This window comes from Tauraco erythrolophus, chromosome 5 (assembly GCF_009769465.1).
Source record: "Tauraco erythrolophus isolate bTauEry1 chromosome 5, bTauEry1.pri, whole genome shotgun sequence".
In the NCBI taxonomy this organism is placed as follows: domain Eukaryota; kingdom Metazoa; phylum Chordata; class Aves; order Musophagiformes; family Musophagidae; genus Tauraco; species Tauraco erythrolophus.
Window position 1 is genome coordinate 78,037,405 of NC_141469.1, and position 72,089 is coordinate 78,109,493.

Genomic DNA, 72,089 nt, shown 5'->3' on the forward strand with positions numbered 1-72,089 from the left:
AATCCCCAGTGAGCTGTGAATCCTAAGGGATTCAGTACATTAGATGTTGCTGTCAAAAATAAGAGTTGCATGGGAATTATGTTCCAAGGATGCTGCTGGTCACAGCTGCTTTGAAAATCTTGAGGGGAAGATGATGCTGGTCCATGATGAAGCTCCAGACCACATCTTAGGCACCTCCAAGCAAGTAGAGGAGCCACTGATGTTTTTGCTTGCAGCTGAGTTGATTTCTGGACTGTAAAACTCCCTCCCCATAGCTGCAAGAAGGGAAAGACGGGAGCGGGATAGAGACAGTTTAATTTGTCTCTGTAGGGGAGGGGAAGACAGGACACAGGAGGTCCTTTGGATAACGGGATCTGAGCAGCTGGAGGAAGGTTCTATGCTGAAGCATATTTAATTTCACTGCTAATGGGTTCAGAAGAGAGAGATTATTTTTAACACACTACTTGAGAAACATTTTTCTTTTTCTTTGAAGAAGTACTTTGGCAAAAGGTGTGGCACAGATGCCTGTAATAGTAAATGCTGTTACTGGGAAACACGGCACGACATAGCATCCATGACAATGTAAAGTTGCCTTTTGTAAAAGACTATTTTAGACACTTAATTTTTTTTCCGTACTTTCCTTCATGCTAAAAACATCCATGAAGGACGTCTACCTTTGGTTGATGATTTATTTATCTTTTGGTTAAAGATTCAGCAGAAATGTCTCCACTGATATTTCCAGGGATACTGAAATTAGTCTGTTGTTTGGCTCATTTTCTAAAGGGAGAAAAACACCTTCATCCCACCACAAAGCACTGGCTTGTATGTGCTTAGGAGCGCGGCTGTGAATTTGCTGACAGGGTTGCTCTGATGTCAGGAACATGCCCTTCACTTTCCTAAATAATATCAGCCAAATTTGTGAAATTCTAGTTTGGACATACTCTGGAGAGACTTGTTAGAGCTGGGCAGCTAAATTCTCTGCAGATTACATGTGCTGTAGCTCTCGTCAGACTATGGCTGCTGTAGGAAACACGCATCGATGTGTTACAAAGCCAAAACGCTGCAGCACGTCTCAGCCAGTTCCCTACGATGATGGCAAGGTGGGGGCTGCTGCTTACTTCATGTTCTGGAAGCACCCACTCATCTGTCAAACAGACCCGCAGGCTGCATTTTTGAACCTCACCTATCCAGCCCAGGCTCCATTGGGCTGGGCGGGCTTGTCCTTGTCCAGCTTGGAAGATCTCGAGGAGAGTTTGAGGCCAAGCAGTGGCTGGAATAGCCACTTTTGTAAAGCAGAACTTGCCAAAAGAATTAAGTCAGCCAGGCCAGACTGAGGGCTGAGCACTTTCTTTGTAGAGATGATGGAGAGCTAAACATTGCTGGAGACAGAAGGACATGCCTAGCTGTAGACTATGAGAGACAGCTCAGACAAAGGCACTATGGCACTACAAAGAGCTGCAATGGGTTATATCCCCTCCAGAGCTCGTAAGCATGAGCAGAGGGCAATTGGCATGGATAAAGGAGGTGACAATAGTGATTGTGGTTAGAATCCTTCACCGGCACAGTGAAGAGCATGCTAGGGAAAGCAGCTCAGCTTGAGTGGATGGGCCCTGCTGCCTGCATCACCCCTGGCATGGCCATGCAAAGCCAGGTGGCTGCTGCTTCCACCCAGGAAGGGCTCAGGGCTGAGGTGGCAGCAGCTGTGGCTGGCAAGGAAGTGGGGCTGTCACCATCAGCCAGACTGGGAGTGATAAGCCTCCATCCCCAGGATTTTGCACACAGGAACTCAGTTCTGGCCCATCCCATTTTCTCTTCCCTCCATCTGGCAAAGCGGGTTGCCTCTGCCTTTGTCTTCTTATCCTGGGAGAGGAAAACAGTGGTTTGCTACACAGCTGAGAAGCCTCAAGCTGAATCTTTACTCATGCATGTGGACAAGGGGCCAAAGAGCAGCACTGGTGTGCACCTTCAGGTCCCAGGACAGTGCCTGCATGCTCGGGACTGGCAGCACTTTAGACTTTTGTAGTGCACGTACGTGTCCCAGCAATGTCCCCAGCCCACTTTGGGTCAGGACCTTGCTGTGCAAAACTCCCCACGCCTGGCATGGAGCTGGGACAGGCCCCGGGATGGAGACCTGAGGGTGCACAGTGGCTCTGCTGCAAGTCAGCATTGGCAGGTGGTAGCTCATGAGCAGTTCTATACCCGTGCACGGAGATTATGACTTCTTGTTATGATAACTAGGGAAGGGAGATGTGGAGGTTTGTAATCAGTGCCACCCAGATCCTCATGCGAGACAGCAGGAGGCTATCAGAAGTACTTTTCTGCAAAATCCTTTCTTCAAACCGTATTTAGTCCAATGGAAACGAGTGCTAGACATGTTATAGGCAAATAATGCCAGCGGGATTTGTACCATGTAATGGTGAGTACCCGAAGAGTAAGAGTATCACCTCTGAGGTATCTTAGTGTGGAAGCTTCTTGACTTTAGCCTCTCTGTGCTCATTTCACCATGTTAAAAATGAAGACAATACTTTTCCTTTTTTTCTTCCCCAGGAAAATTTTATTTGCCTTCTACCCTCAGGAAAATAAAGACAGGAACAAAAGAAGAAAAGGAAAAACAAAATAAGCAAACAGAATTAGATCGTTTTTTTTCCTTAAAAACTTTGAACATTTTAAAACCCAAATATTTTTCACAAAAAAAGCGCTCACATCTGTTATTTATAAAATTCCATTTTTATGTGATTTTTTTTTTTTTTACTGGCTCACATTCAGATACCAACAAAACAAATCAGACACAAGTATTACATGTTGTACCAGTAAGTGCTAGAGTTCCTGAAAGAATATAGCAGCGATTATTTTTTTTTTCTAAAGATTTGGCAAGGGAGGTGTGTTTGGAGGAGGGATAGAAGGAAGAGAGGTAGCTTGAGAACAAAGAGAAGGCTGATTAATAGGGTACAACCCTCTTTATCTTCTTTGTCTCCAGATACCAAAAACATTCAGGTGAGTAAGGAAAATGGCAAGTAAGCATTACATCCCTGATGAGAACCTCAGTCAAATGAAACAGACTTTCAGATAAATCCGTTTTCTTCTTTGGATGAATATATTCAAAAAGGCACAAGCTTGTCAGCTTGGGCACTAGACTTATTTTTAAACATTTATCTAGTCAGCATGCCAAGCTCCTAGATATGCTCACAAGCAAAATTCTTAAGCCCAGTGCTTTATAACTGCAGAATGGCGCTGTTGTCTTTCTTGGGAAACACATTATTTCGGCTGTTTCTGCACACAGAAGCTGTGTCGCTTCGACCACTCGGGCATGAGAGCACCAGCACAACCCTTCCCCTCTCCCCCACGTCGTGACTGCCATTATACCAACATAAAGACCCCATACCGATATTACTATTCCTCATCAGGAAAAGGAATGAATTGCAAGCACCTTCCTGCCACTGTAAGTGAATTGATACCAGGAGCTGCAGATGGAGTTAAAAGACCCCCTCGTGCTTCCCCCCAAGGTCTCCCACACAACTGAGGCAGTTACACTTGTACAAAATCTAGCTATAGAGCAGGCTTTCATGGACCAGGAGTCTTTACCCCTTTTTAATCCACTTAGATTAACAGCGGTGCACTGCTAATTCACATGGCAAAGGGCAGAGGGCTTTTTGCAAAGCACAACTTTTTCTTGTAGCAAAAATAGATGAACCCACCTTCCTCCAAAGAATTGATTACTGGATGCTTTTGTGGGTTTTGTACAGCACTCCGGTCGTGTGAATTAGGCGTAGTTTGGTGAACGCAAAAGCTTAAACCCCCTCCTCGAACCATACATGGGGAAGGAAGGAATTTATGTTTAAGTTTAGGATTGTAAAATATACAACAGCTATAGACACTTTTTTTTTTTGTACAGATAACATTTTTGGTTTTGCATGCAGTACAAAGCATTTTAAAATAACAGAAATACAGAGCACTCTGAAGTTTTCCTAAAATGTCTGTCATGCTAAGAATCTCAATCTTCATTAAATCAGCAACACATTTTAACGGGAAACAAATAAAATCATAAATTAGTTATGTTATGGGCTAACTTTGTCCTGTTAACACTGCTGCTAGTCCAAAGGAGCCTTGGTCCATAAAGATGTATCTTATGAGATGGACAACTAAATATTACGGATTTATTAAATATTAGAGGATTACGTGCACTTCGCATACATAACTTGTTTAGATTGGTTTTTAGACTGCTCAGGATTTTCATTAATAGAAATCAAGAAATTCAGAATCCAGGGCTATTGCTGCCACCTCAGTTGAGCTAAGCTGCTAAAGCAATTTTTAGATACGATGTGGTCTCCTCTGTACTACCCACCATTCGGTTACATCAGTACTATTTGACTGATACGATAACGATAGGTGCAGGTGTCACCAGAAACGATCGTAAGCTGGAGGGGAGGTACATGAAGGCAATTTGTACCTATATTTGTTTAATTTTTTTAAATCTCCTTTAGTATTCAGAATTTTTTTTTCTGGAAATTTTCTCAAAGCAGTGGGAGATCCCTCAGCGACTAAATGAAGAGGCAAATATTTTAAAATTTCTAACAGTGGGCATAAGTATATGAACCAGTCAGTGACATTATTCACATGGTTAAAGTTAGGCTTGTGCTTCAGTACTTCGCTAAAAGAGCCAAACAGATTTTTCCCTGCTCACTCACCAAAGGAGTTGCATCAGTGTTAACAAAAAGACTTTCTGTATGAACTGGTTATTAGTCACATTCTGTCAGTCTGTCAGATTTCGCTTCCTCCTTGCCTGACGCCACATCTACTAAATCTCCATTCACCTGTAGAGTAAGGCAAGTAGAATAAACCGGGACCTGACTTTTTCGTATAAAGTATTACCAGAAAATCTCAGTCTGGAACCAAAAACAAAAAACCTGGTGGATTAGCGGAGATTAAAACTACAGAAAGTTATTTTCTCCCACTATTCAGTCACATTTGAGGGTAACCTTAAATCTGCACTCGCTCGTGCTTGCCATTCTTTTAAAATCTTCTGGTGAAACTGAGATCAGATTTTCTCAACAGTAAAATGTCGGCAGCAGTATAAAAGAGGCTGTTCTTCCAGGCTGTGATGGAGATAAAGATTACATGGCCCTTCTTTTCCTCTTCCCTTCCTTGGGGTCTGCTTCAGTTTCCTGCCCTGTGATAAATGGCACCTAGATCCAGGCGGATCTCGCGGTATCGCAAGCACAGCTTCCTTAAACATAACACCGTGCTCTTTGTACCAGCACGCGGCAGAGCCTGGGGTAGTGCAGAGCACATACCTCCATCCAGCCTCCTGAAATGCAGCGGGGATGCGGGTGTCAGGGGTCCTCTGTGTACGTCACATCTGGAAAGTAAAAAGCAGTTTTTGTTTGTGTATAGCATAGAGCCACCATCATCACCAAACATAACTGTGGTGCTGACAATTCCTGCTAAAAATGATAACTTTGGTGTAATACACATCCTGGGGGGTAGTGATGTTATCTTGCTTACTAATATGTAGACCTTTTCAGCTCCCGTCCTGCAAATTATGTCACACAGTTGGTGCTCCATAGAGAGAAGGCTCCTCTTTAGCGGACCAGATGGCAGATTTAGGGCTTTTAAAGGCTGCATCCAAAACCCATCGGAGCAAACAGACTCGGTTATTTTGCATCCAGCGACTCTTTGCTGAGCACACGAAACAAAGAGCGAGCTTCTGTGACCACATAGATGCACAAAGCTGATCATTTTGGCTTTTTGAGGAGGGATTAATTCCTGACGGCTGTGTCTTGCCTGTGGGACAGGGGTGCTCCATACTGCTGTACCTCGTGGAGGTCGCTCTGGTTCCCTCCTAGCTCACAGACCCCCTTTCGTCTCTCCAGACTGGGCAAGGGGCAAAGCAAAGCAGTTGCATTCCCACATTTCATCCCAACACAGAGCCAAGACGTGGCTGAGGCAGACAGCAGGACTCAGGAGCTAAGCGGTACTCAGGGTCAGACTGTATAAACACCGTCAGTATTAGATCTGTATTATTTGCTTTTGCTGCGGTGCCTCGGGTCTCTGAGAACCTTACTGTGCCAGGCACTGTACTAGTCCAGAACAAACTTACCCCGATATAGACTTTGAATAAGGACAGTATTGAACCATGACAAATTTAGAACACAACCTTTAAAGATATCATTAAAAATATTTCAAAACCCTGGGTTTTTTTGAGTAACGCTGCCCCCCCTCCCTGCCGTCCCCTTCCCCTTAGAGGGGAGACCTCGTCAGGCACTAAATAAATGTTTACAGAAATGTGTTTATGACTCAACATTAAATAATGATTTAAGATGGAAATGTTGACAGAGTCTGAGTGCTAGCAATACTTTTAAGAATCCCAATGCATCTGGGAATTTATTTCCTTTTACAGCCTATGATAAAAAGAGAATAGTTCTATCCATGTTTTAAAATAAAAGCAAAACTTCACATCAAGGGCCAACCAAAATGATCTGTAATCCCTGAAAACAGGATTCACTACTGGAAACAGGGACAAAACCTCTACTGTAGATGTTTCAGCAGGAAAAACAACATGAAGAAATCATCTCCATATGTCTCATAGATTCCTTTTTCTGTTTATAACTCATTGTTTCAGAAGTTAGAGTTTTTAACTAGCACTGTCTTTTCATTTCTCTATTCGTCTTGTTTGTCTTTTTATCTTAAAATGTGTATTTGATCCAGAAAAGTCTTAATTTTGACCCACTGGTGGCCCGGCTAAGTGCTGAGCTAATATTGGCTAATATTTCAAAATAAATTGCTCCCTCTAGTGAGATCGCAGCAGTACTGATGTCTAGCAGAGGTGACTGAAAATTGCTTGAATGTGTTTTTCTGTACCACCCGATTAAGCGGGTGGCTCATTATGGATTTGATTCTGTGCTCCTTACTCAGACAAAACTCCGGATGATCTCAAGGGGAGACTTGCCTGAGCAAGAAGTGCATGATAAGGCCTTCTGCATTTAAGATAATATTATTTACAAAGGCTTATGCTCCTATACCATTAAAATCTTCCCTTAAACAACGCACCAATTAACTAGCAGACCTTTGGAGAAGAACACTAGCTTGCAGAATGCTAAAGCCTTTGCTATGAATAGGTTTCGTACAAACAATACTGTTATCACCGTCCTCTTCATTTCTTTCAGCTCCAAGTTTTTTGAAAAAAAAAAACAAAAAAACCCTATTAAAGGTAGACTTCACTACAAACATCAGCCAGATGCTTCAGGATGCTCCCCTATAACCAGCAGCTTTTAAAGTAAAAAATTATTAATATGATATATTTTGTGACATCTGCAAAAGGCTCCTGACCAAAAAGATGTTAAAAAGGAACAGCATTACCACTCTTATCAGCACTTTCTACCGTGTCGGTAAGGTAGTATCAGAAGTAAAGCATTTCATAAGGAAATGAGTGCCCTTTCTCTTTTTGATTAATAGACCTACTCTGGGAACACTTGGGAATAACTCCAGAAGAGGCAAGGAACCAGGGTGCTGGGATGCTTCTTTGTTAATTTGTGCGAGCTACTCATTAGCAGCATTATCCTGAAGCTGGCTATGCACTCACTACAAGTGCTGTGGACACCGCATCCCTGCTGGAGCATCCGTGCCACGCGGACTGGGGAGGCCATTGCCCAGGAAGGCCTGGCCTGGGTGGCCTCTGCAGCAGTTCCCTGAGCAAAACCACGCCGGTGGAGAAGGGGAAAACCAGTAATTGGTGTCCCGTTATCAGCCATCCTGCTCTCTGCTCCCCGCCGTCTGCTGGGCAGGGCAGGGGCGGCTGCTGGCGGAAGGCTTGAGTCCGGAGTGTCCGGCAGGCTATCCCCAGGGACTGCTGCCTGTCCCCATTGCCGGGAGCAGGTCTGGGGGTCTCTCCACAGAGGTTACCGACCGGCACGGCCCGCCTAATGTCCAGAGCAGCGGCACTGCGAAGCGATGCTGACGCTGGCCGCCACAGGGTGATTTCATTAGCGGCACAGCCTGATTCCATTAGCGGGATGATTGGATTAGCTCCGATGAGTGGCTGTGAGGAAAGCAGCCCCTGCCCTCCCGCACGCCGGCGGTGCGGGGGACGCGACCTGCTGAGGGTTCGGGTGATGCCCGACCTTGCGCAGCGGGGACGGGGCACTGTGGACCGCGCAGCATGGCGGCAGCGCCTTTCTTTCTCCCTCCTGTGGCCTTGCCTGCTGCGTGGAGAAGACAGAAACACTTGGCAGGCTCCTGGCCCCCCTGAGAGAGATCTCCCTCATGATGGTGGCCTTGGGGAGCAAGGCTGCCCCACTGGAGGAGGTATGTGTGGGGGGAGGCAGGAGACATGCCTGAATACAGGGACCTTGTGCCCCAAACGCTTGTTCCTGTCAGGACAAACTCTGCCCCGCCGTGGGGCTCAATGCTCCGTTCACCACAGCCTGTGGAAAGTCAGCCGCTCAAGGGAGGCGCGTCCCTCCGGCGGCTTCTCCCTCTGCTGCCCTTCCAGTGCCAGGGGGACAGGTGCCCGACATGGCTGCTCTCCTGCCGGGGACACCATTCTCCTTCTCTCCAGCCTCCCTTTCCAATGCTGTGAAAGTGCCTCTGAATCTCGGAGGCTGCGGGCACAGTCGTGACCTGGATCCATTTTCCGTGGGCAAAGCTTGACTGGCTGGAGTGGTTCTCTGGCGGCCTGAGCAGACCCATGTCTGTGGGAGAGCGGCCGCCACAGGCAGCGGTGGATGATTCCTTCTTCCATAAACGAAGTAATGACTTAAAGGCAGGTGCTAAGGTTTCTTAAACAAATATTTCCTAGCTTCTTTTCAGCGAGGAATAAAAGAACATTGACTCCTGAAAGCAATGGATTAAAAAAAACAAACACAGCATGTTTTGGCAGTGCTGAGGGCTTTTTTGCGGGCTCCTGGCAGGGGGCGGCTGCCTCTGGGGGAAGGCGGCTTTGCAGCACCGTCCATGCCACCCCTCTGGCAGCCGGAGCTCAGTCCCCACCGCAGTGTGGGTCCTGCCACGGTCCCTCAGCGTTTTGCTGAGCGCAGCAAGTTACCCGGCATGACTACGGGAAGGTGCTTGTTTCCACAATCCGTTGAAGCACAAGTGTGTTTGTTCATAAAGAAAGTCAAGCTTGCAAGGAGAGGTAGTCTCTTTTCAATGCCTTGGTTGCTTTAGGTGAAGAAAGCTAACAAGTACCTGGCTTAGGCTGGTGTAAGGGAGTTTGTGGGCATATATGATTGCTGCGAATTAGAATAATAGAATCATAGAATCATAGAATGGTTAGAGTTGGAAGGGACCTCAAAGATCATCCAGTTCCAACCCCCCTGCCATGGGCAGGGAAACCCTCCACCACACCAGGTTGCCCAAAGCCTCATCCAATCTGGCCTGTTGGAATTGCACATGCTGGTTTTGCTAGCAGATTTTTTTTTTTATTTTAAGTTACAAACAACTGCTTGAGGTACAATATCCATCATGTCTGAGACCAGTGCTCCTGCTGCGTATGGGCGTGTATGCAAGCTCGTCGTGACTGTCTCTAGTTCTGAGTGTTTGGCTTCGTCATTTGTACCAGTGCCACTGCTTTTTCAATCATAACTTGCATTTTCAGCAATTTCTGATGGCTCAAATGATTAAATGTAATCTCCAAAAGTGACATAGCACCTTATTTTATGGGCTGGGTGTTTTTTTCCATGCCTACAAATTTTAGCCTTAACGATCGCCATTTATTCTAGGTTAAGTAGTCTTTCACGATGTTACTGAGAAGTAGCTGTGTGCTTAATGACTGGTGCTGTTCCTAGGATCTCTAAGGCAACTTTGTTTTGTTTTTAAGATATATTACAAACAGTTAGGGAAGTGTTTCTGTCCGCATGGATGCTGTAGCCGGTACAGTTAAATGTAATGGCTACCAACTGTCACTAGAGGCTGCTCTTAATACACTGTGGAGAAATAAAAATAGGGAAAAACTTGACTGCACGTCCTCCGTCTCCCATAAAGGAAATTTTTCTTTTACGAGGGGAAAAAAAGTTCATCACCATGATGCATCTGCATGGTTATCCTATTTATTTCCATTGCTAAACGTTTCCTTTAACCATAAAACCCTTCTAGCTATTACAGCCCTGTGAGATTAGGCAATACATGGACAAACCACAGTTCCCAGGCCACCAATATTAATTTTTTTCTAGTGCACACAGAAAATAGATCAAAATTTTTGAATTGCATTTTAAGAAGCATTTGAGCAATAGCTCCTAATTATAGGAGGAAATTTATGTTTTACTTTGACATATGTTTTTGGAGTAATACATTTCCCACAGTAAAAACTTAATGATACTTCACAAATATGTTTTCTGATGCTTGCTGTTTTCTGTCTTTAATCTTCCCCATCTGATTTATCTCTGACATGTTGCATTCATCTCCTATGTAAGGAGTCATAGCTAAAATGATAAAAATCCCTTCAATATTTTGCAAAGAGCTCTTAAATATTTTGTGCAGAACTGTTAACATCTGAACCAGGTGTGTTTGAATAAACTAAACACAGGCTGTTTGTGTCGCTAGGACATGCAGATCAACCTGCTTTGGCAACATAACTGTGTCTGTGTTCCCCTGTCCTGCACATTGTTCCATGTCCATTTGGACAGCCCAGAAGGCGCATGGAAATGTCTTTTTTCGTAGTAAACCCACCCATCCATCAGATCAGAATGAGCAGTTTGTTTGGTCAAATGAGGTGTTCTCTGTTCTTTCAAAATGCAAAGACGGCCAAACATTTCTTGCCCTGCTCTGTCACTCTAGTGCCAACTCAGACATGCTGTTTGGCTGCGTGCCTGATTTCCCCCTCCTGCAATCTGATCTTAGCTGTAGCTGACCGTCCCCTCGGATGCGTTGTTTCAATGATAATTACGTGTTGTTGGCTCTACTGACTGTTCCGTTTTTGTTTTATGCGGGGACTGGCTCAACGTTCAGTAAAACCAGTCCCTGCTTGCATCAGCCTTTCTCGAATTGCGCAATTGTGTGCTCCTGTTTTGTGGCCAGAGCCATACCTGAGGGTGCAGTTTGCTCCGGTTCACCTCCTCGTTGGCGCTGGTTCACTTTCGTGCCTGGGGCTTGTCTTTCCTCAGTTGCAGTCTGTCCGGGGAACTCAGCAGCCTGTGTGTGAAGCCAGCAGTTGTGTTATTTTGGGGCATTCACTGGGAGAGCACATCTTTGTTTATTTGTTTTTCTTCTGAACTGGGGAGAAGGGGAGTGAGTCTGTGCAGCTTGAATGAAGCTTTGTTTTCTGCTGAGGAAATGAAAAGCCGAAATCTTGTCTCGCCTGACACAGAAACCTTCCCTTTCACAGGACTGAGCCTTTTGGTTTGGGTTCCTTGAGGTGGTAAAGTAAAAGAAGGGCTGCATTTACAAGAGCGCTGGAGGAAAGGAACATCCCTTACGTGCAGTGGTTGGAGACCTCGTGCGGGAGGTGGAAGACTTGGTGAATTATTGTTTCTGCTGGTGAGAATTTGTCTGCCACATGTCTGCCCTTTCAGGCTATTGCTCAAACCACTGTACTATGGAATGGTGCTCCTCTATGTTCCTAATTTCTGAGGGCCTACTAATGCAGATCTAAGCTTATTAGCAGCCTCTGTTGAAGACACCTCCATCTTCACTTGAAATAATAATAAAATACAAAGGTCTGGCAATCCTGTGTTCTTAGATGCTTATGTGAAGCACTAAACTAGGAAGTTACTAATTTGCTTTTAATCTTGGCTATTATTTAAGTACCACAGGAGAATTTGAAAGACCAGGCCCAGTATAGTCACGTGGAAGAGTTCATGTACATTTCCGTGGAGGAGGCAGAACTGAGCCTTGATCTGCTTGCTTTCTTTGCAAGTCCTCCAGTCCAAGAAAAAGAGGGATGATGACTTTTCATCAGTGATTTTGTAACTTCAGGTCCATAGTGTTTTCTCCATCTGAAGTTGCTTAACGAACCTGGGTGGGCCGTAAATTCAGTTTGCTGAAAGTGGCTATTTACTAAAATAAATGAATCGAATCAGTTTTTGGCTGCCCACCAGGCACCTGGAAAATCTGCTTCTTAGACTGCCACAGCAACACTTTCTGCTCATAAGAACTTGACCTACAGCTTAACACCTTTTTTTGCCATAATGTTGTGCAACTTTTGCCCTGGCTAATAGCTACATTGACTACCCTTCAGGAAGCATCCTGCAGTTGCTTGGTTTCAGGCTCCCTCTTTGCAAAAGACATAATAACTACCCCTGAGTTGCAGACCTGCTACAGGTATGAGCTCTGTAGCTCTGTGGTACGCAGTTCCTGGTTGGAGAGGCTTCTTTGCTGACCTGCGTTGCGTGAATGCATTTGACAGCAGGCAATATAGAATGAGAATTCTGGAATGGCAGAACTTCATGATCTCTGCTTGTTCTTGCACTCCTTGGAGGAAACCATATCAGTGACCCCTCTTGTTCAATGCAAACAACTCAGAAAATTCAGAAGTCCTGGAAGGGATATTTAGAAGACACCTGGCCACTTCATCCATCTCCAAAGGAAAACTAACATTGATGAATGATGAAGCTAAGGTGAAAGTTGTATGGTGGATATTACATATATAACTGCCATATCTATTTCAAATTAACTTTTGATTCTTACTAAGAATAATGACCCTGTATCCCCAGCCTTCCTTTTCGAGAGTTAGGCTCCGGTCCTCTCTCAGGCCTGGATCTCTTCCTTTTGCTGACTGCCTGGTTCTTGAGACCATCCTTACACATTGCTTCAGCATCATTAAACCACCAGCAGGTAAATATCAGCTTGATAGCAATATCTGGACATCAATTTGGGAAGAAGGGAGGATTGATACGGAAAGATTTTCTCCAGGTGAGGGATTACTGGAACAACTAGTGAGTGCTACTAAAGAATAGTGTCTCTCAAATACTATGTCATAGTCATGTTTTTCAGGATTTGCTCTTCCCTCACAATTCTTTAGAATATACACTGGGAAGCCAGAAACTCTCAGGCTTATCTAAACAAAATAAATTTCAGATGCTTTTATAAATAGATTTGTGGGGTTTTTTTCCAAAGAGCATCTTGGAAAAAGTTGAGATATCTGGGCAGCCATATAAGCCATGGTAGTGCCTGTGAGCTGGAGAATATTTCGTTAGTCTCATATAGCTTAATCTTTCTGTACCAGCTTTCTACATACAGACATACATACATTCAGCTGCCATAGGTGTGGATGTGAAGTTGGAATACCTCCAAGTCAACTGGCTTCTACCTAAACACTTGGGAAAGCAAACACAACCTTGTTTGACTTTCATGATTGGATATATATAACACAAGACAAAGATTTAATCTGGCAGTATGGTATTGTTGATGATAGCAACGGGATGAGATCCTGTCCTTCTGACCCTGTTTAGCTAGTCCTTCCTGTGCCCACCACAAGCTAACTTTTCCCCTTTCACCTTGAGTCCTGAAAGGTGCTGGAAGACACTATCACCCAAAATGGTGGTAGCCAAGAAACGGCACTGGTCATTTTGGGAAGACTGGAGGGATACTTCCTAATCATGTCCTATTTCAACAGTGAGACATACCATACATATATGGTATTTTTTTTATGTCTGCCTGTTTTGTAGTGGTCCTAACTGCTATTTTAGAAACCAGCTTAGCTGGGGAGATGTAGGCGCCTTGGTATTTGCCTCGGTGCTATTCATTTTTTGTTCTGCACAGTAATACAATGTTTTCAGTTGTTTTTTTACTTGAATCATCAAGATAAAGCATTTTCACGTGCCTATCAGGTTTACAGCCTCCTGGGGCCCACAAGCTCAGGCTCTATAGGACGCACAGCTGTGGCTGATATGAGAAGGATTTGCAGAGCTAGTGTAAGGCAACACTGCAACAGTCACAAGTGGCCTCTCTTTAACTCCACCACATCACACTTTGATTACTCAGAGTGTTTCTCTACCTCACTGCGTGCAATAGCTTTTGCTGTGGTACAATCGGAATAGCACAGCCTCAAAAACTGTGTGGATCTAAGGGGCCAGCCGGTTCTGCACTCCCTCACTTGCCTTTATCAGTGGAAATTCCTTCCTTGCTGATCGAATGACCGAGGGAAAATTATCTCTTTTTAAAACAGTTCACATTTCTTTGGATTCAGTTTCAAATTGGCATTCTTAAGCTTATCGCAGACCATTTGTAAATGCACTGGTTCCTGACCGAAAGATTTAGCATGTACCAGATTTGTTATCCGTCTAGGACAAACAGTCTGAAAGAGGCACATGCCATAGAGTACATTCTCCATGAGCCATTTCGAGGTAGCAAGAGTACTGCATAATCTAGAGAACATTATTTAAAATTGACAGAACCTTTACCCTTCCATAAAAGCAGACTTCTTCTGCGGCTTTTGGATTTACTTCCATGTCCATCTACCCACTTAAGATCAGTGCAGAAATCCAGCTAACCTTTCTGTAACATCAAAAGTATCCAAGCATGAGCCAAACGTCTCTCCAATCCAGTGTGGCTCAGGCACAAAAGCTGCACATGGTCCCTTCCTGAGCAGAGCAAGAATCAAATGACAGGCGGCAATTGCTTGGTTCACTACTTTAAATCCCCACCTCTCCTCTATTCTCTCAGGGTCACAAGCCGAGTAGTTGTTCAGGTTTGTCCTTGGCTTCTTGCTCTCTCTTTGCCTCAGTGGTATTTTTCAGTTGTCTCTCTCCGATTGACCTTTTTTAAAATTTTTTCTACTACAACGATACGCAATACTAGCAATGTGTGCCTTGTCTCTTGGACAGGGCATGTCTGTGGGATTTGGATGAAGGTTGCGTTTGCTCTGTCTTTCCAGCACTGTAGAAAATCTTCATTACTCATATTTTCCTTGATGAAAGCCTACTACTGTAGCTAATAATGTTGGCAAGTTTGATCCCACCCAGTTGTAGCAGGGGCTACATGTAGCCAAGGATAGAAATCTCTTAAAATAACTACTTAATCTTGTATCGTTCCTATAGTACTCATACCTCGTACTTACCTTCCTACAACAAATTGTGGCAGAAGCCTATAGAGGATCAGCTTTTTCCACCAAATCTCACTACATCTTCTCTGAAAGGGAGAACAACTGAGCTATGTGCTTGAACACCCTCCTATCCGTGTTGTGTTGTTACGTGGCCAGCTGTAGTCAAAACTTGCAACTAAATCATACAGCACCAACAGCGCACAGAAAAGTTTTCTGAGCTAATCATACTCTTGTATGAGCGTGTCAGTGACACAACACACTGATAGTCAGTGTTACAGTGTGGTGCTACCAAACCAGTTCATGACCTTGAAACCAAGAGACCTGTCGTTCAGCTTCTGCTCCTTCAATTCACTCATCGAAACTGTAAAATCATGAAGGCGAGTTGACATGTGTCCTACTGAGCAGGCAGCTGCCCAGGGACAGCCTGCTGGTAGTTGGGTGTGGGCAGCTATTTCACTTCCACACTCCTCTGCATGTGAATCTGGGCAAGAAGAAAAACTGGAAGAAATTGCCTGGCCCTTTGCCGCCTCATTACCTTAAAGAGCAGCTGGTATCTGTAGCAAGTTGTAACCACTGTTAGTCAAAATCCTGTCATGTTGTGTTTGCAGGAGGCAAATGACTGACATTTTGCTTTGACAGGACAACTGACTTGGTCACCAGATTTGTCTGGGCTTGTTGCAGCTATTTGGGTATCTAGGGAGAGGCCCAAAACAGTACCAGCTCTGAATGGCCTGGGACAGTGAGGTAAAGTGTTTCCTTCTGGGACTATATAAGCTTCTCTGGAGCCCTCTGTGCCATACCAAGGCCCAGAAGCAGGCAGAGCTTGTACCCCAGGATTTTTGCATGTTAGAGCCATTTCCTCAATATCTCTGGCTTTCTGTTTGAATAGCATTGCAGGATGAAGGGAAGGGAAGTTCTTTTCCCACACTTCTGTCCTCTCATCCCCCTGCCGAGTTTCCCGACAGTTGTGCCTAATCTCTCCCAGGGCTACCTACCCAATCTCTCCCAGGGCTCCATGGTCCTGCTCCCAGGGCATCCAGACAGGGACCAACTCTAGCAGGTTCCCTTCTGCTGTGCTTTTCCTCTCAGGAGACCAGGGAGAGGGCAAGGCGGATGGGATTGATGTTCACATCTGCTGCCTGTACAACGTCAAGACACGGCACATGGAAACCTGGGAGCTCCAAGGCACCTCAGCTCCCAGCTTGGCAGGAGCAGGCAGAGCAGCCCTGCTGCCTTCTCTAGCATCGTAGTGGCAGAGGGACTTGGGACTGAGAGTTGTTTCTTTGCTGCCTGTACTTCTGCAATAGACTAGATTGCAGCAGTGGAACACATTTGCCCCCTCTGCCTGAATTTGCAATTTTTTTTTGTATTTTCTCAGAGGAGACAGTAGATTTTTTCCACGCAAAAGTCACTGAAGCTATTTGTATGGCATAGATGGGCTATGTACCACCTGCTTTTCCATATGTCAAGTAGTTTTACCACTTTATTAGAAAGACAATGACATTTCCAGGTAGATTTTTAAATTTTATTTTTCCCTAAGAAAAGAGACAGTAAGTACAGTATGTCTTGTTTGCAGTAGCAGCTGCCACAAGTTCATCCTTTGAGAAGATTTAGAAATAAGACAAAAATAACCAAGACAACCCCCTACCCCAATCTACAGAATCCCAACTAACAACATTGAAAAAGAAACTGATATTATTGATCCCTTGTGCACTGGTAGTTAAACTTCAAAAATCAATGGGGAGAGAAGCTTAACTGGCCTTTCTGTAGTATCAGAATGCGAAGCTAAATCCCAAGTGTAGAATTTTTACAGCTATAAATACAGGCGATGATTTTCAGACAATGTTAAAATTACTGCTTAATTCCCTTTCCTTCAGGAGAAAGCTCCTATGAGGTGCACTTGAAAAGGAATCCCTGAGTATATTAGATATACTTCTGTGCGAACCAAGAAGTAGCTTTCCAAAGTGGTATGAAGAAGGAATGAGACCCATCTTGATCAGCAAGGACCCCAGTTCTGCCATCACTTCTGCCTTGAGTAACTTTAAATATTTGTCCTGTTTGTTCAGATATATTCATCTGTCAAAATACAAAGCTGTTCCTGCACACAAGTGCTGGCAAGATCTGGGATCAGCAACTACGCAAACATTGCTCTGGCAGTGGTCTCCTGAGTGTTTGTAGAAAAAAGATGAGACCTTGGTCCTCTAAGGTACCTAGGTGAGAAATCCACATTGCTAAATATCTCTGAGGATCTGAGTGCCCAGAATGAGTGCCTGGAATTTTCAACAAGGTAGGACTTTAAGAGACTGTCTGTGCTTCTAGCCACGATTGTATTTCCTCCTTGTTTGCTTTTAGCCATTCAATATTGATCTTCACCAGCTCGAGCGACTGACTCCTAGATGCTTCTCCTGCCCCGGCATCAGGATATAACTCAAAGAAATTTTCCATCTGGAAAAGAGAGAGAGAAAGAATTGACATGAAGCAAATAATGCTGCTATTGGGCAAGTGGCATTTTACAGGGATCTGTTCAAGGGCAGTTTTAACTGGGAGATGTGTTTAAGCTCAGGCTAGTAGCACTGGTAGTGCTAGTAGCACTAGTTTTACGGTAATTCATAGTGCTTTACACATTTAGAGGATAAAAAGGCAAGTTTCCTGGCCAATATTAGAGATATTGACTTAAAACCAAGAGAAGTGCAGTCACCATACCTGCCAAAGCTGGACCTCAGTGTTGAAAGTTTGGGTAATAGTTATTATTCGACCAAGGTTTCTGTTATTGATAGTGAATCTAGAAAAACAATTTAAAAAATTATGTTTGATGCAAAACCATTACAAAAGAGAAGACACAAGTAATTATAACTGTACTACAATAAACAGATGTGCTCAGATTTCAGCAATTTTGGAAATACTTGAAAAATAGTACTCATACAGTATCTGTGCTGTTCTGGGGGATTTTTTTGGTTTTTTAAATTAATGACTTATTGTTTCATGCTGGAAATTAGGTGCATTGCTGCTCAGCAATACAAAAGCTGTCCAGTTCACAGCTCTAGACTTGCAGGTGTGCTTTGCTTTTGCACCCTCACCAAATCCTTAGAAAGGAGAAGGAAGGAGAGAGAAGTCACTCAAATAGGGAGAAGCAAAGCTAAAAGGTTTGCTATTAATTCCACTGCTCATCTGTACGTCTGTTGCTTGCTATTAACACTAGAATGAATTAAAAAAAAATTCTATCTTCTACACTGTGTTCTTATTAGGAAATCAATAGAAAGAGTGGAGATATGACTGACCAATTTCCACGCAATAACCAGATTTCTCTGGCGTTGGCAGCACTTTCTATGCTTCTTAATTACCATTTATTGGTAGTGATCATTTAGGGAAAGAATGGTTTTCAAGTTAGTGACAAAGTACATTTTCACTGCAGATGGATATAATTGTGCTGAATACACTTTCAGTTTTCATTATGCAAAGGCCAGTGATTATAGCTGTGCAGTGGAAATACAGAAAATCCTGGCATGTAACAGGATACACAGATGGATGCAGACCTAAAGTTTCCAGTGAGCTCGTTAGCGTACCTGTCAACCAAGTACTCCCAGTTAAGTCGTATCCAGTCCCAGGCCATTACTTTCCCGTAGGTGTTATACGAGATGTATCTGAGGACTGTGAACACATCTTGCGTTTTGATGAGGCTGGTGTTGTAAATATATTTCAGATACCTAAGGGAAATGCCGTAAGAATCAGGGAGAGCCTTTCATGAAAGACCATGGAGAGCAAATAATAAGTTAACACTTTCAGTGTAGGCTTAACTGATGATGATGATAAATAATGCAATGTTACTGTCCATATTTCTCAAGTATTTGCCACCATAGTCTACAGCCCATTTCCAAGCAGGAATATTATTTTTGTCTACTGCATTTTAAAGGGGAAGTACACTGATCTAAAACATAAGTATCTGTTGATAGCTGTGTCAAGAGATAGTTATATGGAAAGAAATCTAAGCAGTTATGCATCTCTTTAGCAAGTAATGTCTCTAAGTTACCTGAAAATAGCCAAACCTCATTATTATTCCCATATTTTAATCAAGTAGTGAAAACAAGATTGGATCAGTCAGTAGTCCAGCCTGTTTGGGTAGCCAAGTGCCAAAAAAGTAGTAGTCCAGGCTATAAAGATCTCGTAGGGTCCATGAGTACACAAGCAGGTGGCTTGCTCACACTCTCTGTGCTGTTTATTCTGAAACTCTTCTCCACACAAAATTAAAATTCAGTTTGGCATAGCGTGCCTGCAAGTGCTGCAGTTATGCTTCCAGTTGCAGCACAAATGGTTTTGACGGGCAGAATGGAGGAATCCCTCAGCACGCACATTTGCAGGGAGATGACTAGTGTGGTCGCAGCTTCACAGCAGCAGCTGCAGAGAACACCCTTAAGCTGTCGTGTGCTGGGATTAAGGATTGTCTTCTTTTTTTCCTGTACATAAGGCACAATTTTGTCAATCTGTTTGCTCTTTCCCCTTCCTTGTTATTTTAACAGTAAATTAAGAGACAAGTTCACCCTGCTTTAGGGGGGATTTTTTATTTTCTGCAAATATAGGCTGATCTAGATAATTGGTGTCTTAATCATGTCAGCAATTAGTTATGGAATGGCTTTAGGTTATGGCTGTTGTGGCCACAAGAATTTAGGAATACAGCTACCTCCTACTGCTATTTTAATTGCTCTGGCTCTTACTTTTCCTGAACCTCCCATACTTCCTTGTTTTGTCTTGTTTAGACTTGGAACTCTTCCAGGCAGAAACTGCTCCATTTTATGATATTTGGATAGGGCTCCAAGAAAGTGCTGAATGACCCTGGTGAAGATGTTTCCCTGCATCTCTGCTACATAATGCAATGACATGCAAAGTTATCAGATAAGCTTAAAGGAGCTGGCTTGTCCATGCAAAGCAGCAGACTGAGGAGGTGCTCGTCCAGTCTGACAGCTAGACCAGCCTGGGGTGATATCCAGACTTCCCATCACTGCCATGGTGGCATGAATACTGGTCATTTCTGGTTCCAGCTCAAGTACTGCAGGGAGCTTTGCGACCTCACACAGATGCCTTCATAGGACTGTTAGTAACAAATGCTCAGTGTTGGTTGCCTAACTTTGGCTACTTAGAAGGTAGATATTTAGTCTAAGCAAACTCCCTCTTTAGCCAATGGAGGGTGACTAGCGACACCCAAAAGTGATTCTTCCCATTGATTTTAAGTGCCTTTCCTGGTCTGGGATAAACAGTGCTCTGGAGGTCCTGCCTCCTTTCACTGATTATAGAGGAAACATAGATGACCAATTTTCTCCTGGTGCTTAACTATTAGGCAGCTAAAATTACACAGGATGAAGGCACTGTTGGAAGAGCTGAAGGCTGTTGATGGTGTGCAGATACTACCGTGTGTTCAATATCTTTCCACCAAAGGAGCAAGGCTTTTTTTCTACTATAGCACAATCTCAGAAGGGGTGTTAGATAACTAGTCTTGAAAACGCGTTGCATTCCTCATGCTGTAATCGGACAAAAATGACAGCACAGGAGAGTGGAGACGGGAATGAGCAAACGGCGACCTGTTGCTTCTGTAGGGAAAGAATAATCTTTGTGTGTTTAAATCACCTGTCCAAAAGGGTGACGTTTTTTACTGATGCCAGGCCATACAGCAGCTTTTCTTTTTCTTGCGCTAATGAAGTTTCTTGGTATTTCTGGAACATGTAATTCCACGATGTCTCATTGCCTGAGTTCTTCATCCCATAGCGATATACCAGGAGTCGGAGATTTGCAGGAATACTAAAATAAAGAGACAGTATTTGAATATTCTTCTCCCTTTCGTGCTTGAGATCTGCGATCAAGTCACATGTTGTGTTCTTCACTAGCCACAAAAGATGTGAGCACTCACGTTTCTCCGTATTGCCATTCCTCAAATAGTTGAGAAGCATTGTTCAAACATTCTGTGTCATCCATAAGGCAGGCGAAGTTTAGAACAGATGTACGAAGAAGCCTATAAAACAGAGATAGAGATATTTTCCTACTGCTTAGCGTTCTTTGAATCCATCAATAATATGAGAAGGAAAAAAAAGATTGTTCAACCTCTCCAAATGGCTTCCAGAATCATTCCAGGACAGTTGATCCACAATGGGTTTTACCAGGTAGCGAAAATATTCCTGAGGTAGAAAAAGAAGGATGGTTACTTGTGTAGATTTCTTTAAATAATACTATACTTGTGTTCATGGTTTATTTTCCTGTATTTTTCCCAGAACTAGCATCTCTTAAACAAAAAGTAACACAAACACGCACAATCTTTTAAGATCCCAGATCCAAGTCTGACTGTTTGCAATACTGATGCGCAGACAAGACAAAGGCAACCTGCTTCTCTCCAGCCTTGCCCGTGCTCCTAAATGAAGGTTGGGGTGCAGCAAGGACACTCTGCCACAACTGTTTTTCAGAGATAAAACTGAGTTCAGGACATGCCTATTTTAGTGACCATTAAATCATGTTCAGTCATCTAACAAACCTGCTCACTACCACATGGAGATATAGCCATCCTTCGTGCTGGGGACGGGTGTCAGATATTTTGCTGCCCTGTACATACTTTTTTCTTGGATGCAGGACAGCCTTTACTAACGAATGTCTGTGCTTATGATGATGGATTATAAGAATAATTAGGCATAATTTCTTTCCTATAAGTGCATAGTCCTGAATTGAGAATCCAGGTAATTCAAAGATCAATACTAAGCAGTTTTCAGCACTTTTTTTTAAGAGTACAGTAACAAAAAGCAAATACTAATAGCTCAGCAACATTGAAAATCACTTGATCTTCAATATCATTGGTGTTAGACATCCTGAACTGTCAGACCCAGTGGTCCCATGTGGGAATGTTGGTTTTTTGTTTTTTTTTCATCACCTGAAACTGGGGATAGAGGTTTGTTTCGTCTTGAAGCATGTTTGAGAGATAAGTTACAGATGATATAAGCCTATACCAAGGCAAATAGTCTGTTTCATTTCTTAGGTATTTTGTGAGATTCAAGGGAACAGAATAGTTCACGAGTCCAGGTCTGTGGAAGGAGAAAACATAACTTCTGTTATTTTAATGAATTTGAAGAACTTACTTCGTTAAAGATGTTAGAACACTGTTTACTTTAGAAGGTCTGAAATAAAAAATTTGGGGAGGGGGAAGATAGTCTGGAATGTAATTTGGGAGGTGTTTTCCAAAGAGACCACTGAGGATCACTATCGGTCAACACCTAACCGCAGAAGCTCTCACTGCTGTGAGGAGGCTGCTCACGTTGCGCAGCGGGCCAATGTGCCCAGAAGTGAGTAGCCCTCAACTGACTGCATTAACTTCTGTCAAACAAAAAGGAATTGCTAGCTCTGGAGACATCCTGAAAGGCTGGGGGGGTTCAGACTTACAGGCTGTCACAGGAGGTCACCTAAAGTTTATCTGTGTCAGCATGGCTCGGTACAAGAGCTAGAAGCTTCCAAACAAGTTTCTGAACAAGATAGCTGAGGTGGCAGCTTTCTAATGCCATACTATGCGTTGTAGGCATGCCTCTGATTTTCTGGACACCTATTTTCTTCTGGAGTGATTCTATTATTGTTATTCATATGGCAGAAACATCCCTTTCTAAGATGTGTACAATTAAAGCCCTCTTTTTCTGCTACTGAACTGAAGGGGAGCATTTCTCTTGACTGCATTGGTACTGCACGTTGCGACTACATACTTGAATTTGCCCCTTTTGGAGGACAACATAAGCCAATAAACAATTAAGACTTGTAACAAATTCAGAAATTTTCTTTCAACCACCTGAGTTGAGTTAATTCTAATTAACAGGCAATGGAAAGTGAAAAACTTATGTTGAAATCTCTGCAGGGAATTACTTTACCTTGCTAAAGAAAAAGCATCATCCAAAATCCCTGCACGATCAGCAGCTGAAAAATCCTGTGTGAAAAGAGTGATCAAGAATATATAGATTATTTGCAGAAAAAACAGCCTCTACAGTCCTCTCTAAGAGACCCACAAGACAGGTTAATGTTATCACACTCACTTGGTGGTTGTTGACCAGAAGAGTGCTTAACGTGTCCCAGTTTTGACTGTCATAATTCACCCGATAGAATCCAATATGGTCTGGATTAATCTTCACAAAAGTATTAGAAGGCGATGCTATTGTAATTCCTATAGAAAAAAAAACAGTGATCAGTTTGTGCATGTTATATGACACAGAACTCACTGGAGATTCCTTGACTCCAAAAGTAATATTTGGTTTTAATGAATATGAAAATAAGATGCAAACCTTATTTAATGTATTTATTTTTTAAATGGCTGTGAGTAAAGATGAGTTATTATAGACTCTACGAGTGTCAGCACTTGTCTTAGAGTAGTGAACTGTGGTAATAATTTGGGCCAGCTAGTTTGTTAAATTTAAAATGGAGATCATTGTGATTAGGGTGAGGATGGTGAAAATTAGTGTTATTGTAAAAAGTAAAAAATTGCAAAGAAACAGTTCTTGCAAATACATCTTTTAGCAAGTTTTTCATCCTCATGATTACTATTATTTTTAAAGTTCTCGTATTTTTTCCTCCATTTGTTTCATTTTTTATTTTATTTCAACTTTAAGAGTTTTCTTCCCTGTATTCTTCTCTAATTTTTGTAGCTGCAGATAGAGGAATTACAAAATAGGCTGAGACTTTTCTCAAGCACTCATGTTTAAGGAATTTCCTATTTAAAATGAATCCTTGAAAAATATTCCTTTTTCAGAAACTTGGCCTGGTCCAGTTGGTGCTGCTATGGAGGTTTTTCTATTGCCTGTTGAAAGCAGTGGCCTTCAATCTGTGGTTTGAGGGTGGCTGGAGTTAAAAGCACTTTTCTGTTTGAATGACCCATACAAGGTATTTCAAAAGGCATTTTTTTCCCTACAGCTGCTGTTTGCCCTACTAGCCAAGATTTTCATGGATGTAGAGGTAAGCACCTAATCATGCCTTTACAGGCTTCGTCAAGTTAATAGCCCCTCGCACCCCATCGTAATGTCATGTGGAAGTCAGAGAAGGAAAATTTCTTTGTGTTAATCTCTGACTTGTATCATGACATAAAACTTTTATTTGCTTTTGCATAGATAGCAAAACAACCAGGTTAAAAAAAAAAGCAGAACAAAAGACAGATTACATTTGAAATATATAACATTCAAACAAGTACGAGAAGAGAGGAGCTGATGTGATATTTCTGAAATTTCAACTTGTGATGAAATTTTAAAACTCAAAAAGTCAGTATTTTTCTTGCCCCCCCCCCCTTTTTTCCTCCATTTTTGGCCCCTAGAGTTGTAGAATGAGAAATTCATATTTGACTGCATAACAGAACAATCATACAAAATACCCCTGTAGGTATTTCCTCATTCCTGATATCAGCATTAGAAAACATATTTAATCATTTTTAGCCCCTTTTCTTTAACTGAACTCAGATTGCCAGTTTTCTGTGCCACAGATGCATTCATCAGCCTCCCACTTCACCTCTTTTCTTGAGAAAGGGCGTATCTAGGGCCCATTGATTTGAGTACATCACAATTAAGAGTATGCTTAGGTTCTTCCTTGAGTAAGATTGGATTTAAACACATGCTTAAGCACTTTACTGAATTGAATCTAAATTGACATATCGTGTATATAAGGGAAATAATCAACCTATTGCAGAGATGACTAACTTCAGCGCAACCAAGCTGTGTGCTGGTTCATGGATCTAAAAACTGGAAAGCACGAAAGTTAATTCATTATGTTATTTCTCGTTAAGGACACTGAAAAGCTTCATCCGTTCATTACTCTTAGAAGAGAAGAAGTTTACCTTCAGTATTTGATGTGTTGTAGATAGTATAATTTGTTGAACTCTCAAGTTCCCATTTCACTGGTATATTCCATTTGTAACTGAAATTATATGAAAGGAAAGAGAATCAAATGCTAAAAAGAAAACTCCAGTGTACCTTTTTATTTGGTTTAATGCTTACATCTTGTCTTATGAAGCCAACTGTGTGCTTATGTGCATATACATTTACCGTATCCCTTGTAAGAAACCACAGCACTTTATCAATAGCTGGTGGTTATGCTGTAAAGATGTTTCTGTGCTACGACACTCTATTCAAGCAACAAAATGTCAGATATTGTTGTGGTATGATTGGGGCAGTTATATTCCCTGAAAAGTGAAATAAAAACCATGAAGGGTCTGAGCATGCTCATGCTCCAGAGATGGGGAAGGGCAGTAGCTGGTCTTAATACTTTGCATTTATCAATAGTTCTCAAAATGCATCTGGCGGACTGAGCAAGACAGTGGAGTAGGATTTTGTCCAGTGTCCAGTATTGATGTATTGGTCAAGTTAATACGATACTGTCTTAACTATGTGCCTAAAGTTATATCGGAAAGCTGCACAATTTATCTGGTTGAGGTTTTGTTTGTTTGTTTTGTGTTTGTGAGTGTTTTTTTGTGGTTTGTTTGTTTGTTTGTTTGTTTAAATCAATGGAACTACTAGGGCTGTGTCCTGAATGCAATCTTCACCTCTTGGTGACTCCATATACTGGAGAGGGTAATAATGACCCATAAGCAGAGAGACATCACGTGAACGGGTTTCCATTGTGCTATACTGTGTAGCGTAGTACCCCAGCTCTGGTAATAATGCCATGCAGCCCTGCTAAGCAGTGTCTTCATGTCATGTCAGATAATAATCTAGCAGACTACAAAGCAATTAATTTAGTAAAAGATGATTATATGTGGATGGTTGGTGTCAGTGTTAATGTTGATGTATTTAGGGCTTCGTGCAGACACCAGTTAATCTTTGCAACACCGACTTGAAATAAGTGATTAAGTATTATGAAATCTTTTTAACAGATGGGAGAACTGAAAGAGCTCAAGCAACCACTGCCATACTGTCAATAGGACCTCTTGCATTTCCAGCCTATTTTCCTTCTCCAAGACCACCCTAATTCCTCCATTATAAAGCACTGGGAAATGTGACCCTACCTTTTGCTCTTCAATTCCTTGAATACCTTCAGTGGGTAGGTGCAGGCTCCTCAGCCCAGGATGAAGCTGAGACTTTTGGGCTGGAAGGGAGCCATGGCACAGTCTGACTGTGGCCATGACCAGGCAGTCAGGGAAGTAGGATGGCAGAGTATGCTGTGAGGGTACCTGCACAGCCACCTGCACAGGGCTGCTAAAATTTTTAAGCCCTTTTAACGGGCAGCTTCTGTTCCATGTTAGCATATTGCAGTGTGTCCCAGGGACATTTTTATTCCATCTTAAACCTCCTAGTGACCAGTGCTACGGGAAAAACTGAGTCGACTTTACAACCCTGGATTAAATGAATGGTCATTAACTCCCAGAAAATACCAAAATGAAGACTGTGGTATCTCCTGCTGCCTCCAGGAAGAAAGATCATCCATTGTTTTGTATCTTCTAGTTTTCGCTAGCTCTCTTATGGAGCTTACTGCTATGGAATTTAGAGAGGTTATTGTTTGGCCAGAAGCCCCAGTATTGTATTTCTCCAAGAGAAAGCCCATAAAAGATTTTTTTTTTTAACTGATATTGTAAATGCATTTAATGAGGGAGATTTTATTTAATTTTCTTTATATGTTCCTGAAATTATTTTTTTCTGAGCATAAGATACAATAGCTGTGTCCTGTTAACTGTGCACATTGAGGACGTGTTCCTGACATGCTGTGCTGTAGCTACATATTTGCCCAGCAGCACTGTTTTAAGAGCACAAGGTATTAAACTTCCATTTCTTTTGAGCGCCACCATGCAAGAGAGGACTCTTTCAAGTTAAACAAGACTGAAACAAGTAGTCAGCTCGGGAGACTATCCCTGCAGGGTTCAGAGAATAAAGTATACACGAGGCCTGCCTGGAGTTTTCATTGCTTAAATCAAAATCCCACACTTAGACATGAAACAGGCTAGTCCCATCTGGGGTAAGATCTCTTCAGGAGCTTCCACATCTCCATCTGTGAGGGTGGAAGGAGGAGGTATTGATTTTCAGTGGATCAACTGTTATGTAAGGATGTTCCAGAATACATATCAGCGTTATAATACATATTACTGTGTTTTATTTCTAAGTAATTTATAAAAACTACACATGCAGAAACAATTTCCCCTGTCACTTTGAGAATAGCAGGGGCAGCACACAGCTCAGCTTCTTGACGGGTGAAGATAGGAACAGTGCTGGGATTTCTACTCAAGAAATGACAAATTGCAATGTAGTGTAAGTCTTGAAGTCAAGAAAAAGTAAGATCCTTCAGTATGCTACCTCGGAACGTAGTGCAATAAGTCAAAGCTTTTAACAGAAAGAAGTACTTTTGCCTGAATAGTCTGTAACACCAGATTTCAGATGACACAGTGCTGTAGTCTGCAGCTAGTCACTTCAAAGCCTGCAAAATTTTTTGCTTATTTTGGGAGAAATACAACATTGCAAATACACAGGTAATTGTATCATCTCAACTCTTTTGATACCTATTCAAAACTGCCAATACCATAGACCTTCTCATTGCTCAAGGTTTTTCTTTTTCATCAGAATTAAATAAAGTGGCCACAACTGTGTGTTACCTTATTCTTGCTCTTTGTATTAAAATAACTAGTAGAAGATAATGGAAAATTGCATTTGAGTTGATTTAGTTCTGGCTTGTACAGGCAAGTTTTACTATTTTAGTGGTATTAGGCTAGTTCAAGGAACAAAATCTTCCTAATATCTGTTAATTTGAATCTCTTTCACTGAAATGTTGGCAAAGTTGTTTTGCCTCAAAGTTTGGGCTGGCTAAGAACATACACAGTGCCAGCTCTGAACAGTTATTCAGCCGGTTAATGCCATGGTGCAGCCGAGCCATTTTTCTGAGCAGGTCCACCAGCCTGCAGGTAGAGTTCATCTCCCCTCAGGTTAGTCATCTCCCAATTAACAAATATGCTCCTATACAGTATCCCACCTCTCTTGAATAGAGTAGATGAATGTCTGCAGCTGGCTATATTGCCACATACATGCCCAGGATGGATAACTTTGACTAGATAACTATCTTTTAGATGGCTAAAATTAAGCAATACTATCCTGAGTTTAAATAGGAAAAAACCTCTCTTGATGAGGGTTAATAACATTTATACATGACTAGCTATTTCATAGTAATTCAGGTTTTTAAGACATGTAGGGAAGACCCTGTATTGCATGTGTAGATTGCTGTAGTGTATTATACATCCTATATCATATAGGAAAAGGAATAAACTATTGTGGTATAAAATACTTGGAATATGGTATCTGATTTCTGGACAGAGATAATTTTGTGCCAGTTTTCCTTAGTCTGGCAGACTATAATTTGCAGTGGTTCAATAGATGATGACTTGCAATCATCTGAGCTGCCTGTGTGAGGGAATAAGACCTTCTGAGAGACCCCGTCTAATTTCACTCTGCTGCGTTTGAGAAAAAAACCCTGAGACAAAGGGCTGATGCTGTCCTAAATTTGAAATATTTGTATCTAACTTCCTGATGGTCTGTTTTTAAAAATGAATGCTGAGAGCAAGTTTAGCAAGAATGGGTATAACACTACCTCTGTGTGCGTCAGTTGGAGAGGATGTTTGTACAGTATTTCTACCTGTTTTGGATAGACATTTACAGCAGGGACTTACCCAAAATCGGAAGCAGGATAAGAAGCATCTGCACTGGGATCCAAGAGAAAACGTTTCTGTGTGAATACTGAGTCACTTCCCATCTCCAAAACAGGGTATCCCATCTGCTTAGTCCATGTGTCCATGACTTCCTGCACAGATTCGTTACTTGCCTATGAACAACAGGAGAAGGTTTCACTGAAAAAGCAAATTCAGCCCGAAGAGTTAAAAAAATCCAAAAAACCTCTGGTATTGAGAGGAAGAAGAGCAGAAGGGGCAGAGGAAAGAGCAAGTTCAGTACCAAAAATGCTCCATTAAATCCTTTTGTGGTGCCTGTCATTGAAAGAAGGAATAAGCTGGAAACTTGAACACAGACAGAAGAAATCAGAAGTATATGGGCTGGAGACTGGCCAGTTACATGGACAAGAAATATTGAGGAATCTTCAAGGCCCCTTGCACACTCCAAGCTATCTCATTTTTTTCTGAGGAAATAAGTGAACAGGACAAAAAACACATAAAGAGATTTTTCAAAGCCAGAAGTCTCCTTGCAGCATGCCCTGTTTTGAGTGTGAAGGAGGAGCCAGTACCAACCACCAGCAGCTGCACTAATGTAAAATTTGATCCATTTTGTGGACTGTGAACTTCTGTCCTAGAGACTGGAGCTGGAGAAAGCTGCCAGTGCCTCCCCAGGCTGCCACCTGTAAGGGAAGGTAGCTGGGATAACTGCTTCCTTCTTCAGATGAGGTAGATGACATGAAGATGCAAAGCACCAGAGAGAGCAGGGAGAAGTCCTGCTAAGCAGGAAGAAGTCTGAGACCAAGGAGAAGATCGAAACTTGAAAGGAGATGCAAAAGCGCAACTTGGGCTCTTTGAGTGTCCGCAGTGGTGGAAGGAAAGGAAATATCATCAGGGGAAGAACCTGGTAGTATGCAGGTGGGCTTTTGGGGGTAAAGAGATAGATGGAAAGTAACAACCCAGCCTCAAGGAAAAGGAAAGATCAGACAATGGTGGCACAGAGAATGACCAGATTGGGACTCAGAAGCTAGAGGCAGAGATAAGCACCAAAATTACTTGGGAATGGATACTGTTGAGAGCTTTCGAACAGCTGAATCGGGTTAGAGAGAAGGGAGAGTATGGGTTGCATCTTTGAGTGTGTTTTCATCCATGAAATGAGTTTGAGTTGCAGGGGGAATGTTCCAGCAGCAGGCTGTTTGTTAGCAAGGCCTCCTTTCTTGTTTCTTATTCCAATCCCATAGTCTTGTGAAAAAAATGAGGAAATGCTAATACATATTTGGTAGAAATAAGATGCGTTGGAACATATTGGGAGGCAGTCTAGCTTGTGATCTCTCATTGACAGAAGAACTACAGAATATAAAAAGTTTGAGAAACTGAAATCAATGGGTGAGATACGAAACATTTATCAGCAAGGGTTTGGGTTGCTGCAAAACATACCTCTTCCATAGCTTCCCAAAAATGTTGTGTCTGGGCATTCTGAAAATGATATTTCTTCAAGTATGCCTAGAGAGAGGTAGAAGACTGTGAAAATACTACCAGGTCTTTCTTCTTTGGCTATGAAAACAATATACGTATTCGGTTGTGCAGAGATACAGAGAGCACGGATGTGTTGTACAGAGTATCTATCCACAGGTGGTACCCTGTGAGTAGGAGGTTAAATGGATCAATATTCAGCCGACGAAGTTCCTTTGCTTTCCAACGCATCCGGTCACGGTGTAAGTCAGCGTTTTCCGATGTGACTTGTTCATATAAGACAAATTTGTACTTGGAGAGTTCTTTATATATTTGTTTGAATGGACACCAGCATACCCTGTTGCAAATTTCTGTCTAATGAAAGAGGTTGTTCAGAAGGAGGAAGCTGTTTCAGGGGTTTTCACGAGCTATGGACTCAGAGTGGAAGTAGGAAAGTCTAGTCACCTCTAAGTTGTGATCAAAATGACTGTTACAAGGAGTAATGGTATTCGACTATGAGTTTGCACCTCCTAAACACTATTCCTGCCCTGTGTCTTACCTGGCTGCTCAGTGAGTGCTTTCCTACCCTGGTACCTAGATCCTGGGGACGTTTAGTCAGTAGATGGTGCTGTTTGTCTCGCTGTTAGCCACAGCTGCCTACCGCAATGGCTCTGAGTAGAGGAGAAGTATTTCTCTTGTGGACAAGGTGGCTGTATTTCCCCATCTTGTGGAACTGTCCTGATTGAACATATGAAAGGAGAAATAAAAAGAAATACAACTGCCTTGTAGCAGCCCATAAACGTGCTCTCCAGGAGAGAGGGAGGTAAGAACAAATGTGGTAAATCTGTGCTGATAGCTCTTCAGAGATGACAGATGTCAGTTCAGAGGAAAGGGCAGATAACCTTCCTCTTTCTGGGAGGGATCTTTTCTCCTGGTTTTTCTTCCATAATTTTGTAGCATCATGTTTTTTCCTTCATGAAAAAGGACCATGAACTGTGCACTATTTCTCTTTTCTACTCCCTATTGTCTCAGCTCTCTAGGGCTCTCTAGGGCTGGCTTATACCTATAAGAGCATCCCTGCATAGCAGGCTTGGGTGGGTTGGAGGATTGTGGCCCTATGAAGCTGCAGATGTATTTTACAGCTGAACAAGAGGATCCTGACTGACAACAGGATAATAGTGGGGTGGAGGAGGTTTCTCCATTAAAAGTTGTCATGAATTTAAGTCCTCACTGGCAGACTATCAAATCTTAACGCAGTTCACATTCCTGCTTCTGTGGGAGCCTGGAACTTCTTTCACTTGATGTTGTCCACTCAGTACTGAAATGCATTAAATACTTTTGCTACTAATACTAGGATCTCTGACACTCACTTTTTGACTAATGGCTTTGTTACTGTCACACAAGGATGGGCTGCATTTTTGGCGTGTTTTGGTGCCACCCTTACCTGACAGCCTTTCTGGAAGACGTCTGGTGTAATCCAGTCTCGAAGCATTCTGAGGATCGATCCACCCTGAGGAAAAAGGGAAAGGGGAAAAGGTCATTCTATGTTGCTCTAACACTGGATTTCCATTCACCTAAAAAGCAACATGTGAATGAATATTTTATAAGGCAGAAATAGAAACCTGACTGGCAAAAATAGAATCTGACTAAGGAAGTGGTTTTTCTAATTTCTTCGTGGCATGCAGCTTACTTTTGGATGCGAGAGTTGGTCTTTCGCTGTGACCAGATGCCCACTTCTGAGTTTAGCTGTGCCAGTGGCAGGACTCCTGAACCCTGCTGCTGGGAGTTACTGTCCTGCTGCTCTACCAGTGTGTGTGAGCGAGGCTCCCTGTTTCACTTTGAACAGGGCAAGGGTGAGGGCAGCTGGGGAACCAGCCTGTCCAGCAGCACGGCCTGATAGAGGAAGTGGCTTTGGCTGAATGCCCAACAGGTAGGGAACTCCTAAAATGATGCAAGTCTGGGGCTTTACGTGTTGGGGATGCTGTCTCATGATTCAGAATGAGCTTTGCTGAGGACTGGTGTAAGAGCTTTGGCTGCTGAAGCAGGGTAGAACTGGGATCAGAGAATTTACTTACTTAGGTGTCACAGAAAAAGAACCATTAGAATCCTGAAAGAAGAAAGAAACAAAGGGACGACAGGAGAGAGAAGGAGTAGAGTCACATGAAACAAAGAATGGTATGGGCACAAAGCGATGAAAAACAGCAGTGCAAACTGAATCTAAAACACAGAATATGGTTTTAGGATTAGCGTGCTTTCATTTTCTGAACTAAATCAAAAGGCTGCTGAAAGCCTAATGCTATGAGTAGTTTAAAAATCCAGTTGTCTCACAAAACCGAAAATGTTATCTGAACTCTCTGTCAATCCTGTCTCCCCTTTTTATGTGTCTGAGAAGAACAACTTGGCTGCACGAGTCATGGCAGAGGAACTGTTTGAGCAGCTATGCCTCAGACTGCTCTCCAGGCCATTGGTGCAGAGTCAAGGTGGACAGCAGATGACTCTCTTCTGACACAGCAATTTGATGTGTTTGCCACGAAATGTGTTCAAATATGATTCGGTGAAATTTAGAACAGATATCCGTTAGTGGGAATCATAAGGCTGCTTAGGATTGATGATGATCATAAGGCCATGTGTATGCACTAGGGTATCTCCATTTCTCAGCTTTGTTGATTAGCCACTTCTTACCCAATATCACCTCTCGTAGACCATCCTCTGTCATTCATATTAAAAGTCAGAGTAGAAATATGCACTTCTGCATGTGTTTGGGGGTGTCAGAGGTTTCTTTTGCTTTAAATTGCAATGTATAGTTAGCCCCTTGCATCTTCTACTACTGCTTTTCACCCTCTTCCCCCTATTCCTGTTCCTCCTCTATAGTCCATGATGGAGTACGTTTGAGAAAAATTCACACTAACAAAATCACCGGTTATAGGAACTCCAGTGTTTTCATAAATTTCCTTCACTATTTGGGGAGATTGAAGAGAGCGACCTTGATTTGAATAGTTGACCTTGTCTGATGGGGATATGGGGGGAGTCTTTTATCAACACCCACGCAACTTCTCCTAGACAGTTTTAGTAATTGCCAAGTATATGGCAAGATTGTATGTGGCAGAAATGTGGAACATTTAATCCTAAGCTTCTTTAGCTGGAAGGTTCCAAAAATGTGGGGGTCCAGGAGCAAATTTCTAGCAGAACTGATTTAAGTATCTGTTTTCTGAAAAGGTAATCAATGTTTGAACTCCAAAGACAAAAAATCTCATTGTCACTTTAATACAATCTTTTACACTAAGAAAGAGGATTAAACTGGAAAGGAGTTGAGATACGATTACTTTTTAAGAGCAGAATAAAAATATTGTATACATCAATTGTGCAGTCACCAGCTCTACTCCAGTGTGTCTTTCCTAGGCACACAATGCCCTGCCGATCCCACACCAGTTAGACGTTCTCTTACAGAACACACCGCAATGACTCCACAGAGCCTTAGGCAATTCATTAGGGTTGTATAAACCCTGTAATTGTTCTGATAAAACTAACAAAGAGCGTTCCAAATTATGTTTTATTTGTTTAGCAATGAATAATATCATGAGGAGATTGTTTTTGTAAGAAACATGCAAAAGAGAAGCCAAAACAGAACCAAAAAGAAACAAGTTAATTTTGTCACACATTTATATAGAAATACCAACAGTAATTTGAACTAAATCTACGCAGACTTTCTCATTCAAGCCAAATTATATCCCAAGCCAAATTATATCCCAAGCAAACTGTTCCCAAACAATGCATGAGTCCTCAAGTGTTTTTGCTTAAAAAAAAATGAGTTCATGTAGCAATTATCTAGGCACAAAGACATGAGTAAAAGCTAGAATTTTTTTTCTCCATTGTTTCTTCAGACCATACAAACGTTTGTCTCTTGCTTGGCTCACCACTAAAATACATTTTCATCCAGAGTATTTGATTTAGCTTTGTATGTTTCTTGACTTTTGTTAGTTTGATTTAAGAACAGTGTTACACAATGCAGGTTTTCACATAGTTTATGGCTTGACTGTGAGGCATTTATGATGCAATAAAAACTGGTTGTATTGTTGGATAGAGGCTTTAACAAGGGAAAACAGAAAACTTGATGGGAATGGATGGATCAAGTCTAGCTAATAAAAGTAATATCTACTGCTGCAGACTCCAGCACAGCTAAAGCTAAAGGCAATGCAATACAAACATCTATGTTTAGGTGATAATGGGAGCTTGGAGGGAAAGCAACAAGTAGGATTTAATAACGGTGGACTTCATGTGCTCAGTGGAAACTTGTTATGGCATCAGATAGGAAACACTGACAGCATCATACAAAACGCTGTCAACACAAACATGGTGTATCAGGGTCAGAAGCAACACGATCTGGGAGATGGCTGACCCAAGACCCAAAGAGTTCTTCCAGTTGGTTCCAGCTGGCTCCTGAGAGACACTTTACAGCACAGGCGTCCACCGCTACTGACAGGGGTCCTTTTCCCAAGGATGAGGAAAAAGCTTGTTGAATACCTAATGGGATATCCTCTACCACCTCCTGAGTTACAGACTACTGTATTCCAATTCAGTCCTGAGGTCCAGAACTCTCAGTGAAATGTGGAGATAACTTATGTCCCAATTCAGGGACAATGCCAGCAGAGGCTGGTTGTAGCCCATCTTTACTAAGACTTCTTGGGTAGTTGGGATACTGTGAGCAACATAAGACAAAAAATTACTTTCCTATTTTCACTGCTTGGTTCCCTGCCTTGCTTCCTCAAAGTAGAAGTTGCTCTGACCTGAAGATGTGATGGGGAAGTGAGAGAGAGGACATCTGGCTATCTGCCCTTGCATCATCTGCCCTTGCATTAGACCATGAGGCTTGGTATAACTGGGCTGCATCAGCACAAGCTGATGGGAGAGGGTTGTGCTTAGTAGCTGATACAAGATAATCTTAAAACTGACAACTCTGGTGGCAGAATCTGCTGACGCTGCAATTTCTCTGTTCCCCTGCATGCTGTGAGCCGGTTTGCACGGCACACAGTGGCTGGCTGAGGGTCTGGCTGCACTGCTCCTCTCACAGTCACTTTTGACTGAATCGTCACTGACAACAGTTAGGAATGTCCCAGAAAAAAGATCTGCACAGACATAGCCCAAGTGAGATAGGAGTTACGATAACGAGCTCCCCTGATTTTATCCCCTTTCCAGAGCCTCCACTTTCTTTGCATCCAAAGTCACAGGAGGAGGATATCCTACCTTACTGTAGGATATCCCATCAAACACAGAGGTGATTTCAGCTAGAGTTGACACGTTGACCACAATTGCGTGGGAAGACAGCAGAGAATCGTCCACCATTATAGGAAGCACATCATCAATTAAAATCTGTTCAAGCTGAGAAAGAGAAGATGTTAGAACAAAAGCAAAGGCAGGACTATATGCTGAACTTCACAAAATAAGTATCTTGAACTGCAGCTTCTCTAGGGGCAGACAGTTGGAAATGGAATGAAATTTCACTTACTCTAAAGAAGAACTTGCAAACTCTTACTTTACATCTGAGAGGAGCAGGATAAATTTTTTCGTTAACTAAGATAAGTTATCTTTTGCAAATCCTGTTTTCCTGTGTGTATCACAACACAAAAAAAACCCTCAGTAGGTAAAAAAGGAGCCTGTATTACCAATTTCAACAGTGACAATATCTGCAAAGCATTATGGGATTTTCCTGCAAAAATGGAGTTGAGAAGGAAGGTGGAAGGTGGAAGGAGGCAGGCTCCCCATCCCAACGTTTATAACTTTGAAGAAGTGATTATAATTTTAAAAAAAGATGAAGTGACCTGCCGTCAAAATTCCCTTACTTCCTAATTAATATTGTCCAAAAGGGACTAAATCTCTATTTAGTTTTCCTCTTCTGGTACTCACTAGGATGCTGACACTGAAATGGCTCTAGATCTTGAATGAACACGGTGTCTAGATACAGAAAGGTCTTTTAAATTAGGCTCATTAATTAAAATTTTGCTTATGTAGGTAGCACAACAGATCTCCTACTTCAAAGCGTAAAAGAAGTGATCCAGGAATAATTTTGTTCTCAGCCTCACATAACGTGGATGAGAAGAGATATTTATGGGAGCAGGGAGGGAGGTAGGGGAAGCACCGAGTAGGCACTGCCTACTTCTAAAGCCACAAGGCTCAGGGGCTAGTAGGTTTTAACAACAGGCTCAACCCATCCAAAACCTACCCTGCTTCCTTCCACCAGCATATGTTACACATTTTCCAGTAGCCGGAATCTCATTATTCCTGGACAGCTGGGGAAAATATGCATGCTACACACCATCACATCTGTTTGGGAGGGGGGGAAGGAGAGAGCAGGAGCCCCCCCTTTATTCACACAGTGGGATCATTCCTCGGGCTATAATGCATATTTAAGGCTCTCCTGTTTGCAACCCAGTTACTGGAGTTGGTTTTGCTGCACAGTTACTGCTGCGGGCCATCCACTATCACCGCCCATTTTTGCGCTGAGCAGGGTAGAGATTGTCTGGCAATCTTAAAATGCTGGCAGCAGCTGAATGAGGGATCTGGTATTTTCCTTGATGAATAGCCCAAGCTGTGGAGACAGGGCCAGGTTCCCAACCCTTACCAGGTGGGATAACGAGCCTAAGACAAGTCCCATGAAGAGACATTACAGCCCAACTAACTAAATAAAATAGAATCTCCATCTTCCAGGGCTAGACCTTTAAACAACCTTGCAAAATTGCTAAGGCTCTGTCCAGAATCCACCTATGTATTATTTGCCATAATAATAAACAAACACTTGCCCCCCTTTTTAAAAAAGAATGACTCTTCCCTGTAGATTAAAACTTAGAAATTTTATTTCAATTAGTTTCAGACCTTAACGTAAGTAGGTGGAAAAGCTTAAGCCAACTTTTTCTTTATGTTGCACTGCACTATGTTAGTAATCTATAAATATACTTTCAGTTTTCATTGTCCTTGTCTAATTCTTACTGCCTTCCAAAATGCCCTCCCCAGCTCCGCCAACCCTCCACAAGACAGAAGTAATTACCATTTGCCAGTCTGGTTCTGTAGCATTTGCTCCCAGGAACTCAAAATAAGTAGCAAATCCTTCATTTAACCACAGGTCATCCCACCAGTCCATGGTCACAATATTTCCGAACCACTACAGTTATAAACATCGAAAGATATAGTGTTAGCTAAATAGTAAATGTACACTTCAGTATCTCACATCTCCACATAGATCATTCATTTGTTTACATTTTTCTCCTGTTGCCAGATGAAAATTATCCTAATTCTGGGGTTTAAATAGGAATTCAGGCCTCGCCTTGTGTTAAAACATCACTTTTATTATAAAATTACGTATTACTGGGGAGATAGCTAGTGATTCATGTGCCACTGAAAATATTTTTAGTTTCTTGCTCTTGATTTGATGACTTGTGCTGTAAGGATATGTTTTCAGACAGCCTTCACAGTGTATAGTTGTCCCTATTTGCTTGCCCAAAAGAGACATCTGCACATGCAAATCAGTTCCTTTAAGACATTTCAGATGGATTTTCATGAGCTGGCTTACAGTATAGACCCAAGCATCTAACTTCCTGAGAAAAATTCAAAGGCAATAGTTTTAGTACTTTAAAGCTCTAAAGGGGAAATGTTTTAACATGATATTTTGCAATCAAATTGTGAGCACACAAGATCCTGACACAGGGTTAATGACAGTATTTTCAAGATTAAAATGTTGCGACTACACATTTGAAGCACTGTAAAACTGAATTGTATCCTAAAATGTACCTGATGAACGAGCTCATGAGATACCACAGCAGCTACTGTCTGTTTGTTGGAAGTGGACGACTCATCAGGATCATACAGCAAGTTTGTTTCTCTGTATGTGATCAGCCCCCAGTTCTCCATAGCACCTGTCCCGAAATCTGGAATAGCTATTTGATCTACATCGAAAGAAAGAAAACATGATTATCACTACATCCTTTAATCCACTCAGCTTGTCCTCTTTCTGTGTTTTCACAGCCTGTTTTGCTTATCATTTAGGGTTCTGGCTTATTGCTGTGGACTGCAGTCTATAACCTGTGTTTAAGAAGCGGAGGACTGGCCTACAGCAGCCGACAGCGAGCGCCCTGGCTCTGCTGGAATTAATAGAGCAAGGATCCATTGCACTATCTGAGGATCTGTCCCGTGAGGTGATGCTATGCCACCTCCTGGGAGCGTGCGTATCATACATCACTTAATTTTGGCTCCAGAAATTAATAGTATTGTCTGGGGATGTGCTGTAGGCAGTAAACCTCCTGAAACTGTCTGTAGCATAATGAGGCATGTCATTGTTTGTCACACTGTTGTGTTAAAAACATTTATTAACGTGTTAACTGAAGTAAATCCCCCATGCAGTGAGCAACATCTGCTTGTACTCCTGGCAATTTGTGGGGTCACTTATTTATGGGCAGTAATCAATACAGGTTTAAATGAGAATCAGGGACTTAATTGGACTGGTATTTTCTTCTGCAAGTAATGACCACAGCCTTACCATGTGGGTTAGTGAAAAGGTACGGATGGATTTAAAACTGAATAGAACAAACAACCCTCACTCCACCCTAAATTTAATTTAATTATTTTAATTTAAACAACTCGATTACAGAATCAAGGCTGATGGTCTGGCAAGGGCTTCACTGACAGACAAAATAAGGATCATAAGGAGAATGGCAATGCCATAGATCAATGTGAAATAAAATATTTAAGTAAACCATTACACGGAAATAGATTTATCAGGTTTGATCTAGATGACTTCTGGTACTGAGAGAACAACATAGTAAGTCAAGATTTGTGATCCAACAAATAGACACCCTGAGAAAAATAGCATAAAATCTACAAGAGCATCTACCCTCTGATACTGCTGACCTGGGGTTACCAGTCCACCCTGTAGTGCAGACAGGCCCTTATACATAGGCTGACATGGCAAAGTCATCAGGCTTTTATGGAGACGAAGGTCTGAATATGAAGCATAGGTGAGCTATAGTCCCAATTATTACTGGGGACCAGTGTGCGAAAAAACAACATATTGTACTCATTTCCCTAATTTTGTTGTTGTTGAAATGGAAACAGATATTTTCAGTAAACTCAGATGATGTTTTGAAAGGAGAAGGCAAAAATCTGTTGTTAAAGTAATATAGGTTAGCCTGATAGGTGCATGTATGAATAGCCCACAAAAGATTTGCACAGCATTGTTAATAATCTTAAAAGTTTTGGTTTGTTTTTTTTTTTCCCATTACATTGCCTCAACTTGTTTGTAGTTAATATTTTTTCCGTTCTTTTAAGTTCGTGAACCTAACTGAACTACCTCTTTGGAGGTCTCAGGAGCGGGCATCTCCAAAACTCTGATTAAATTCTCAACTTTATTGGTTCAAACTGCACAAATCAGATCCAAAGCCCAGATAGCCCAAGCTAAAGGATGCCCAATAGCACTGCATTTTCTTTGCTTGTTTTGTAACCATGGGCAAAATTTGACAGTGTGCCCACTCTTCTTCAGCTCTTGGGTCTTTCTTCAGGCCAGCAGTAGAAACTACAAATTACATGCTGGACCACATTCATCTTTCTAAGAAGTGGATCACACCCACTTTGCGCTAAGATTAACAAATAGTATGACACACTCTCTGGCTGTTTACATCTTCACTTATCCCACTGCTGACTTTTGTCTAGAAGTTCCCATGGAAGTGGTACATATTTTTCTCAGACTTTTTCTGGCTCTATTTTAGCTCATCATGTTCCTTTGCTGATGACAGCAATGCTTCCCCTAATTTTCCACAGGACGCTTTAAAATAATCATGCCAGGACCAGTGCTTCAGTTCAGCAAACTGAACTGTGAGAACTGGTAACTAAACTGTCACTAAGATCAACCTTTGCACCATGACATTTAAGAACATCTTGAACTACCTGGGTACAGTTTTAAAACATCCTGACATAATATCTGCAGTTAGCAACCAAACGCTTTCATGCTGTTTTCCACCAAAGCACTGAGACCTGTAGGAGAAACATAACAATGACAGTGAATTAACAAAATCAAAAATATAAGTATTAATAATCACCTAGTTTGGGAAGAGAATAGCTCATATTAAAGTACTCTTCGAAGAAGTCGAATACAATTTTTGTTACATTTGCTGCATATTCTGCTGTGCTTAGTTGCAGTGGCTGGGCGTAAACTCTCAGCTGTGAAACACAGAGAGACAATTAGAGCAGTCTTCAGTTAAATTAGAAGATGGCAAGCATTAAAAAGTCATTTAACATGCATACCTGTAACACTGCAGGTTTTCTGTAAGAGACTGGCCTGAACACTGAATTCTATTCCCTAACACATTCATTCAACAAAGTTTTTCAAATGTGGCTCATAAGAGAGACCAAGTCAACATAATCTGTGCACGCTTTCAGCAGTATGCCTAAACCGTAAAACTGGCAAGATCCTTGTCCAGAAGCTCACAGTGGTCAAGCTTGGAGCAGAGTCTGGGTGCATACCAGTCCCTACTTCCCCAAGGCCTGGTTTTCTTAAGAAGGAAGACTGGGCAAGCACAATTGAAGGGAATCCACTTGTTCTGAGTGGTTCATCGATCTGGACTGATCCCATCAGACCAATCTTAAGGAGCATGTCTGTCCTGAAATGTGTCTGAATCCCATAACACTTTATTTTCTTCAATTTCTTCCTACTTGTCTTACCTACTATCCTCATCATTTCCTCTTGTCCTTGTATTTGAAGATCTCAGACTCTTTGCAATTACCAGATCTGTAACTCATTCCCAGACATGCTGGCCCATGCAGGTTGAGTGGCAGTTTGCCCAGGACCTGAGGCCATACAGCTACCCACTCACAGCTATGGTGCCTACTGGGCTACTACATCTCTGGAAATCCCAAACAAAAATCAGCTCACTCTCTTCCCACCAGTCAGGTCTGGAAAAACTGGCACATTTGCTAGCCCTGTGTGTGGTGAGTGACCATTTCTGTGCTCCTCTTGCATATCTGAACATGCCTTTTTCCTGAACTCAAAAAATAGTGATTTGAGTGCTGACTTTTCCACTCCTGAGGCTTGGTGCCTCAGACCGCCTTGGCTAATACCATCAAGCAATAGGAAACCTCAAGCCCTGGAGAACTAGAGTCCTTATGGCACTCATAACCCTGATGAGGAGGCCTAAAGCTTAAAAAAGCCTTTTGGGATGTTATCTCAACATTGTGAAGACAAGCTTTGACTTCAGAATGTATGGAGTCTTTTGGGGGTCTTTCTCTCAATCTCTTTGTCCCAAAGCTCACACAGATCTCTGGCCCAGAGCAGAACCTTTGCACTGGAGTGTCCACTGGCAGGAGATGTAGGCTATTCACTTCACTGTCCTCCAAAATCTTCAATGTGGAAAGCAAGAGCTCTTTATATGGAGTGAAGTTTCTGGTTTAGGGAAATCAATCTATCTCATTTTGCAGGCTCTGTGCCTCTTATGAATGGGCCACATTCTTCTGGTGGTGTTAGTGTAGCTTGTTTACTCCTCAATGTAGGGCCCAAACTGAGCAAAGGAGCCAGCCTACTCTAGGAGCCCTCTTGGAGCCTAACGACACCATGAAATTACACTTCCTCCAACGAGAGGGAAGGATGGGAAAGTGGTCAGAAATAAAGCTGGAATGAAAAAACAACCCCCAAAAAAGCTTGTGAAATTCAATCGAGAATCCATTCCAGCCAGGGGATTTCCCTCAGGGTCAGTTTGCAATTGCAATCTGCAATTTCCACTTCAGTAAGCTCTTTACCCAGTTTAGCAGTCTTTGGTTCCCTAGCTGATCCATATTAATGGTTTCCAAAACCTTCAGCATGCACTAGAACTGACTTCGGGTTTTATTTTTATTATCTCTGTGATTTTCCAAGCCAGCTATTTGGTACCTGACAGGTAATCAGCTCAGGAGCATCGTTTCCAGCTGTAGGCACATTTCCCACCATTGATTCCATCGATGTCTTTGTTAGGGCTACGGCTTTCAGAGCGAACAGCAGAGTTTTTAAATAATTTACCGTGTCACATGGGCTGTATGCTGTAGCTGTTGTTTATGAAAGCAATATATGGATCACCTGGATACTTTCTGTTGGATGAGGGATTTATTGCTAGCAATTTATACAGCAAACTATGGAATGTTCTTTTCAGCAGTCGGTGAATCTAAATATTTCGTTGCTTGGCTGGGCTTCAAAGTTTTTGGAAAGGAACTGTTTGGTTAGGAGAAAGACTTTCTAAATATCTGATTAAAACCTCTAAATATAGCCTAGTTTTCCTGGGGAAAAGGTAATTTTTAATGATTGAGTTTATGTGGCTCCCTTAATTAAAAACAATCTTACACATATGCTTTATATTGGTAAAACTATGTTCTTGCTAAGATAAAGGAAATGGTTATGATTTTAACCTCACTTAAAACCCAAGTTTTCTAGTGCAGGCAAGTCCTCAGACATTGTTTGGTGAATAGTGTTAATAAAATATGTAGTAAGCAAGGCCTGAATTAGAAGATGTTTCTTCAGGCAACCTCCGTACTGGCATGAATACCCCTGCTTCTACACACACATGCTTTAATTACCATGTCTCAGTGAATGCTCCCTTCTATTTAGAAAAACTACAACCAGTCAGGAACACGGTGGACTTTACTGTTTTGCTTGGGGAAAAAACACAAATATAGCCCTCAGAGCCATATTCTGGAGAGTGTCATGGACAAGCAGAGAATGTTAACTTTTGAATCTAAAAAACAGTTTTATGTTTTCTACAGCACTATGTTCCACAAAAGCTGCACAGATTTTGATTCTTAAAATAACTAAACTCTAGAGAATATCTGTTGAGGCCAAATCGAATAACCAAAGTCCTGTCCCTGATAGTGAACAGGGCAGCCGTGCTGAAGAGCATCTGGTTAACAAAATCGTGTGGCTGAGTGGCCTAAAAAGTTCTCCTGTTTTGCAAACTACTCAGCCAAACAGCAGGGATCTAAGAACATTGCATTGCTATCTCAAACCAGGCTCCATTTGCTTGGCTAGGTGTAATTTAGCCTTAGCTATTTGTCAAGAAATAATACAAGCGTACAGCATGATGCTAGAAAGGGTGTAGAGGAGGGAGGCCTCAGCACAGCGCTATGCCAGGAAGCCTGCTAAGAACTGGATCAGCACTTTGGAGATTTATAGAAGGCAGATTTTCACATCAGTGGACAGCCTTAAGTAGGGAAGTATTTGCTGAGCTTTTTCGGATGAAGAAACTCAGGAAGAGCTTACTTGCTCGGGGAACAGTGGTCTGGCTGGGGCTTTGCTCTAGATTCCCTGTCCATTGGGGTCACTTCCTCCAGAAGAGGAGGAAAGTGTTGCCAGCTCAGCTGAACCACAAGACCGTGTGGTACGCCTCTAAAGGGAAAGGAAGGGGAAGCAGCAAGAGCATGCAGCCCTGGAATCATCCTCTGTCTCAGATGAAAATAAGATGTAAAATAACAAATTACTAATGATGGGTTGAGCATCCTAGACCAGGTTTAGGCTAAATGAGGAGTTTATGTTGAGGGGCAAATTGAATTTAGACTTTCAGGTTTTGATTCAATGTAACAATCAGCTATACCTTCAGGAGATGGTGGGGAGGTAGGGGAAGGGCTCTTTACATTAGTAATGGGTGACAGAACAAGAGGAAATGGGTATAAGCTTAGTCAGGGGAGATTCAGGTTGGATGTTAGGAAGTATTTCTTCTCTGAAAGGGTTGTCAGCCACTGGAATAGGCTGTCCAGGGAGGTGGTTGAGTCCCCATCCCTGGATGTGTTTAAGAATAGGGTGGATGATCTACTTAGTGATATGGTTTAATGGGGATTAGGGACGGTTGGACTCGATGATCTCTAAGGTCTTTTCCAACCTAGAAATCTATGAAATCTATGAAATCTATGAGATTTGAATCTAAGAGAGAACTGGATTGGATGGCCTTTTGCATCTAAATAAAGCACTTATTTTGATTTTATGGATTCAGATTCAAACATACTCACTTCATTAGGGTACCTACCAAATATCCAGCTGTTTAGGCAGAACTGTACTAAGGCACATAAAAAATAACCAAGTGGTTGGTGACAGCCAACATGGCTTCACTAGGGGCAAGTCATGCCTGACTAATTTAGTGGCCTTCTACGACAAAGCTACAGCGCTGGTTGACACGGGTAAAGCATCAGATGTCATTTTCCTGGACTTGTGCAAGGCGTTTGACACTGTCCCACATGACATCCTTGTCTCTAAAATGGAGAGACACGGATTTGATAGATGGACCACTCCGTGGATAAAGAACTGGCTGGATGGTCGCACTCAAAGAGTTGTGGTCAATGGCACAATGTCTACATGGAGACCAGTGTCAAGCGGTGTCCCTCAGGGGTCTGTTTTGGGTCCAGAGCTGTTCAACATCTTCATCAGCGACATGGATGAGTGAATGAATGACGGCATTGAGTGCACCCTCAGTAAGTTTGCCGATGACACCAAGTTGTGTGGTGCTGTGGACTCACTTGAGGGAAGAGATGCCATCCAGAGGGACCTTGATAGGCTTGAGAATTAGGCCAGTGCAAACTGCATGAGCTTCAACAAGTCAAAATGCAAGGTCCTTCACCTGGGTCGGGCCAATCCTAGGCACAAATACAAACTGGGCACAGAATGGGTTGAGAGTAGCCCTGAAGAGAAGGATTTGGGGGTGTTTATAGATGAGAAGCTCAACATGAGCCGGCAGTGCGCTCATGCGGCCCAGAAGGCCAACCGCATCCTGGGATGTATCAAGAGAAGCGTGGTCAGCAGTTCAAGAGAAGTGATTCTCCCCCTTTACTCTGCTCTTGTGAGACCCCACCTTGAATACTGCGTCCAATTCTGGTGTCCCCACCATAAGAGAGACATAGATTTGTTGGAGCGTGTTCAGAGGAGGGCCACAAAGACGATCCAGGGGCTGGAGCACCTCTGCTACAAGGACAGGTTGTGGGAGCTGGGATTGTTCAGCCTTGAAAAGAGAAGACTTTGGGGGGACCTAATAGCTGCCTTCCAATACCTGAAGGGAACCTACAGGAAGGCTGGGGAGGGACTTTTTACAAGAGCGTCCACTGATAGGACAAGGGGAAATGGGTTTAAGTTGAAGGAGAAAAGATTTAGATTAGATTTTAGGAAGAAATTCTTCAGTACGAGGCTGGTAAGACTTTGGAATAAATTGCCCAGAGAGGTTGTGGATGCCCCCTCCCTGGAGGTGTTCAAGGCCAGGTTGGATGGAGCCTTGAGTGGCCTGATCTAGTTGAGAGGTGTCCCTGCCCATGACAGGGAAGTTGGATTAGATGATCTCTAATGTCCCTTCCAGCCTGTGCCATTCTATGATTCCATGATTCTATGATCATTTCTGTACTTACTTGTAAAGAGCTTACACTGGGCAGTTGCCTTTAGCCACTGCTGTAAAATAAACATTAGAGCCAATCTGTAATGGTACATGGCACTGTAGTCCTATGTCTCCATGACTGTAAACAGAAAGACATCAAGTGCAGAGATTCACATCTTTTAACCCACAGAAAACTGCAAAGTATTTGTATCCATGGCCTGTGAATCCCTTGTACCCTTGGACTTGTACATTGCCTCAGACTCTGGTCTTCAAGTCAGGGATGAGGTTGGAGAAAGAGTGCTCCTTCCTCATCGGTGTGCCTGTATGGGAGGTACCGACTGGGATCTCACCAAGATGGGAGACGGGGAAGGGCTGCAAAACACTGTATGTAGTCAAGGTCAGAGGGACCACTGTGAACACGTAAACTGATAAAACAGACTGCATAAAATAAGCTATAGGAAAGGGAAGAATATGTTCCTGTTTGTATTTCTTTAAAATGTTGTGATTTAAAAAAAAGTGTGAATCACAGTACATCTGTCATCTGAACCGTGTTCAGGCTGCAACAGGACTTACGGGTATTCCACTAGCAGATGTTCTCTCTACCCACTGAAACTGGTGCACCGCAAAGCATACCAAGTAAGTGCTCATGGGAACTGACTTCTCAAAAGTTGTCCGAGTCCAGCCATCACCCAGCTGTACAGATTGCTGCAGAAATGGAAAAATAATTAATTTGATTTTTGGAATTGCAAACACATGCAGAAGAGGTTACAATATTTCTATGAAGGCTGCAACTACACAGGAATGATAAATCACCTCTCCAGGTTCACCTCTTCTGGCATCTCGTTGCTGATGGCATAAGAACAGACAAAATGTTTTTTCTGCAGAACATGAAATGGGACTTTGTTTTTCTGCACTAAGTAAGTTTACCTGGTTCTAATTTTGCATCAAGGATTTGAAATCATTCACATGCACCAGAATTTTTCCAACAGGAGTTTTTGAGTGTATGCTAGTGTGTTTTATTCTTGAAATAGTTGCATAAAATAACATCACTTTGGGCAGATCAGAGAAGGGACTGGATTCTCTCCTCTCTTAAATACATGCATCATGTAGGAGTCAGGGATTGCAGAGATGTTACTTAGGATAAAGACCAGTCTAATGAATCTATCCTGAACTCATTCGGATGCAAATTAGCACTGCTAATTGATGGGTTGTTTAAATGTATATAAGGTTTAGTGCTGATCATAATTTTTATTTTGTAAATCAGTTAAAAACCATTCCTGATTTTCCCAAATGTCCTTAACTCTCAGCTGAAGTGTACGACCAAACCTGCAACCTGTTGTATGTGATTCATCCTCCAAATATTTATTTCTGCTATTCATTATCTGTTATTGCCTGCCTGATAGTTTTTAGTGCTTCTGACCGAATGACTAACTTAAATAGGACGAAAGCAAACACCGTAAAAAAGACACTAACCTTCTACTAGAGATACAACACTTCATGAGATTTGTTTGCTATAAATACAATATAATTGAAACATAGTCAATGTTCCAAGTAATATGATTCCATAAGCAAAAAAACATTTTCACAAATATATTCACAAACCCCTTTTCACAGACATATTTGCAATCTATTTTTCCATTATTTGATTAATTTTGACTCTATTTTGATATCTTTTGTCTTTCAACAAAGTCAGAACTTCAATGAAAAGAAAGTTAAAAAGAAATTAACTCTAGTGAAAAATGCAAATGAAATGTACAAGTTTCTGATTTTGCCATGTTGATTATAAAGCTCCGAGTCACCAAAACTACTACAGGTTGCATAACACGCAGTGTGCCTTGCATTTACAAACTATGACATTTCCATCCGTTGAAAAGGTTTCCCCAAGTTCTTTCACTACTAAGAACAGAGCTACTGACCTTGTGAGCACACCGGGTCAAAAAGTGCCCTGTTATCATCCATTAGTCAAACCTGAGTACGAACCCAGCATAATCTACATTTCTGTGCCTGTACTGGAATTTAGCGAATTCATTAAGAAGCAGTAGCTAGCCCTTTGAAAGCTTACTTTTGTATGTCCATACTAGAGGCAAGGTCCATGTGTAAAGGCGTAAAGTAAATTTCAAAACCCACTCAATCTTGACATCATCTAGTCTCATCTCCCCACCTTCCTTGCCAGTACTCTCTCTTATCTGAGGTCTGGGAGGAGAGGTACAGCGAACACGTTCCTTTCATGTGTTGTTCATCAAAGTGCCTGGTGCCCTTTTAGGTATCATAGAAATATTTTTAATAACAACAGGTCAGAGCTTTAAATTTGTAAAGGGTCTGGGAGGCAGCTGTATCAGATTGGTAAGAGCTCTCTCAGCTGCATTGCCAGGGGATAGTTAAGGTTTGGGGGACTCTTAAATAAAACAATACACAGTAAGCAGGGCTTGGTTTTCTGGGTGGAGGAGTGATTGGAAAGATGCAAATGTCAATAGCCTGGAGGCTGGAAAGCTCTTTATGTATTTATTCATTTATTAAAAACTTGGCACTTTATCTCCCACTTCCGAACATATTCAGTGGAAATTATACATTGGACTACACACTCTGTTAAACTAGTTAAACTTTCTTTCAGCTGAAAGCCATTCAGTCTTCCAGAAGGCCCAGAGGCAGACAATTGATGCCATTGAATTTCGTACAAAACTTGGAATTTGACCCACCAGCTTCAGAAATAGATTGTGTAGGAAATGACAGTCATGGTGAATTGACAAGTGCCCACACCCCTGAGCTGACAGATGGGATTTCAGATCCTGTATTATTAGAAATAATAATCCTAGACTTTCTTGCCAGCAGGATCCTTTGTCATTAGATTGTGATCAGCAGACGCTCTCTTTGGAGCATTATGTAGTTTCAGCAATTATTTTAGACTTCCCATCTGGGAAGCAGCTGTCTTCCAGAGTATTCCTTCTCAGAGTCCACCTGGTTTGACTGAAGAACCTGCCATTACCTACTTACAGTTAGTAGGGGATGCTCATCTGGAATATTTGAATAGAGGACTAGCTAGCTACAGACAGAAGAGACATTTCAATTCTGCTTTGGATTTGGCTCTGTATTGTGTATTGTTGTGTGCTGGTGGACCACTGGGAGTCCTAAACAACCAACCAGTCCTGTTTTATGGAATATTTATTAACCATTAGCTTTACAGTGTCTGAGTGGTAGGATCTGTGAACGCTCAAGGACCTTGTCATCCATGCTACCTCTCCAGTGGCTTTACAGAACCATCTCACTTAGGCAGCAGAGTTGGGAAATACATACCTGTACTGGCATGTTTGAAAGTGCTTCGTACGCATCTTCATGGATGATAGTTATGTTGTAAGTTGCCTTTTTGTTGGGCTCGTCAAAGCAAGGAAATGTTTTCCGTGCATCTGTCGGCTCATGATCTGTAGCTGCAATGCTCCTTAAACAAACAACACGTCGGCAAGCCTTCATTATATACCTTTAAAATCTTCCCTGCAACTTCTAAGCATAATTTTTTAACAATTTCATGACCTAAAGTCATCTACAAATATAAGTGTGTACTTGTCCATTCATAAAAGTAGGGGACGTCAGAAAAGCACAAGCTGACGTCGTATAAGCATGTGTAACACATATACCTCAAAGTCTGTCATTAGCATCCTCTAGGTTTCAGAGCAAAAGCTAAAGCCAATTGCTTATTATCAAATATTTTTAGGAGCCAGGCAGTAAGATACAAATGACCCCTCATGGATGGTAAAAATTTTGCTCACCTTCCTGTTGAGCTTTCCCATTGATTTTTGTGCCTAAAATATACTACTGATGGTGTCATCTGAAAGGAAGTTAAAGTCCTGGTATAAGGATGTTTGCTTAAGTCATTCTATGTGTTTTTACCCACTAGAGCACATCTTGGGGTTGAAGTCTTAAATATCTCCTGAGAAGACACCTTGGAATTGCGTAAATTCCCCTAAAATCTCATTCTGCTCATATATTTCTTTTTCTGCAATTACCATGTACAGTTTTCTGCTGGTGTTCTTACGCTTCCCTGACTCCATTAATGAAACTGCTGGAGAAAGCATGGGAAGTTCAGGTGAACATCCTAGTATATAACTGATGCTAGGCTAGCTGTGTTGGGGGGCTTACGAGGTCGTCTCAGTTATGCAAAAACAGCTGGAGGAGTGAGACAATAGGGGTCATGTAAAAAAATAAGGTGAAGGTTGTGAAAGTTCATATCATGTGCTTGCTTCTCACAGTGACATCAGGCTCCCCCGTTAATGAACCATACAGTGGCAGAGTGTGCTCTCCGGTGATTGATGGTGAAAGGGATCACAGATGCTTCTTCAATTAATCTGGAATGTTGAGCATTTTCTGACAGCACTTCTACAGCTGCTCCAAATATATTAAGGTAGTTTTTCTTTCCAAAAAGTAATTAAAAGTGTACATCATAAATTAAAGATCTGCAACAATCCTACAAACTCACTTGACAACCAATTTTTCAATGTTTCTGTTGCCCTTGGCATTTCCCTCTGACGGTTAAATACTAAACTGGTCATTAGGAATTTGTAGCAGCAAGGGTCATTTACAAGCCTGGTGGAGGTGGTATGTCTGAGTTCCTAACCGTTCATGTTCACTGGAATGGTAACGCAAATGTTCGTGGGCAGAAAGCATAATGAACATTAATTCACCTTAACATAACTTCAGGCTCAATAGTTTCTTTTGTTTGGTGAATTGTTTGATGTCACTCTCCATGTTTCGTAGGATTTGAAAGCTATTTCACAATTAAGTTAACTTCAAGTCCCCAGGGCAATGCTTCACAGCTATTGCTTAAAAAATTGGCTCTATATTTTGACACATTTATATCTTGTTCCTACAGACTGATAACACTCTGATATCTCTGTTAATTTATAAGGTGATAATCCATCTATCCTCATCTGTTTGTGGAGACAGGCAGACATCAGCAGTGCAAAACTTTAGCACTACTATTCCTCTGGAGTAGACGATGAGAACTCCAGGCTATGACACGTATAGAAGTGGCACTAGAAACATGAAATGTTGTAATTTCCTTTCGAACTGTGTAATGTAGTTTTTAGATAAGATATTCTTCACTGCTTAGTGCCTTTTGCTCTTCTACTTGCTGTTGATGTCCAGACCTTTAAATGTGAACTAGAGGTGACAGTTGTAAATATCATAGTAATAAGAAGTGAAGATCTGGCTGAGACTGCATCCAGCTGTTGTTCCCAAAATAAAATAGTGCTGCATTTAGAACTATGATGAATTTCCCTTTTTTTTTTTTTCCAGACCACAGGGGTTTAGTGCAAAATCCCCTCCCCTTGAGATAATTAAAGTATTTTTCTCCTACTCTTTCCCTAAATTCAGATTAATTGCTTTTTCTGAGAAAACTTTATCCTTCAGGAAGAAATTCAGGAGTGCTACTTCTGTACACTAAAGAGTATTTTGCCTTTCCCTAATCAATAAAATCCTAAACGCAAGTCTTCCTGTTAGAGATGTGCCCAGCTGAGCATCTTTTATAAGCCTCTTGTTCTCCTCTTATGGAGGACAGAGAGATTTCCTATAAAAGGGAAGGCATACTTTGTCACTAATAGTAGTGCAAAATCAAAACCAGCTGCTGTGACATGTTTATATTATCTGTAATATTAAGGAGAAAATGAAATTATGTTTTAGCACATTCCTTGAGAGGAACTAATGAGTTAAAGGAACCCTTCACACCAGGCAAGGACTCTTGTGCTCCTTTCCCTTATATCTGAGTATAACATAATTGTAAGGTATTTATGCTCACTGCATCATGCACGTTAGGGAAGGGCTGTTATTCCCCTTTCATCAACGAGGAAATGAAACGCACAGACAGAGGAATAACTTTACCAAAGGACTTCAGTGCTTACAGATGGATTCAGGCATGCACAGGAGGATCTGGGCAGGTCTAAGTCTAAAATCTGCATTCTCAAAGCTTCTGATTTCCTGCTCCCTACTCGCATGCATGTGTCAATTTAAATAGTTGTGTTCCCAAGGTATCTCAGGATCCGCTTCTGTGCATGTCCAAAAGCACCTTTGTCCTGACGGGGATTGTGTGATCTGTCTGAACAGGATTCCCAAATGAGGCGTCCTTCTCCTTAAGCCTCCCAAGGATCCCAGACTTGCAGGCATGTTCAGCACGTCTACCTGTTTTCCACAAAATGTGATGAGAGATTTGAATCTAAGCAACAGCAGAGCCCGGACATGTGCCCAGTTTGTAAACAAAAGGCATTATAGCAATGCTTTGGCAAACCTTTGCCTTCACAGACACACAGCTGGGGAGCAGCTCAGCCCTGGGAGCTGACTTTCCAGTGTTACTAATTCTCTCAAAAGGTCCTGCTGTTTCTAACACTGCCCAGAAGGGATGAGGGAGTAGGTTAATTACATATTGCTTCTCATTTTCATCTCAGCCCCCTTCTCGCTAACATCCGCTATTAGTAGACTTGCTTGAGTTTTGCTATTACCTGATCCGATTTGTATTTACTTACAACATGACAAAAAGGAACTATTTGGGTTGAAATTTTCCAAGGGTGATGTCTGGCTCAGGCAAAGGCGAAATAAAAAAGCTAATTGCAGTCAGCGTTGGTTTTGAGTAGAAAGCCAGTGGAAAATGCAGTTTTAATAAGTAATAAACCCCTTCCCTCGCCATCCTTCCTCACCCTGTCTTGTCACCTACCCTCATGCTGCATAGCAGCAACTTGGCCGGTGGTTGCAGCACCACTTGGCTGGTGGTTGCTTTCATTTCAAAGCTGTACTTATCACTACCACATACATCGCCTCTTCCTCCCCCACAAACAGTCTGACCAAACTTAATCACATCAGAAGCATTTCAGAAATCACCATTCAGTCACTCTTATTAGAGCCCTTCTCAAGCCTAACAAACAAGCTCACACTCTAAAGTTCCTTTCTGAATTGTTTTCAGATTGCTTGCTAGGATCATCCTTGCAATTGTAGCTTCCAGCATCCAAACTAAAAAGTACAAACCCTCCCAAAGCGAGCTTAAATTTTATGTTTTCTTTAGCTTATGAAGTTCTCCTTTCTTCCTGACGTCAGATGCTTGGTCTTTGTCTTCCTACACTGTCTGGATCTGAGGGAAGGGCAGTCACCTCTCCTGCTCTGTGACTCAGGAGATCTGTTTTCTGTTCCTGCTGTTCTGCTGTTGTGACAAATCTGGAGCCTTTCATTTAATATCTAGGTATCTTTCACCAATAAAAAGGAAGGAACACGCCTCAACTTAGAAAGATGCTAAGAGGTTACACTTTAGAACTGCAATGAGGATTTCAGATGCTCAAAGCATAAAACCAAAGCACCTTCCAAGTCAGAACAATACTGAGTTTGTAGATGGGGAAAAACAAGAAGGAAAGAGCTGGCTGGGGTTCGAGCTGTTCTCTACATGGCTTCTTCCCAGATCAGATAACTATGTTTAAGTATGAAAAATCAATGCTTGCTTTTTCCTCTGCCTCTTGGATTTGCTGCTGCTGGTGCCTGTGACTTCTGCTACTCCCGGCATTGCCTATGAGCAGCTGAATGGAGCTGATGCAATTCTTACTCATGACACCATTGTCCCAGGTGGGCAAACAAGTGCCATGAAAAAACACCAATGTTTGTCTCCATGTTCCTGCTACAGGGCCTTGGAAAAGTCTAGCCAAGTTTATCTTCCAGCTGTAAAGACTGGAAAGAGTCACTTCAGAAATGTAAATCTTAGAAAATGGTTGAGTGACCTCTCCATTTGTTAACTGCAAAGAAATCCCTCTGACCATCGGGCAATGGCTTTTTCAAGCTTCCACCTTGAAGTCGTGCAAACCTAGGAAGTGGAATGGGTTAACTGAACTGGTAGAGGCTTTGTGATCTTTCAGTGATTATTGATGTATTAAAAAGGAAGATATGGAGCACAAAAAACCCAAGTCAAGGATAAACTTCATTGTTTGGACTTTCCTACCCATAATTTAAGCCAGTTGCAGGAGGGACGGGGAAGTTCTGGTTTGGATCTGCCACAGGCTTACAACATCAGGGAGGCACAATGTCAGGAAAACTATCACAAGAGCATTTTACACCAAAACTGTTACCTTGGGAAGTGACAGGAGAGAGTGGTGAGAGCTGTATGCTATTTATTGTACTATAGAGATAAAAACAGGCCCCAGTCCGTCCAGCTCTCTAAGGGAGCCATTCGTAAATCTCAAAGGTACCTTGGGACCAGTAGAATTTGAAAAAGTTTTTCAGAATAATAATAACAAACCCCTCATATCTCCAGCCCATATTCACTTGTCAACAGCCAAAGGGTTTTGGATATAGCATCTTCCCTAGGGGAATGAGAAAATTAAAGAATAGCCCAGAAATGTCAGCAAGTTGGTGAGAGGCGAGACTGAGAAGCTGAAATAGGAATAGAGCAGGCCTGAGTAAGTAGAAATAGAGAAGAAAGTTTAATAAATAAAAGAAAAACTGCTTTACTTGGTCTCTTCGTTCTCGGTGTAGGTGGTCCTATAAAACCCAACGAGGGAACTATTCAGCCAGCCTTGAAACTTCAGGGTGAGTATGTAGGGATCACTTTCATCAGTGACAGAGAGCTCTTCTTCTGCCTGCATCACTAGGTACTCTTGTGCATCGTACCCAAAGCAGTCACTCAGAGTAATCTGCTGTCCTGAGGATTTCTGGAGTGTGGGCATTTCTGTAATCTCGGTTTCTCGCAGGTGGAGCCACAGGTAGCTGGTAGATCTTTCCAAAGTAATAGAAATATTGACTGTTCCAGTGTAGATGTCTGACTCCATTTCAGGCTGAATTTCCAGATCATAGTGGACAGGATTGATATAAGTGGGTAGCCTAAAATCTGTCCACTCTCCAGTCTCATCATCTTTAGAAGGACAGGGACTGGAATCCACTACGGAAGGAGACTCCGTTGGTTCATCTGTTTCATCTGAAGATTGCTGAGATTTAGATCGGCTCAATCCCACGCCAAGCCCCACGGCAAGACCTACAACGACCACAACACCACAGATGATAGCCACATGTTTTGTCTTCATGCAGTAACTCTTGGGCTTCTTATCTGCAAAATCCATGCCCTCCATCTCTGCTCCTGGGTCTGTTCTCAGAGCAAAATGTTAACCATAAAAAAGCTTATTAGTCACTTCAGCACTTGCATTCAGTAAACTCAGCAGAGTTGGTTTGTATTTTAATCTTGTAGCTATAGCTGTTCTCCGCCCGTCTCCCCCACCTCACTTTCCACGAGACACTCAATTAATTAAAGAAAACATGCATTTGGAGGAAACTGAGTGATCAAAAGAAGCGCAGCTGGGCTGAGAGACGGAGGGAACTGACACAGAAGAACATTGTTCGTGCTGTGCTCCCCTTATAAGCAGTGCAACCCCACCCCCAGCCCCTCCTGCTCTGGCCTGAGTTAAATATAAAACAGTGCTATGTTAATCAGCAGTTAGGAGATGATCAGATGCCAAAGCTCTGTCAGCAGCTTTCAGAGAGTTTGCAGATAGAGGTGTAACTGCTCCAAACTCTCAACCTTTGCCACTACCTCTTCCTTTTTTTTCCCCTGCTGTGTTGTTTGTGTTTTTTTTGAGGTTTGTGTTTGTTTGTTTTTTTTTTATTTTTCCACTTTTTCCTCTTACTAGCAAAGATTTCCTTGAACTTCCACTCTATAGTTTGTGAAATGACATCTCCAAAGTCTCAAAAATCCAGCAAAAATCACATACGTCTTTCAAGGCCTTTTCAACTGTTTCCCCTCTTTTCTAGGCTCATTTACATTTGCTGAGTAATTCGAGGCAGTCACGGGAGGGAGAATGCACAGTGGAACAACAAATCTTGATCACTGACTTCAAACTTTAAAACGTATCTAATTCCTCTCCCTCTTTCATAGGGCCAGTTTTCCAAGAGATTGCTAATAAGCACGCATGAAAGCCGGTACCCTGGGACAGCGTTGCCTTGCTGGGCAGCACAATTACAGTTCTGCCTGTGAACTCTTACTGTGAGGGATGCTTCTAATCATGCAGCAATATGATTTACGTACCAAAGATCGAATTTAGCATTTACTGCATGTCATCACAATGTGGCGCTTCATATAAACAAATTAATTGAATGGAGCCTGATTCTACTTGGGGGAACTTACTGTAAGTAAGGCCTTGCTGAGCCTGCAAGCAAGATGTTGCTAATGCAGTATGAAACTGAGTACAGCAGTAGTCTTGACCTTGTTTAAGCCTGAACTAAAGGAAAACAGTGTAGAATAGAAACCTCAGCCCACTTAAGTAGGTTTTTAATCAAGCACATAATTTTGGCTTCATGCCTTCTGTTTTAGTTTCCTATTAGGAGACAGATTAACATCACTCTTGACATCGGTTACAACTCTCTGACTACTTAGCCTTTGTTGTTGTTGTTGTTGTTTTTGGGGTTTTTTTTTTTGAGATGGATGAAGTTTCACCTGCCTGGGTTGACTTAGGCCCTAGAATCAGTCAACACATGCTCCGAATGAGATGCACTGAGTCAGGGAAGCAGCTTTTCCAGGATAGACTTCATCCCGTCTGTTTAGAAATGGATCTGCTCACAAGCTTTAAAGATTCCTTTTGAAATACCACCAGCCAACACAGGGAACTTTAGTCACCCAGTCCACATCAGCACTCTTACAGCACACTACTATTTATATATAGCATCATGTTTTAAAGGCAAGGTTTTCCAACAGGAATTAAGAAAAAGTCTTTTTTGCAGAGCATTAAGTTAACTCTTACTCATATATTTTCAAAAGTGAAAAACCAATGCAAAAAAAAAAAAAGGCAAGCAGAAAGCTAAAAATCTGTTTCCCATTATGTCTGTTTTTATTGTTTCTCATTTCTCTGCTGTGATAAAAACTAGATATGACATGGGAAACCAGTGTCCTTTAATGGATTGAGTAAGAATTTAACTTTTAGCAACAGAACCAGCATTGAAGATCATGGTCTTAACATTTAAAACCATGTCATCTTTTCTTTTGTTCTGATTGGACAGGGCAAGGAAAAAGAGTGAGAATAGATTTAAATAAGACATCTTAAGCCAGAGCAGGGCATAAGTGATGAGATAGTAAATGTATCTTGATTTCAGGTGTGCTTTTTACACCACTCCTGTTTTCATTCTTTAACCATAAGGTTTTCAGTTACATTTTTAATCTGAAGATGAAAATACTGTTAGAGTTTATAGAGTGCAGAGCACATTATTTACTGTAATTACAAAGAGAATTGTAGATTTCTTCACTGGTAACAATTGCCTCCCTCAGGAAGAGCTAGAAAACATATGTGGATGAGTTCGTTGTAAACATAAAATTACGTATGTTTCTTATCCTAAACCTTAAAAACAAGATAATGAGCAGTGACAAAAGAATTAGCTCAACAAGTAGCAGAGATTATGGGTGTCTTCAGCCAGTCGAGAGCACTAGTGCAGTTATATACAAGCTCTACCATTGATCTTCTCTTTATAAAAACTGAGGTTCAAGCCTAGTTGCAGCCGAAAATAGGTATAATATGTCTGATAGTGGTAGTTATGAGCAGACTTATCTATCTCTTACTAGAAATATCCTTTGTTCCTACCTGACGCCACTGGGGTCAGCTAGCAGTGTCAAGAAGCTGCCTAGCTGCCAATGACCCAATATACATGTCCAAAGATAAGACAGGTCTCAAACTATTAATTCCTCTACACAGCAGCAATAAAGGAGGGCAGAGCTCCCAAAGGCAATGCCAGCGCTCTCCCTGTTTGACTGTCTCCAGGTAGAAAGGGGCAGGGAAAGGGATTTGCCTCTCCAGACCTTCATCAACAAGGTATACATACTTTGTCTACCCTCTCCCCAAGGGCATAGAATGATGAATCTCCACATGGAAAGTGGAAGAAAGCTCATCCCAAGCTGCTCCAGCATAAACCACAAGCATGACAGCAGGCAAGTGCTGGCTAAACTTGGAGAGGTTTAAATTGCTTTAGTTTAATTTTTAGAAAACTGAAAAGAGATTAAAAGACTTTTATCAGTCACCTGGATAACACTAATACCTGCTATCATTTGCTTAGTGTTGATTTTTTAGTTGAAGTAATTTCACCTTAAGGTAGGATTTAGTTCTTAGTCTGTACCAGAATTACCATGCTAGCTTAACCATGCTCCTTTGGCTACCTAAAATGGAGGGAGATATGAAGTCACTCTTCTCTGTCATGACGTTGCTGGCGGGGACATAGAATCACAGAATCATTAAGGCTGGGAAGGACCTCTAAGATCATCAAGTCCAACCGTCAACCCAATACCACCACATCCACTAGACTGTGTCCTGAAGTGCTACATCTACATGTTTTTTGAACACTTTCAGGCATGGTGACTCCACTACTTCCCTGGGCAACCAGTTCTAATGTTTGACCACTCTTTCAGTAAAGAAATTTTTCCTAATATCTAATCTAAACCTCCCCTGGTGCAACTTGAAGTCATTTCCTCTCATCTTATTGTGAGCTAGCTGGGAGAAGAGACCAACACCGACCTTGCTACAACTTCCTTTCAGGTAGTTGCAGAGAGCGATAGGTCTCCCTTGAGACCTTATCCCTCCTTTTCTCCAGGCTAAACAACCCCAGTTCCCTCAGCTGCTCCTCATAAGACTGGTGCTCCAGAACCTTCACTGGCTTTATTGCCCTTCTTCGGACACACTCAGCACCTCTGTGTCCTTTTTGTAGTGAGGGGCCCAAAACTGAACACGGTATTTGAGATGCAGAATCACCAGTGCAGAGTACAGAGGCAGGACCACTTCCTCAGTCCTGCTGGTCACATGATTTTTGATACAAGCCACGATGCTATTGGCTGCCTTGGCCACCTGGGCACCTGGCCACCTGGGCACTCATATTCAGCTGAGTGTCAACCAGCACCCCCAGGTCTTTTTCTACTGGACAGCTTTAGCTTTTCTCCCCTAAGCCTGTAGCATTGCATGGGGTTACTGTGACCAAAGTGCAGGACCTGGCACTTGGCCTTGTTGAACTTCATACAATTGGCCTTGGCCCATCGATCCAGCCTGTCCAGATCCCTTTGCAGATACTTCCTACCCTTGAGCAGATCAACACTCCCACCCAACTTGGTCCTGTCTGCAAACTTACTTAGGGAGCACTCCATCCCTTAATCCAGATCATTGATAAAGTTATTAAACAAGACTGTCCCCAGAACTGAGCCCTGGGGAACACCACTCGTGACTGGTTGCCAACTGAATTTAACTCCATTCACCACCACTCTCTGGGCTCAGCCAGCCAGCCCATTTTTGACCCAGCGAAGAGTACACCTGTCTAGCCATAAGCCACCAGCTTCTCCAGGAGAATGCTGTGGGAGACAGTGTCAAAAGCCTTACTGAAGTCCAGGTAAACAACATCCACAGCCTTTCCTTCATCCACTAGGTGGGTCACCTGGTCATAGATGGAGATTGGATTGGTCAAGCAGGACCTGCCTTTCACGACTCTTGCTGGCTGGGCCTGATCCCCTGATTGTCCTGCACATGTCCTTTGAGCACATTCAAGATGAAGCGCTCCATGATCTTCCCCGGTCCTGAGGTCAGGCTGACAGGCCTGTAGTTCCCCGGGTCTTCCCTCCGCCACTTCTTGGGGATGAGTGTCACGTTGGCAAGCCTCCGGTTGTCTGGGACCTCCCCCGTTATCCAGGACTGCTAATAAATGATGGAGAGTGGCTTGGCAAGCTCCTCTGTCAGCTTCCTCAGGACTCTCGGGTGGATTCCATCTGGCCCCATGGACTTGTGAGCATCCAGGTGATGTAGCAGATTCTTGACTGCTTCCTCTTGGATTATGGGGAGTTTATTCTGCTCTCTGTCCCTGTCTTCCAACTCAGGCTGAATACCCTGAGGATAACAGGTCTGACCATTAAAGTGCTTGTAGGAACAATATCTAGATATCTTTTCAGACATCTACCAGGAATATAAATGCATCCTAATTTTTATCTCCAAATTGTCAGCCATTCATTTCCAATATAATTTCCAATTTTAAATTTGGGAAATGGAATAAGATTTCCACAAGTGACAGCCAGGATCAGCACTAGCACAGGCCTGCTGTAGGCATTCAGGGAGAAGTCACACAGTCCCAGCAAATCTTTAATTGAAGCTGATGATGAGAAAAGAGCTGCTCTGGAAGATGACGAAGACATGGAAATAAAAAAAGTATATGGAAAAAGAAAAAAAGAAAAAAACCTCACTCCACTGCAATTGATAACAAATAAAACTCTTCCCAGCCAAGTCTGTCCCTGGAATAACATGAATCACTGGGCCTGCTATGCCAAAGAGGTCTTTGGCTCTCTGTGTCGGGACGTTAGGGCAACATGAGGGTAGCAGACCCTAAGGACCTCTGCTTTCCTTCTGTTCTCTGAGATGTCCCTGCTACAAGATTTAGGGATAAGAAATGGAGCCTCTCTGCCTCCATCAAGAGGAATTTGACTTTCTGTATGCAAAACTAATACTCCTCATTAGATCTGACATTGCGAAAAAAGAAGGCATGAAGCAATCTGCTGTAGTGACTGCTTTCTGGCAGAGCTGCACTTGTATACTTCTCCCCTTTTTTTTTCAAAGAAAAGTTTAGGATATTAATTTGAGAAACGTAAAACTGGTTGTGGCATTCTACCAGGTCACAAACGGACTGTGTCAGAAATAATTCCCTTATCCAGTGTTTTCTTACATCTGTAATGACTAATTTTGTCTACATCTTTGGCTTTGAACACCCTCTAGCAATCATCAGTTCCCTGGAGTTCAGAAGTCTTAGTAATTACTGGCTTACAGTGGTCCTTGTTCCACTCATGATCTTTCCTACGTCAGTTTTTAACTACAAAACAAGTCCTTTTGGCTTTATGTTGTTTGGAAATGCAAATATTTTGAACTGATTTGGAAAAAACAGTCAGAATTTCTTCAGTTGTAATTGTTTCCCATGTAGTTGTTTGAAATCTGGCCCCGGCTGTGGGGTACTATCGGCTGCAGTGCCTTGTGAGAACCACGTTACTTCCTGCTGCAGACTGACGAGCTCCATGTGTAACAGATGGCTTGAAGTGCAGTGCAGTCCTACCACCTCTTCTGGGTTCTGCTGTTTTCCTCCAGCAGGTCAGTGCTGGATGTTTTATTTATCACTAGGGTCAAGGCTGAAGAGAGTTACCTCAAAGCTTCTTCACAAAGAAGTACCGCGAGTTACCTTTAGTAGAGACTTTATTCCCTTTCTTCCTTTTTTTCCTGTTTTAAATTCCTGGATGATATTCTGTGCCTCGAAATGTGACTGTCATCTCTTATACTGTTTGAGTAAACAAAGCAAGTCAAATTGTATTCATTTGCTTTGCCGTATCATATCATATCATATCATATCATATCATATCATATCATATCATATCATATCATATCATATCATATCCTTCAATCTTCCACTGCATTGTTACCAAGAGTGTGCTTGAGTTCTTTCATTCTAATCATTAACCTTTAATACAAGACCAGAACAATAGTCTGGATCCTTGTGAATACAATTCAAAGTTTCCAAATTCTAATGTGTTTTATTATTTTTTTATTTTAGTACCCTGTTTCTTGTCAACACTGGTCATTAAAATAGTTACAGTTTATGGCTCTGCACTTTGAAGTCTAGCTTCCAATATGAAATTTCCTTTTTGTCTTTAAAAACATGCCTGTATCAACAAAATAAATTTTAACTTATAAGGACTTCTTTTCCAAACTCATCCAACATACATCTTGTTTAATAACTTCCTAAGCAAAAGTGAGAAAAGTAACAAATTTTACAGTGTAGCCTCTAGGATATATTGGGACGCTAGCAGGCTCGCAGGAAAACTGAATACTGTGGTTTAGAAATTCAGCGGAAAATTCCTTGATGAACTTCTGGAGACATTTTATCCTCTTAAAATGAAAATCTTGCTTTCGACTCCCTTCACTTTTTTTTTTTTATGAGTAAGGGTGATAGAATCATAGAATCATAGAATGGTTAGGGCTGGAAGGGACCTTCAAAGGTCATCTAGTCCAACCCCCCTGCAAGGAACAGGGATATCTCCAACTAGATCAGGTTGCTCAGGGCCTCGTCCAACCTGGCCTTGAACGTCTCCAGGGGTGGAGCATCCACCACCTCTCTGGGCAACCTGTTCCAGTGTTCTACAACTCTCATGGTAAAAAATTTTTTCCTAATATCCAATCCAATACCTTAGAAGATCTCCTCTCTCCGCTCGCAATTCAGGGCACTACTTTTAATCTATCTGATATGAATTACAGTTCCCTGAGATACCACCTCTGCCCTTGAGCACTGCTGTGTCATTCGGTACGCAGTTATATTGATCCATTTCTACATCTAGATAGCAGGGCGTGAGAAGAAAAGCATTTTGATGGAGGAGAGGTGTAAAATTTCCTTCTTACCTTGACTGACCCCAGCCTGAAACTGCTAACCTTCAGGGCAAGCTTATTTGTACTGCTTTCTCCTTTAGAAGCAGGGGGAAGTTCAGAGGCCGAATAAACAAAAACGAAGCATTAGTCAGCCTGGTAATGATGTCTGCTCAGCATACAGTGACAGTACTACATCCAAGTATGATACTAGCTTCATTGAGCAAGTAATGGAGATGACTGTGGAAAGCAGTATTTTCAGTTGAAGGCGTGTTTTCACTTACAGGAAATTGTGGGTTTCTCATCCTACTGAAAAAGATACAGTGGAAATAAAAGAAGGCATCAAACTAACTGGCAAGAATGGAAGGATCAATCATTCTTTTAATCACTAAAAGAGATTAAGACACTGAATCTTGCTCTCTTACAACTGTGTGCACTGGGAGCAATTCTGTAACAGTCAATAGCAAAGTGCCTGAGAATCTGAAAAAAGAGCAATAGGATATGGTAACAGTGTAAAAATAATGGATACCTTAGATTAAGATAGTTTACTGATCACATAATATATAGAAAGGAAACTCGTAGAGCTTTCAAAAGCAGTGAATTTGACACAGATTAGAAGAAAACTTTTCATGTTAATCTCACATATATCTCACCTGTAGCATTCATAGTCAGCAGCCATAGATGCTGTTTATGAAGCATCTAACGCAAGCCACCGAGAAGCAGAACAGTGGACCAAGAAGATTTCTCATCTGTTCTCCTATATGATTCCATGTGGCCCTGTGCTCCTGAAGGTGCATCAGAAGTCATATCAAGTCATGAAAAACAATTGCTGGCATGATTTCCAGCACTAGAAAAGTTCCATAAGTGAAACTGAGTTAACGGAAGAGAAAACAACAGTTAAACATTTTTGCTCAGTTGCACATGTAATCTCAGGGGAATTGTCTTTCAACATGTATTTAGGTTACTTCCAAGTCCGTTACCTCTGCATTTGCCCTTGGTTTCATTTCCTTGGCCAGAGTAATGAAGCTGATAGAAAAGAAAACAATTGCAGTGGCATAAACTGTTTCGTTTACTATTATATAAAAAAAAAATCCTTTTTTTCTCCCCTTGTAAACAGGATTGTAACTATATTAAGGCATTTGAAAATTAATCAAGGGATTGAGGGATGAAAAAAGTTGACAATTACAGATCTGGCTTCCTTTTCTCCCTCCCCCCAGTTGAATCTATTTGCCTGCAAAATAGAAATGAAGCAAGCTATGTCTTTGGGACTCCAATCACATTTACTTCATCTGTTTTGCTCTGCATAGAATCTCTCTCTTTCAAGGACTAGTTCTGATTTCATCAGTCTGTACTTCCCCATAGTCACTGCCAACTTCTGCACTGGTTGGGTAGAGGAGGAGATAGACAGAGATCAGTTGACTGATTCCCAGGCAAGTTCCTAAATCACTCACTGCATACATTTTCACAAACAGCTGTGTATGTGAGGGGTGGTCAGGTATATATGCTGGAGTACCAGTTAGCAAGTTTGCCTGAAAGAGGGGTATCACATTAGAAGGAGGGCTCTGACATGAGTAATGTTTATTTTGATGTTTGGGAATCATGTCCTTCATAACAACCAGCCAAATGTTTTGACATCGAAAGAATACTATAAAATACTTTGCTCTATTTTAGCAAACCCAAGATGATCTGGGTATATAATTTTATTGGCCAACAGTAAGTCCTCATATCTAAATTAACTTTTATTGTGAGCAGCAGCAACCAAAGTAGTAGGTGTTTCTACACAAGGATGAGGACATCTTTACAGGCATATAACATGTTATTTTGAGCTTGTATGCAGCAGTCAGGTTGCCAAGAGCATAAATGAACAGGCCAACAAAATTTAGCACTTGGTAAAGACTGCACGGAAGAAAAAGCAGCACAAGCAAAATCAAAGAAATGCAGAAATTTCAGATCTTAAAGATGATAAAAGCAATATTTCATCTTCATTTTAAAACCAGCTAAGGAGTCGCATCCTTTATATCCCATATCAAATGAAGCCAAAGAGGCTTAGAGATGGGGAAATAATCAGATAGTGTCTTGGGCTATCAGGATCCAATTCAAGTTTTTAACCCATTGTCCAAAGCCTTCTCCACTGATAATCAGATATCAAATAAGATTGGATCTTATGCACCAATTCACTTTTAAATTTGTAGGATTGCCGCCTCTGCTGTCCCTGGAGAAGTTTAAGCATTGGTGTTTTACAGGATAAGCTACAGGATGGAATATTGTTGTACAGCCAGGTATTTCCTGCAGAGCCTTCTCTCCCTTCTCACTTTAATTCACTTTTTTCTTTTCCTCAAACCCCATTGATAGACTTTAGCAGGAATCTTCCTTTACTAAAAAGAACTTCCATCTGAGAACTGGCAATAGAAGCCACAAAAAATAACAACAAATCTAATAAATGAAAATTTCATTTGCTTTTCAGCCTCTGTCCTAATGTCTTTTAGAAATGCTTACTACTACTTGTATATGTTGTTTTCAGGCTATTTCTGGTTCCTTCTGAAGTCAATAACAACGTTCCCATTCACTGCAGAGAGACCTAGAAGTAGAGCAGAGAAGTGCAAGCCTACATTTATTACTACATCTCAGGGGAATGTTTAGACATAGGATGTTTGGTGCTTCTTCGTCACAGAACCTTTTTCTATTTGTATACTCACATTCAAGAGCAGCCTAACAGTTTTAGATGAAGCAGAGGTTTGGTCCTTGCCCCGAGAATACATCTGCTGGTATTAGGTATGAGAAAAAAGTAGGGTGCTAAAAAATGGTAAGGGAGAGTGAAATGAAGTGATAGGACAGCCATATCAGCATAGCCACGAAGGCAGGTAGATATGTGCTATTCATCCTGATTATTTGTAATCTGACATATGTAATTCATATTACATAACGGGCTCTCATTCTGTAGGCTTACTTCTCATAATGACACAGGACTCTAAATGAATTTCTTTTAAACTAAATAGTTCCATAAAAATACCTGCTCAGCTGAGAAGAGCACTTACTGGACTCTCAGGCAAAGCAATCTCCAGCTGAATTATCAGAACTCGTATTTATGGTGCAATCAACAGTGTTTTTCAATTCTGGTAAGTCAGTCTAAAGATTAAAAAGTCAAAGGACAAACTGCTCAGCATAGTTTTATAATGATCATACCTTACTTCCCCAAGAAAAGAAAGTTGTTTCTGAACCATATGCTTAGGGTAACAATAAAGCAAAGTGCAAGCTATTAAAGTCCCCCTCACACCTTTAAGTTCAATGTGATTTTTAGAATGGAAATAACATTTTTTTGAAGAAGATACACTACTACAGTGATAGACTCTCTCAGAGACAGAACTTCAATAATTTTCCTAAGTTTATGTAAAATTTTATGTATCAAGTTGGCTAAGACATAAGGGCATCTCTGTACAAGATTTGAGTCTGTCTACTCCAGTTAGAGTGTAAGCTGGCTTTTCCAGAAACTATGCCACCCTCTTCCTTCCATCCAGTATGGTCTGTAATAGCTCTATTATTGACAGAGATGTTTGAATCTTCAGACATGACCAGTAGGAGCAAAAAAAATGGAAAAGGAGCTAAAGCTAATCACAGGTTATGGAGGGGCTCAAAACAGCACTGGCTTTGTAGTCAACTACAAAGTTGTTAACGCAAAAGGACACTGAAACCTATTTCCACTCCCCAGTCCTTCCTGCTTATGATTCTAATTGCCCATTATCCCAGACTAGGACAGATACCTGAATTGCTGATATTCTGGGGATATTTCACTTAGATTGCAAAGGAATGCTTCTGACTATGTGGAACGTGTTAACAGTAACATGTTTTAACAATACCAGGTAAAAAAAACTCTAAGTGTTTTAGACAGAGAAATAGAAAGGGATTTTTTCTGCTTTGCCGAGGTGGGATTTAGTTTTCTTAACTCTTATGTTCCTCTAAGAGGTAGCTGCACATTTAGTGCTGTAGAGAAAGCGATGTTCGTAGCCTTGCCTTCAGGCAAACTCACTAGAATTTAACATGCTGCACAAGCTGTTCCTTATTGTCCTGTGACAATATTTTGGCACACACAGCTGAGACTCCCAGATTCACATGAGGCATTTAAACAAGTGGCCCAGTTTTTCAAGTGCTTCCTAGTGAACTCAAGCATCCAATTTAACTCTGAACCTTCAGAAAAAAAAAAAAAAAAGCGAATGATCAAAATTGTAATTTAATTTAATATTTTTGGGAAGAAAAATCAAGAAAGAAGATAAGTAGTTTTAAAAAAAAAACCTCAACTCCTGCTTTCCAAGGTTATCCCAAAAGCTTGTAAGTATTACAAGCTGCAGCTCTGCGTTCCTGGAATCCTATCAAAAAGTGTGTTATACCCCTGACTGTATCTAGGCTCGCAGGCAGAAATACAGCCTCATTTTAACAAAATGATGAGTCCTGGTTATGCTTCTCTGATCGTTTGGATGATTTCCATCGCCACGTAGAGCTGGGTGGCTGCACTCATGTCATGCCAGCCCTTCCCTGCAGTACAGCGAGGCTCAGGACTTTCTGTCTCCTGCAACATACGGAAAAAGTTCAGCAAAAGTTGTAATGTTGCTTCAGGTCATGCACGTGACCAGCTGCAGTGTCCAAGGTAATTGTCTCCATGGCCTGTTAGTGCCTTTTATCTGATGACTGTAAGTGCAGGGCTCAGAGGAGGACTCTGATATCTGGCTCTGTCATTCCACCAGGAAATAAAATTCAGCACTAATCCCACAGCCTCACCCGGGGCAGAGCACCCAGCGTAGCAGGGATTAGAGTGATTCTCCCAAGCAGTGCTGATCCCACATTCAGCTCTGTATCACAGCCCCTCTGAGTAGCCAAGTGAGATAATGTCTGTCCCAACAAGGAATATTGTCTGTTTGTACTGTCTGCTAATCATGTCCTTGGGAACTAGCTCAATTCAGAGAGATCATCATTTCTACTGTCTCTGATTAATTTCTGCAACGCTAAATACAGTGTCTCCTCAAAGCCTTTGCATTCCTCTTTTGGGTTCAGTAAAGACACTCACCCATCAATGCTTTTTGCCAGGGAAAACTTCTAAAATTCAGTTTCTCAGGTGTTCTCCAGCACACATTTGCAGCTTTAGGAGTGTCAGAAATCATTGTAACAAGGGAAAGAAAGTGCTTTTATGCAGCAAATCACTAAAGCCGCCTACCCCTGGGAACAGCATGAACTAGTCTCTTAAATACAGTTCCAAATCCCTTGATCTGCTGGGATTTATGACCTCACCCAGAAAGTAAGGGGCAAAGCCAGGCAATGACCAGGGAGCAGAGGAAACGGCCTCAACTGCTCTGAATAAAGGGACTGGGAAGAGAGTGGCCAAAGGAGGCGGTGGCTAAAGGAACTTGCTTTCTAAGGGGAGGCCTGATGACTGAGTGAGATTTGTGTATGTCTGCTATGGAGGAAGGGCATATGTAAAAATATTTCCCTGGATGGGCAGTTAATGAGGCCACCTGATTGGTTTTGGTTGGTTTCTTTTTGGCACCTGCGTGACTCAGTGAGAGATGTATAACACTCCAGATTCAATTCCCTGGTGCTAACGTTACACGCGCAGCCTCTCGTGTCCATCTCCCATCAACGTAGGTGCACCTGGGACCAGACCTGTGTTTATGCCTGTCCCCAAAGTGATAATTTCTATACTTTAGATAATCAAATTCTGAAAGTTATGAGCTAAGTGACCTGGCAGCAGTGGAAATGTGGCTCTGAGGGATTTTTGTATCAGACTATGATATATTTTCCTGTTCCAGGAAGTGGAAACCCTTGCTGCTTTCCTGAGCTGCCTATCTTGAAAAGGTGTTTTTGCTGCTCTCATGAGGACAAGCTTCCATTGTCTTACTCTGTGGCAACTTCATTGCTCGTTTATAAATAGAAACAGAAGTTTCACTCATGTTTCAATGAAGAACAGGTGTGGAGAATAAAATTATTTCCTCCTGATTTAGTATTGTTTCTCTTTCTTCACACTAGCTTGTCTGTGAAGATAATCCACTCCCCTGTTGGCCAGCCACTCAGGCTGGGGTGGAAGAGTCAGACTGTGCTCCCTCCCATGCATGCTGCCCTAAGAACATCTGGATTTAACACTCCTGTTCTCTTCAATGCCCAGAAGTACAAAATAGATGACATTTTGCAGCTGTATGAAGGTGACATTGAGGGTACCTGAATCAATATGCCTGATTATGCAAACAGTGTCAAGGTGCTGTCCTGTTTTAGACTTGTGCTGATGATAGATTTGCAGTATTTTGAGCATAGATAGCCACAGCTGTTGGCTCTAAGAACAGTATGTTTCTTAAATGGAAACTGGGTATTCATTTTCAGAGGAATTCCTGTGCTATAGTACTGCAATTAGTCTTCTAGTTAATCAGGTTAATAGTTTACTCAGGATTCACCAGTATGTTTTGAAATGCTAGAAATGCCTCTAGTTTATTACATTTTGTTGGACTTTATTCTTTCATCAGGAGTGGCTTTGATTGCTGTCAAATTACACCATTCACGTTCTCATATACGGAAAGTGGAGCTAGTGTAAAAAACAGACTGATAAGAATGTTTATTACCACAAAGAAAGATTTTACAAAGTGACCTTCAGCTAAATAACCTCAAAGTTTTATGAACAAAGCCCTAAGTTTCAAATGCAGTTTTGTTTGGAAGATTACCCAGTACATGACTGTTAACTTCTGTGCTTTAGGTGCATCCTTCACTGATAGTTTTTGTTAAAAAGAAATCAACAGGCTGAAAGGACAGGCCCTTACTGCCTCTATGTGACCTCCCTCTACTCATGTAATCAGCAGAATGATAATGTTTCCCTGACATCCTGTTCTGAAGTTAGATGTTTAATCTTGCCAATACTTAAGGTGCACTTGGTCATTCTGGTTCTGAAATGTACTTTTATGAAGTGAACTGTGCTACTTCTTTTTACAACCTAGCTGCTTTTAGAGCCAGATTCCGACATTTCTTTACAACATAACTTAAAGTGTGCCATTGCTTGTGCCTGATAGCTGTAAGCTGCTTCTCCAGAACGTAAAAGAAACCTACTCCATGAAAATGCTCAAAGTGCTGACATACGCAGCATTCATTTGCAAGACAATATACAGGCACCTGAAAGTTTAGCTGTTCAGATCCTTCATACTTATTCTGGTGCCACCCAAGAGAAGTGAAGTGCTGTATGTTCTCAAACATGACTGCGAGGTCTCAGTTAACACTTTGCTGACACTATTCCTGTTGCGGTCATTTTTCCAAAGTGGTGAGAGATATGCTCATGTCAGTTAGTCGCTTTCTCATCAGCCATTCTCCTTAAGTCCATTGTTCTATGACCACCTTTGTTCAGTATGAGTCCTGGTCAACAGTATACCTGATAGCACTTCTTAATTTTGTCTTTCCTGGTATTCTCCAGTAGATAATGTTCATGTTTCTTTCAAAGAGCTTTCAGGAGTGAGCACTTGCAGAAGCAAGACGTTTAGTGGAGATGCTTACAAGCCTTTCTTCATGCGCAGGGCTAAAGTACTATCTTTAGTAGCAGTTCCTGCATGGCGTACAGTAAAATGATAAAACTCAAATTCTTTAGGGAGGAGTTAAAGTCTGAAGGCTTTTCATATCCAACTACACAGCAGGTTGTACAGCTTGCCCTGCCATGAAAGGCTGGGCTCCAAGCTGGCAAAGCATGCTGGTACTCTGGGTTAGCAAATCAGAAATATCACAAGTAGATAAATTTTTACTGGGGGGAAGAAGGATGTCAAATGAAGAAAGATTCATGTTCACATTGACCAACTCATGCGATACTGAATGAGAGAATAACCTGAGCAACGAGTAGAAGGAAAGAGTGCTGTGAACAAGGGCAGTGTGCATTTCATAGGAGTGACATGAGACCTTTTGGCTTGCACTGCTTTAAAGAAATAATGAAATTACTTGACATATCATTTTGTTTAAAGTTATGCTAATGATGATTATAGTACAGTGCTTACTGTGCTTACATATTCTGGAAGTTTTGGTGCAAAAAGAAGAAATCAGTTTACCATAAATATGTTGACAGTTATTAAAGAAAATAATTCACAATTTAGGAGACCTGAATACAGTAATCTCTTAGTAAAAATCAAATCCAGCGCTGCTATAAGATATTCTCCTGTCATTACTATGTCTGGGTACAATATAGATGTTACAAGACTTCAGTCTCCATGACCAGAAAGTTTCTGGGTTAGTATTTAACCTCTGTCCAGCCCCATCATTGCCTAACTTTCAGTCAGAAAGAAGTGTACAAGAGCTTCCATTAACTCTTCGACTCTACATCTCCCAGAGTGCTCGCTCTCTCTTGCTCTCTTTTTGGGCCTCTCACTCGTCTGGGATTGCAGTGTTGGGACTTAACTGTTTCGGGATCGCTTGCTGGGACGGGACAGACATTGGTCAAAGAGTGGCGAGCAATTACACTGTACATCACTTGTTTGTATATTTTATTATCGTTATACATACATGTTATTTAATAATTATTAATTTTATTATTATTATTATTATTATTATTATTATTATTATTATTATTATTATTATTATTATTATTATTATTATTATTATATGTTCTTATCTCAATCCATGAGCCTTCTTCCCTTTTCTCCTTTAATTCTCTTCCCCATTCCCCAGGGAGTGGGGGAGGTTGAGCAAGTGGCTGCATGGCATTTGGTTGTTGCCCGAGTTAAACCACAACACACACCCATAACTGTTAGCTTACAGCTCAGCACATGAAAGTTGCCGCTGAGATTAGATATTTTTATGCAGGGTACTTAAAAACAAGCAAACCAATGACATCTCCAAATTGTTAAGTAGTGTTAACAGAAGACAAAGCAATAAAATGTCATATTGTACAATAAAACAGAACATAAGATCATAGCCTTGAAGTTTGACTACAGGTAACTACTGCAGAAAACATTTCTTCAACCTGGAAGCATCTTAGATTTAAGACTGAAATCCTCTGACCCTCCTTCCCTACTCCATCTCTAATAGAAGTTCTGCAAAGCTTTCCATGGCCGCAAAACAGATATTTGACATGTTTCAGGACTGGCAGTTTTCCCTCAAACCCTAATTATTTCCTTGGCTCCAATTTTGGACTTCAGAGTAGGCTGCTTTTGGTGTCAAGAAAGAAGCTGTCTTTCCTCAAAGGGAAAGCCACAGACTTTCGAGTCATAGCATCCCTTGAGGAAAGTCCTCACCTTTAAAAGTGAGATTTCTGACGGAGCACCAGGGCATCACATGGGAGCCTGCAGTGATGAGGCAGGGCTGGGGTCTGGTTGGGAGGTCAGTCCATGTATGGGAGCCTTTGGCCATGCACAGGCTGTGACAGAGCTTGAAGAAGGGAGTAAAAGCCCAACCTGAACCTAAATAGGACCCTGATAGGTAGGACTGTGGGTGGGAGATCCCGGGTGAGGCTGGTCTGGGCCATAAAGGCCTGTTAGTGCACTCAGGGCCTGACACGGAGGTGCAAAAATGACTTTTGTTTCTTGCAAAGCATTGAAATGGCTAGTGTGTGTTGGGGCAAGGGGCAGGGCTGAGATTCAATGTTTGTAACAGTGCCAAGAGATCTTGAACAATGACTTTGATGAGGACTTTTTTTGATGAGGAATAAAGAGGGAAGCTTTGGCAAAGTGCTGATTACCACAATCAGCAGCAATGACTTTAAAACAGGAAAGGAAAAAATGAAGTTGCTTGTTTTGCTGCAAATAGGAAAGTTCTTAGCAGGAGACTCCTTTAAGAAATTCATAGTACCTTTAGCCAGGCAGCACCTGCCAAGATCTAAATTACAGATGAGACGTGCACCAGAGATAAGAAAATGCAATGTTAGTGAAAGGCATGATGTGCAAATGATTTTAACTATTTGAGGCTTTGGGCAACCTGGTGTAGTGGAGGGTTTCCCTGCCCATGGCAGGGGGGTTGGAACTAGATGACCTTTGAGGTCTCTTCCAACCCAAACTGTTCTATGATTCTGTGAATTAGATCTTAGGAAGAAATTCTTCAGCATGAGGGTGGTAAGACTTTGGAATAAATTGCCCAGAGAAGTTGTGGATGCCCCCTCCCTGGAGGTGTTCAAGGCCAGGTTGGACGGAGCCTTGAGTAGCCTGATCTAGTTGAGAGGCGTCCCTGCCCATGACAGGGAGGTTGGATTAGATGATCTCTAAGGTCCCTTCCAGCCTATGCCATTCTATGATTCTATGATTCTATGATTCTATAAAAATGTATGATAGTTAGCAATTTGTGCATGGCTATTGTATATGTGGAACAGTATTACAAAAGGATTCAACTCCTTAACCACACAGCGAACTGGGAACCTAGCATTCCCACTT

The 72,089-nt window shown here is 41.8% G+C and overlaps 1 protein-coding gene across 1 annotated transcript; it reads right to left on the bottom strand.

The window, feature by feature from the left end:
• Positions 1-17,248: 17,248 nt before the first annotated feature.
• Positions 17,249-54,456, bottom strand: ENPEP (glutamyl aminopeptidase). The gene is made up of 20 exons (XM_086611718.1): positions 53,843-54,456; positions 48,668-48,809; positions 45,950-46,081; positions 40,109-40,229; positions 37,809-37,963; positions 37,069-37,182; positions 35,271-35,405; positions 31,474-31,539; positions 30,015-30,080; positions 28,584-28,735; positions 24,777-24,856; positions 22,996-23,123; positions 22,834-22,889; positions 21,855-22,005; positions 21,041-21,114; positions 20,850-20,951; positions 20,570-20,740; positions 18,517-18,657; positions 17,657-17,735; positions 17,249-17,398 (listed from the first exon to the last, which is right to left on the bottom strand). The coding sequence occupies exons 1-20, from the start codon at positions 54,454-54,456 to the stop codon at positions 17,249-17,251; spliced, it is 2,829 nt and encodes a 942-aa protein (XP_086467844.1).
• Between the last annotated feature and the right edge of the window lie 17,633 nt (positions 54,457-72,089).

What these genes read in the sequence shown, in the direction of transcription:
- ENPEP (XM_086611718.1), bottom strand. Translation starts at nt 54,456, where the DNA reads ATGGAGGGCATGGATTTTGCAGATAAGAAGCCCAAGAGTTACTGCATG. An exon ending in GATGCTTTTTCTTTAGCAAG is followed by an intron (nt 22,006 to 22,833) that starts GTAAAGTAATTC and finishes CTCCTTCCACAG; the next exon opens with ACCTGGACTCGTGAACTATT. An exon ending in CTGAGGTCCAGCTTTGGCAG is followed by an intron (nt 17,399 to 17,656) that starts GTATGGTGACTG and finishes TCTCTTTTCCAG; the next exon opens with ATGGAAAATTTCTTTGAGTT.